The following is a 65,514-nucleotide window of genomic DNA, read 5'->3' on the forward strand; positions in this document are numbered from 1 at the left end:
TTATAAAGGAGGGGGAAGGCAGGAGCCCACAAGATAAAAGTACTGAACATTAGAAATACTCCAGTAAAGTAAAAACACCTCGGAATTGTACTTGAGTACAGTACTTGACTAAATGTACTTAGTTACTTTACACCACTGATCTGCGCTCATCACCAGTGGTCAAGCAAAGAGGAGTGGGTCCCTAGGGGGTCCTCAGGGAACCTTTATGGTGTTACCAAAGTTCCTCAAAATGTTATATTTCAACAACAGAGCCTCTTTAGAAACCACACACACACACACACACACACACACACACACACACACACACACACACACACACACACACACACACACACACACACACAGCTCTGAAACACACCCACAAGCTCTCCCTACAAGCAATCTACAAGGCAGACAGGGGGAGGGGGGGTCTGTGTTTTTTAGTTGTTTTTTTTTTACATTAACCACTTGGACCCTATTATCGTTATTCTGAGGGGAACATTAGCACCGAAAATAGCAGATCTACAAGCTCACAACGCCTTGCTGAGTAAATAGTAGATTGGCTATGAACAAGGCATGTGTGTTGAACAAACCTCCACCCCTCTACACACACACACACACACACACACACACACACACACACACACACACACACACACACACACACACACACACACACACACACACACACAGTGGCAGACAGGCTATTTGATAATAACCAATCTAGAAGCTCATAACACGTTGCATCATAACGCGTTGTGAGCTTGTAGATCTGCCACAAAACTGACACAAAACATGTTCAGATGGGAGTATGTGGCCAAATACATATTCATTTGAGATCCACTGGTTTAAACAGCGTTAGGAAGCAAACACATAACCGCTCTACCAATATTTACAAGCAACTTCACAGAGTAAGCAAGCCCAGAGTCACTTATGGTAAACAGACATGGCAACACTGTCAGTGAGTCTGTAAGAGGGGACGTTGGGACTTTAAATAGGGCTGAAGTGGTTGATGTATGTTTTGTGATAATAATAAAATCTACAAAGTATCTAAAGTTTTCAAATAATAATAATACAGACATTGTGTTTAAAACAATATAAACTAGACGCGTCGCAATTGTGGGAAATTGCAAAGTGTGGTTGCGCCGACGCCGGTCGCGGGTCGCGGCCCTCGGGACTCGAGGGATACGCCGGGAGGAATACCGTCGGAGGCCGCGCGACGTACCATTCGAATCGGGTGCCGATCGGATCCTGCCTTCGTGATAAGTGCCGTTTTGATTTTAGGAAATAGGCCCCTCCCACAAATGTAAGGGGCCAATCGTATTGTCACGTCACTCCTGAGATCGCTTTTATTTCATTTTGAGAGGATTGATCCTCCCAAAAATCATGTTTTTGCATCAAACGGTTACGTTTTGTGCATTTGTGGCGCCCCCTATGGGTCAAAGTGGAAATGCTTTTGAGTGTTTGTTGAGTAAACCACCCTCGACATTTGATTCTAATTTGGGGTTGACCGGACGTCTCGTTCGTGATTTCTGGCATTTTTTGTAAAACGGGCCCCTCCTACTAACTTTGGAAGCCATTTACGGATGAACGGTAAGGACTATCAAAATGCCGTTTGGAAATGTTTATTGCATGGGTCCAGAGATCATCTGTACCGATTTTTGTGAAATCTGGACAAAATATGTGGGAGGAGGAGCTAAAAGCGTGTTTTGAAGAAAATTCAAAATGGCGGAAAATCTATTCATACGGAAATGGGCGTGGCCTATATGGGGAGTTGCGTCATGACCCAAGGAATCTAGGGGGGGAAAGATTTTTATTTTACAGTAGGCTACCCTTTGATTGTTTGTTATTCTGAAGGAAATGTGTTCAAACGCAACAGATTATTGAGAAACCATTATGCACGCTGCATGCGCTCAATGTTCAAATGGTAATAGGTAATTCATGTATTTGTGCAAGATGACCCAGCTGTACAATGTGTATATTACTAATTATGTTCAATCCAAAATATCATGCTGTAAGTGTTAGGCTGCATTTACACACCTGCTTGCCATCAATGCTTAAAAATATCTATGACCATTATTTTTATCAGATGTCCAATACATTTTTTAATTTTTTTTTATAATTTTTATCCCACGATTTTGTGACCCATATTTTTTCACCCAGTGCCAATTGCCTATGTAATCCTGGGCGCTACTCTCCCTCTGCCAGCCTAGGGAGAGCCCAAGCTGAAGCTCATGCCTCCTTCAATGCATGAGGAGCAAGCAGGCCGCTTCTTATCACCTGACAGGGGGGAGGTTCCCTGGTTAGACGTAGCGCGTGGAAGTAACACATTATTCCAACCAGTTCCTTTCCCCTCCATCAGGCGCCCTGGCTGACCAGGGGGAGGCAGTATAGTGACCAGGATTACTGCATGTTTTTCTGAGGGTATTAACTACCCTAGGAGACACAGGGAGAACATGCAAACTCCACACAGAGTAGGCCCTTTCACCAACCCCACCTAGGGTATGGGCACTGATGACGCGGAGGAGAGAACACGCCCCCAGCGCCCACAGCGTCCCCGGTGGGAATTGAACCCAGGACCTTCTAGCTGTGAGACGACAGCGCTACCGACTGTGCCACCGTGCCCCCAAAATATCATGCTGTAAGTGTTAGGCTGCATTTACACACCTGCTTGTCATTAATGCTTAAAAATATCTATGACCATTATTTTTATCAGATGTCCGATACATTTTAATCATGCCGGACATTGGGGCCGGCCACCAAAAATCCTAGCGCGACCTCTGATTATCTGATATATATATATATGTATATATATATATATATATATATATATATATACATATATATATACATACTGTGTACCGATTTGCGTGATTTTTGGACAGAATCTGAAGGAGTAAGAGCAAAAAAAATGTTTTACAAAACTCGGCCTCCTGGTGGCGCTCTAAAAGGCATATGTGAAAAATGCAGGGCAAAGGTGTTTCCTTGGCCTGAGTGTACCAAACTAGAGTTTGCCACCTTGAGTGTCCCTGATTAGTACAAATTCTGGCCTGGGCCCATGGACTACTTGTGTTGGATGATTATTTTACTTATTTCTAAGCTATATCTTTGTACCACACTTTACACACAGGTACTTTTAGTAGTTTATTTTAACCCGGTCAAGTGTTTTTAATGATCAGATGCACCGATCGTGTGCTTTTAGCTCTCTGATATCCCGCCCGTATGGGATCAGTAGCCGGTGCCAGCTGACAGCTTGACAGCTAGCCAGTTCTGACAGCTGGCTAGCCAGGAGGCTAACCATACACACCGGTAGTTTAAGAAGTTTATTTTTTAACCCGGTCAAGTGTTTTAATGATCGGACGCATTGCCCTGAGGCTAATTAACCCCATCGTCTTCCGCCACTACTGGTCCGCTGGCTGCGGACAACCTGGCAGTTTCCACCCACCGAGGGGTGGCCATCTAACCAGCCTACCTTTACTCTGAGTCTACTCTCCGCACCGGGCCACCATCTGTGTGGCCCTCGCGGGTAGGTGTCTTTCTGCACTGCTGCTTCCCTACATGCCTTCTGCCTGCTTCATCCTGCCTTTAATAATTTGAGATTACTCTCCGCATCGGGCCACCATTTGTGTGGCCCTCGCGGGTATGTTTTACTCTGCATTGTTGCTTAATCACCCGATGCCCCGTGCCTAGCCTGCTCTACCCTGTCACTTTCACCTTTTACTGGCCAAAGCCGTTTTTGTACCCTCAGCCGAGGTATGGTAGGTTCACCTACCTCGTCGTCGCCTGGATGTCATGGATGTCTCCAGCTATCCCAGGACAACACCCCCCATCCGACCCCAGGACCACTGCCCCCCCAGCCTTCGTTGAAACCTAGGCGGTCTGCCCCCGGTCAAAATATCGATCACCAGCGAATGCTGAAGGCGGCGGTTCGACGCCAGTCCGGGGCTCTCACCCCTCCCGACCCACTGGTACAGAACTGTCGCCCCCCCTCAGTTACCACCACCACCCCCCCTCCACATCAGCCGCCTGTCTCTCCATTTGCCCACCTCTCCACAATCGCCTCGCCAACCCCGATCGCCGTACTGGGTCGCTCAACAGCAAACAACGTTGACCGATCCATTCCATCCATAGTTCCCCTCAAACCCCAGCCTCTCATTTCCCCGAAATTGTTGATTGTTGGCGACTCCATCATCAAACATGTCCGCTTTGCAAATGCAGTAACGCACTGTTTCCCAGGTGCCACCATTCCAGTTTTATTAGATAAATTACCCGCCCTCTTTGACTCACTTCCACAGTCCATTTCCCAGGTCTTGGTCCACATCGGAACCAACGACTCGACTCTGTGTAATTCCGAACTCATAAAGCTAGATTATCTGCGCCTCATCGACTTCTTACATTCCACCAGGTTGCCTTTTTTCCTCTCCAGTCCAATCCCTACATTTGGCCGCGGTGACGAACGCTTCAGCAGGATCGCCAGCCTACATATTTGGCTTAAGCGACTGTGTCGCACCCATGATTTTAATTTCGTGGATAATTTTAATTTGTTTTGGGAGCGTTCCTCCTTCTTTAATCGTGACGGCCTCCATCCAAACAGACGGGGCTGTCAAGCATTGGCAGCTAATTTGGCCGTAAACATACGTCATCACACCCCGTCCGACGCCTCCTCTCTTAGCTATTGACATCCCTCTGGTCCTAGCTCCCAGCACATCAGCTCCAACCATTTTTCCAGTCCTCTCTCTATTGGGCTCGGACCACATCACTCACCTCCCTTTTTCAATATTATTAATAAAATTAATAAAAACTCACATTGAGACGCCTGTTAATTTAACCCCTCCTTCCCACATCCCTGTCTTAATCAGCCACAGCCATTACATGAGATCCATACCCCCTAGACGTGGGGTTGGCCTCTCCCACCTCCGCCCGCTTAGACGCGCTATTGCCCTACCTGGCCCGACCATTAACCTCCAGATGGCTCTCCTTAATATAAGATCAATAACAACTACTAAGACTGGCTGGCTAAAAGATTTTTTCATCTCCCGCAACCTTGATTTTCTGTTATTGACCGAAACCTGGACACACTATGGCGACAATACACCTTTTTCCGATCTCCTCCCCCCTGATTGCTCATTTTTTAGCTCCCCCCGAATCTCCCGCACTGGCGGGGGTCTAGCAACAGTCCTCAAATCTAACCTCAAGTGTCAAATGATCCAATCTGAGACCAGTTACTCCAGCTTCGAGATTCAGCTATTGAAGCTGAACCTGTCCTCCCCTGTACTGTGTGCTGTGGTATACCGACCACCCAAGTACAATAAGGATTTTATTAATGATTTTAGTGACTTTTTATCCTGGGCCATGATTAATTATGATTACATGGTCATTTGTGGTGATATAAATATTCATGTCTGTTGTGAGTCTCGTCCCCTTGTCAAAGATTTTTTAAACCTCCTCGAGTCTTTTAATCTCACCCAATCTATCACCGTCCCAACACATGAAAAGGGCCACACATTAGACCTTGTATTGTCATTCGGGGTAACTCACTCACCAATTTTATTCACCACCTCTATTCCCTGCTCCGTTATCAACTCTGGTGCCCCCACTCGCCGCACACGCAATATCAATCCCCGGACTGCACCACTCTTCTCCATTCGTTTTAATGACACAGTTTCAACTTCCCCGGCTGAGGCCAGCACTCCTACAGCGGATGCACTCCTTTATACCTTTAACTCCACTTGTACCAAAATATTGGACTCCGTTGCTCCCCTTAGGCTCAAGCGCACCAAATCCCTACCCGAGCCATGGTTAAATGATTCCACCCGAGCTCTCAGACGTTCATGCCGGCGTGCTGAGAGAAAATGGCTAAAGGACAAACTCCATATATCTCTAGATATCCTACGCAATCACCTCTCTGACTACCAGACGGCAGTGAAAGCTGCCAAAACCAAATTCATCTCCGATCTTGTCACAATAAATAGCCATAAACCCCAAGTCCTCTTCAACATCTTTAACTCCCTCACTAACCCCCGTGAAGCACCTTCCATCGCACCCTCGCTCGCCCTCTGTGTAAAATGTCAACAATTTTTCATCAACAAGATTTCTGACCTTACGTCAGCACACACTTCCACCACCACAGACCCTGTTACCTCCCTGTGCCCTGTCACTTTTGATCAGTTCCAGCCAATCACTCTGTCCTACCTCAACGATACAATTATGCACCTTCGCTCAACTAACTGCCCTTCTGACAGCATCCCCCCCCGGCTCCTCAAAGAAGTCCTTGGCGCTGTTAGCCCAAGTGTTTTATTTCTCATCAATTGCTCCCTCACCTCTGGTTGTGTCCCGGCTGCCTTCAAGCACACTGTTGTAAATCCCCTTCTCAAAAAGAAAAACCTAGATCCATCCGTTCTGTCCAATTTTAGACCTATCTCCCAGCTACCTTTCCTTTCGAAAGTTCTGGAGAAGGTAGTCTATGCCCAACTTCAGTCATTTTTAATTACCCACAACCTCCATGAGAAGTTCCAGTCAGGCTTCAAACCAGGCCACAGTACCGAGACAGCTCTCCTTAGGGTTTTTAATGATTTAATTTTAACTGTTGATACCGGTACCCCCGCCATCCTTGTGCTCCTCGACCTCTCAGCGGCGTTCGACACTGTCGATCACAGGATTCTCCTGTCACGCCTCGAACACCAGGTTGGTATCACAGGCACAGCCCTGTCCTGGTTCAAGTCGTACCTGTCTGATAGGACCTTTTCCGTTAAATTGGGGGAATTCGCATCACCCTCGGCCCCCCTCACGTGCGGGGTCCCCCAGGGTTCCGTGTTAGGCCCAATATTATTCCTGCTGTATATGCTACCCCTCGGGCCCATTTTCTCCACACACAATATCTCCTTCCATTGCTATGCCGATGATGTCCAGATCTACCTACCCATCAAACTGGACTCAAACAACTCCTTTCAACCACTACTCGACTGTTTACAGGATGTTACAACCTGGATGGACAATAACTTCCTCACACTCAATCAAAACAAAACTGAAATCATACTATTTGGCCACAACACCGTCACACCCCCTAACATCCTGGACACCCTCAAATCCAATATTTGCTCCTCTGCCAAAAACCTTGGTGTAATTCTGGATAGCACCTTCAAATTTGACAAACATATCAGTTCCGTGGTAAAAGCTAGTTTCTTCCAACTCCGACTCCTCGCCAAGGTTAAGGCCTATCTCCCCCGACAACAACTAGAAATAGCCATTCACGCCTTCATTTCCTCACGACTGGACTATTGCAATTCCCTCTACACTGGCTTAGAGCAATCATCCGTCAGGCGCCTACAGCTGGTCCAAAATGCTGCGGCTCGCCTTCTCACCGGCACAAAAAGACGTGAGCACATCAGTCCTGTCCTGGCCTCACTTCACTGGCTCCCTGTCAATTTTAGAATTCATTTTAAGGTCCTTTCATTTGCTTTTAAATCTCAAAACGGGCTTGCTCCACTATACCTCGCTGAGCTCATCAATCCATATATTCCAGCCAGGGCCCTAAGGTCCGCTGATCAGTCCCTACTGATCGTCCCAAAGACCAAAAAAAGGACCAGGGGTGGCCGCGCTTTTGCTGCTGCCGCCCCTACGCTCTGGAACGACCTCCCTCTCCCCATCCGTTCTGCCCAGTCCATTGGGGTTTTTAGATCCCTCCTAAAAACCCACTTATTCTCTTTGGCTTTTAATTGTCCTTGATCTGCTGCTATTGTGTCCTAATAATGCACTGTTTTTGTCTGTGCGCCAATGGGCGCTTATTGATGCGTTGATGCTTCGTTTTACTCAACCCTGTACAGCACTTTGGTCGGCTTTTGTTGTTTTAAATGTGCTTTATAAATAAAGTTTGATTTGATTTGATTTGATGAACTGAACGTCGTCGTCACCCACACGAGACACGTTTATAAGCCACAGACATTTTTTTGTGTTGGTGCAATAATGTATGTGGAAAACAAAGAACAGCTGATGATGTGTAACTACCTGGATGCAAACCTGCGTCCCCTGCATTGAAGCCTTGGACTAAGACTGGCAGAGATGTTTTCTGACATCAGTTCTGACATTTGTGTATCTACACAAATGTCAGAATCTATATATAAAAAAGAAAATTATATATATATATGTACCACACATACAAAGGGGGATTATTCATTGAGGATGCAAATTCTTTTCAGGATGCAAATTCATAAACCGCAAAAGTAGCAGATCTGCAAGCTCAAAACATGTCGCTTCTTTGGGTTCTAATTAAAGATTAACTATGAATATTGAAAAATACACATTAAAAGTAAGTCAGATGAAGGCAAACTGATAGCCAAATGGTTGACGTATGGCCTTAAGTCACGATTAAGGACTAAAAACAGGTGCAACTAGAAAAAGTGCTCCTCGGAGCACAGGTCTCCGCCAGGTCAGGTAGGTTATTGTGGCCTCCTGGTGGCGCTATAATAGGCCAATGTGAAAAGGGTGCCATTTATTCCTAGGCCGTGCACGGCAATCGGACACTGCCTATGTAATGTATGATTTGAGGCATTTTGTTCTAAAAATGTGTTTTGCTAAATTTGACCTGCTGGTGGCGCTATAACAGGCCAATGTTAAAAGGGTGGCATTTGTTCCTCAACGTAGTGCAAATGTGCATTCAAAGTTTCACCTCAATCGTTCATGATTTGCGGCATTTTGTTCAAAACGGGCCACTCCTGCAAACATTACATGTCAATGTTAGCCAATCAGGATGGAATATGAAAAATCAAACAGATCCATCTTGATCACATGACTATAGAGATATTATGTACCGATTTGCGTGAAATTTGGATCAAATCTAAAGGCTTAATATCAAAAAAAATATTTTACATAAGTCTGCCTCCTGGTGGCGCTATAAAAGGCAAATGTGAAAAAAGCAGGACAAAGGTTTTTCCTTGTTCTCTAGAGAGTGTGCTTACAAAGTTTTACACTGATCGGTGCAGTTATAGGTAAAAAACACGAATCGGCCTGTTACAGCGCCACCCTGAGGCCGATTTGAACATTTTCAAATGTCATTTCTTCCTCGGCCTAATGGGAATGTGTGTGCAAAATTTCACGGAAATTGCATGCTGTGTTCATGATTTGAGGCATTTTGTTCGAAACAGAGTACTCCTGCAAACTTTGAAAGGCAATTTTTGCCAATCAGGATGAAATATGAAAAATTTGAAATAAACCGTTTCTTTTAATGACTATAGAGATACTGTGTACCGATTTGCAGGATTGTTGGCCAAAATCTGTAGGAGAAGTGTCCAAAAATGTGTTTTGCACAAATCGGCCTCCAGGTGGCGCTATAACAGGCCAATCAGAAAAAATCAGGGCAGAAGTTCGGCTTTGGCATCCAGGGAGTGTGTTTGCTCAGTTTTGCAGTGGCTGGGCCAACGGTGCCAGAGATTAGCTGTTCACAGACACACACACACACACGGACACACGGACACACGGACGGACGGACGGACAGGGTGCAAAACATACTCTCTCGCCATGCCTTTCGGCCTGGCGGAGACAAAAATGCGTACAAGGCCATGGGGGGGGTGGGGCTGGGGGGGGGGGGTTCAGCCAATGAAAATACAGTCCGCCTCCCACTACAAACTGTATCAGACAACAACACACACACACACACATACACACACACACACACACGCTAGAACACTAACCATGAAAATAATCACCCTAACACTAACCATGGTTATATTTTACCTGATATAATGAACTCCATAAAAAATATTTCTCATCAAAATATATTAAAGTACAACAATACATGGCAAATTGATGTACTCCTCTTTGATATTTCAACATGAAATTTCACAAAACAAAGATGTCATGAGGGAACCCTTTAAAAAAAGCAGCAAAATCAGTGAAAGAATATGGGTATCATAAAATAACTTTTCTTTAGAGCTGGGAATGTTTCCTTTGGTCCACCCATTCCTGAGACACATGAGCCTTGTCCAGTGAAGTTACAGTGTAATTGCATCAGCTGACCATTGTGGGAGTATGGGATTTGTTTGACCCTCTATTACTGTAAGGGTCCATTTGGTTCCATTTGTACACTCTCAGAGTTACAGACCTGTAAGGGTCCATTTGGTTCCATGTGTACACTCTCAGAGTTACTCTCAGGGCACATCCTCAAGGAACCCTGAGGGTCCCTGGACCCCACTTTGAGAACCAATGTTCTATAGATGTATAATTCCTTAACTGCACCCCCCCCCCCCCCCACACACACACACACACACACACACACACGCGCGCACGCACACGCACACGCACACGCACGCACACACACACAAACACACAGTGTTGCAGAATTGTGAGACCCTCCGTTGCTCCGTTCCACACCTAACGTGGCACAGACACTGTTCAGGGGTCTGCCATGACAATAGTCACACCAGGGCCCACCCGTGGCCCCCAGGGGTCCATCAGGGTCCCCTGGGGGCCACAGGTGCACTGTTGCTCCTATTCTAGGGTTGGAATCCAGAGGAACCGGATCCAACATTTATGAAACCAGAAAGTGTTCCATCACATTTGGAAGCGTTTCCAGACCCAGGTATTTATCACACTGTCAGATCTGATATGTGGTCTTTATGTCTGATATACTATTATAATACCAGAGGTTCTATAACTCTTTAATCTCAAAGACCACCATGACTCTGAGAGTACAAATGGAACCAAAGTAAGGGTCCATTTGGCTATATGGCGTCGCACACCAGATCTAGCCTATAGATCGACAAGCTCACAACGCATGGCGCCTCGTTGTGAGCTTGTAGATCTGCCATGTTCATCAGGGATGGCAAGTCCTTCATTTAGAGCACAGACACCACAACACCTCCACTGGATGTTGTGTTTCTACACAGACAGTTTTTAAGTGTCTTCAATCAGTATCCAGACATTTCATAATCATTGTATCTGACACGCCCCCCTAAATCATCAATACCAGGAGCAGTAAAAGTATATTAACAGAACAGTGGGGGGTCATTTCTTTTGTCAGCTAGAAGACTGTCTGTGTCCAGACAGGTGTTCTTTTATGGAGGTTTTGAAGGAGGGTGGGAGTCACACTTTGTGATGTCTGGTGGTAATAGTAGGATATTACACATTTTGGTGGCATAATAGTATAATTAATTCATCCCATATTTGTGCCCAATCTGCAGCTTCACTATTTGGACATTTAATTAGTGTTAATTAGTATAATTAGTGTCCAGTCTTACTTTGCCCTCTCGTGGTTTAACTGGGTGTCTTCAGTCGAGGTGTGGTTGTGAATCTCTGTCCACTCTGTAGACAGTCATCCTGTTGGTCACACACACACACACACACACACACACACACACACACACACACACACACACACACACACACACACACACACACACACACACACACACAATTCTTATTATAAGTTATACATTGTGTCAGATGTTGATGGTTTTTATTGACCATTTCTTTGTTCTGTTGTTAGTTTTGTCATGATTTTAAACAATACCAGAAAACAGGATATATGGCACAACTAAATAAATAATCAGAATCAAGCTAAACCTAATCTTAGTTTTAGAAAATGTCTAACCTAACAAACATAAAAATAAAGATAACCGAGTTAGTTCTAATCCAACCTCACTACACTAAACTAATCTGTCCTGACAAAAAGCCGCCGGCCCGCCGCCCATACGGCAAGCGAGCAGGGACAGCACTGCTTTAAGTGCTGACAGAGGGTGTGTTCGGTTATTAATCATAGTGTGACTCCACACTCTCTGACTGAGAAGCTGCACATGTTCCTCCATGTTTTTATACCTATCAGCTGTACGTGACAATCCTGCTCTTATAACCAGGAGGAGAGCATCTGGTCCTGGAGGACACAGAGATGCACTAAGAACTATTTCCTGTTTGGTCAGGTCAGATGTTTCATTTAGAGAGTTATTAACCCACCATCCTGGAGTGTTGACCACAGTGACATGTCGTCCTGCTACGTCTCCCTGTCTCTTCTCATACTGACCAGGGCCCTATTCCTCGAAAGGTGAATTAGAGCTAAAGCCTGGCTTTAACCCCTATCCTGGCTTAATTTAGCAGGATTAGGGCTGAATCGGTTCCTAGAAAGCTGAATTATCTTGAAGATTAGTTTAGCCAGTTCACCCTGGCTAAGTTTAGCCATGACCCGATTCCACGAAAGAGAATTGAAGCAAGCCTACCTTAGTTACCATGGCAATTTAGCTGTGAAGTTAGCCTGGTCAGGAGCAGGCTAACAGCCAAGCTTAGTTTAATCCAGTGCCTTGTTCTTCAAGTTTTTCCACAGTTAATTAAAAACATGTGTTTGTATATGGACTCATTTTAATGACCCTGCATTCAAATAAAATGAAATAAATACAATAAGATATAATCAAATTAATTATATTACTGAAATAGTGTGTGACCATGAATCATAATCATATTTTTTTCACAATGACTCATGTGATGTAAGTGTCACTCTGTTATAGTTAACACTATAGTTAATCTTGTTGTTTGTTACAACCCACAAGGCTGTGTGTTTCCACTCAAACTACCTTAGAGCTCATTCTAACAACGGACAAGGACAAAATCCTCAATAGTGGTTTTTCTACCTGTGGCATATCTGATCATAACATGATCTTCTGCACCAGAAAGAAACGTAAACCTAAGACCGGTTACCACAAATCAGTCACGATCAGAGACCTCAAAAACTATAAGAGTGAGGACTTAGATCACAGGCTAGAGGAACTGGACTGGTCCGACGTACTAAACAGCACACAGGTAGACGAATCTTGGCTTGGTTTCAAAACCAAATTCATTCAAATTTTGGACAGTATGGCTCCCATGAAAACCATCAGGGTCAAAACCCGCTCGGTACCATGGATGAATTCGGACATCCTTACTGCCATGAAAGTCAGAAACAAAACGTGTTCTGAGCTTCATAAAGGTAGGATCAAACTCTCCAAGTGTTTTAACAAAGGTCTCGAATCCCACGTAGCTAAACTTGAAAAAGAAATAAACAAGCTAAGAAACAAGGTTAATGGCATGCTCCTATTCGCAGAAAAAAGCTTCCTCGATGACAAAATTGAGGAAAATCAAAGCAAACCACGAGAGCTTTGGAAGCTATTCAACAACCTACTAGGCTGCAGCAAGAAAGTTACAAACATAAGCCTCAAGGTGAACTAGAAAAAGTGCTCCTCGGAGCACAGGTCTCCGCCAGGTCAGGTAAGTTATTGTGGCCTCCTGGTGGCGCTATAATAGGCCAATGTGAAAAGGGTGGCATTTCTTCATCGGCCTAGTGGGAATGTGCGTGCAAATTTTCACGGAAATCGCACGCCGCGTTCATGATTTCATACATTTTGTTCAAAACGGACCAATCCTGCAAACTTTGGAAGTCAACCTTAGTCAATCAGGATGGAATATGAAATATCGGACAGATGCGTCTTGATCACATGACTATAGAGATACTGTGTACCGATTTGTGTGATGTTTGGATAAAATCTGAAGGATTAATATCCAAAAATGTATTTGACATAAGTCGGCCTCCTGGTGGCGCTGTAAAAAGCAGATGTGAAAAATGCAGTGCAGATGTTTTTCCTTGGCCTCTAGGGAGTAGGCGTGCAAAGTTTCACGCAGATCGGTGCAGTTATAGTTAAAAATGCAAATCGGCCTGTTATAGCGCCACCATGAGGCTGATGTGAAAAGTTTTAAGTGCCATTTCTTCCTCGGCCTAGTGGGAATGTGCGTGTGCAATTTTATGCAAATGGCAAGCTGCGTTCATGATTTGAGGCAGTTTGTTCAAAACGGACCAATCCTGCAAACTTTGGATGGTAACCTTAGCCAATGAGGATGGAATATGAGAAATCGGACAGATCAGGGTTGATCACATGACTATAGAGATACTGTGTACCGATTTGCATGAGGTTTGGTTAAAAACTGTAGGAGTAATGGGAAAAAATGGGTTTTGCACAAATCGGCCTCCTGGTGGCGCTATAACAGGCCCATGTGAAAAATTTGAGGCAGAGGTTCTGAATTGGCATCCAGGGAGTGTGTGTGCACAGTTTCGCAGCGACCGGGCCTACGGTGCCGGAGATTTGGTGGTAACACACAGACAGGACGTTCGGACGGACGGACACACGGACGGACGGACAGGGGCGAAAACATACTCTCTCGCCATGCCTTTCGGCCTGGCGGAGACAATGACACTCTCATCACATCCAAACATGAAGTGAGTAAAATCCTCAACATATTCTTCACAACCATAACCTCAGATTTTGTTGAAAAACTACCCCCTCACTCTGGGTGCTATGGTGAAGAGTATGTTGACTCATTTTACGAAAAACAGGGTGTACGCAAAGATGATTTTAAACTCTCCCCTGTGAAAACAGAAGAGGTGTTTAAAAAATTGAGTGCTCTTCATCAACACAAAGCCACAGGCCTCGACAATATCCCCGCCAAATTTCTAAAAGACTCAGCCGCCTCCATTGCTCCAATCATTACCCACATAATAAACCTCTCCATCATACAGGGACGGGTCCCTAACGATTTCAAAAAAGCAAGGGTGACCCTTCTGTACAAAAAAGGAAACAAATTAGACCCTGGCAACTACCGCCCTATTTCTATTCTTAGCTCCATCTCGAAAGTCATGGAAAAAATTGTCTATGAACAGGTCGATAAGTATCTTGCCGAGAAAAATCTAATCTACAAATTCCAATCTGGTTTCAGAACAAACCACTCCACTGACACATGCCTTCTCTATTTGAACGACTCTATCAAACAAGATGTCGACAAGGGCAAATATTGCGGCATGGTCATGCTGGACCTCCAGAAGGCCTTTGACACCGTTAATCACCCAATTATGATCAATAAGCTCAAAGCAATAGAATTTGATGATACGTCAGTGAACTGGATGAGATCCTACCTAAAAGGGAGGGAGCAGGTGGTGGAAGTAAACGGCACCCAGTCCCCCCCCTCCCTGTGACTTGTGGTGTCCCACAAGGAAGTATAATAGGACCTTTACTGTTCCTGATATATGTGAATGATATGTCATCAGCCTGCGACTGCAAACTGTTCCTGTTCGCAGATGACTCGGCCCTGCTAGTCTCAGACAGGGACAGGCTGCAGGTTGAGGAAACTCTCAGCTCCGAACTCGACAAGATCTGCATCTGGCTCTCTGACAACAAACTTTCATTATACCTGGGTAAGACTGAATCCATCCTCTTTGGGTCTAGTCCTAACCTTAGTAAGGCAGAGAGTTTCACAATCAAAGTGGGTGATGATGTCATCAAAAGAAAGGATGAAATTACCTACCTGGGCTCCATCTTGGAGGCAAACCTCTCTGGCAACAAAAACGCAGAAAAAGTGATCAAAAATGTCAACCAAACAACACGCTATTTGTGAAGGATTGATCGTCTAGTCAGTAAGAATACTCTGAAGATTCTTGCAGGGGCCCTCATTCAAGGTCATTATGATTATGCATGCACTTCATGGTATCACAACACCTCCAAGGCCTTAAAAACAAGGCTCCAAACATCCCAAAACAAACTTGTAAGGCTACTTCTTGGCCTCAATCACAAAACCCATCTAACCCCTGCTCTTTTTGCTAGGATTGGATGGCTTAGGGTTGAGGACAGAGTACAGCAACTTGCTATGGGCCTGGTCTTCAAGATACACCACAACATTGGGATCCCCCTGTATTTGTCAAAATACTTCCATAAAGTCCATGATCATAACACCAGAGGCAGCTCCACAAATCATGTTCAACCCAGATTTGGCTCAACTAAGGGAATGAACTTTTATGAATGCTATTCATAAAAAATGTGGAATGCCCTACCAAAAGGAGTAAAGGAGTGTAAAACCCTACTCACTTTCAAAACTGCCCTAAAGATACACCTTCAGGAGGCTGCAATTTGAAAATGGCCCCTGTCCGAGTCTTAACCTAACCCCCCCCCCCTCCTTCATTTTCCTCTTTTGTATATATATATATATTTTTTTTTTCTCTCTCATTCCAGTAACCTGAAAGCTGATTGTATGACATTCTGTATAGTAGTGTGTATAACTGTCTGATATCAGTGCTTGCAATACTTTGCCACGCTTTCTCCCTGGATCTATTTATTGCGGTCGCGTTTCCTTTCTTGCTTAAATACATTTGACTTCCTTGTATGATTTCATGAGCTGCTGCAGTGCTGCTATTCAGCCACAGAGAAGAACGCTGCTCTGGTTTTGGACTCCGTGATTGGTCAAGTTCAAGGATTCTCGACTTTCATGGTCTTTTATAGAAATACGTGAATTCTGGCTTCATTATCCTGGCTCAACACAGCCTGGCTTGACAAGGCCTAGCTCGACGAAGTCGCTCCTTTTCAGCCTGGCTTGGCGTTCCAGGAACCGAATAAACCAGGCTATACGGACCCGACTTTGTCAAGCCTGGATTTGACTTAAATCCAGGCTTATTTAACTCACCTTTCGAGGAATAGGGCCCTGTTCTCTCTAAACTAAACTGCTCTGAACCCAGGATGGTGTTTCCTAATGAACTCTTCCCTGAATCTTTATTTCCCAAAAGTATACTAAGATGGCGGAGGGAGAGGGTCGCAAAACACGCCAGCTCCGACTTTCAAACGTTCACGGCTTAAACCTGAAGTCTACAAAACAACTGACGACAAAATCATTGTGGAGGATGAGTTACTACACTTTCTCTCTGCAAGGATCAAAACTTTGAGCCAAGATGAAATCGTACTGTTGGCTACGAATACGTTCGACACCGAGGGGATTGAGGCGTCTAAGAAAGTGTTGTTCGAGATGTGCCCTGCTACCACGCAGAGGAACATAGCCCACAAAGGGCTGCATAAAGACGTGAATAACATCAAACTGTGTCTCAAAGTGTTGAACGAATCTGGGGAGAATATACCTAGATTTGTATCACATTACTTGGAGGATTTACCGCCGGTGTCGTTTACCAGCATTGACACAACTTGTCTGCTACGGAGAATGGAGCAGCTATATGCGGAAGTGTGTTCTCTGAAACGTGTCACCCAGATCCAGACAGAGGTATGCGAGCATATGAATGACCGGGTGGCAGCATTAGAGCACCGTCCTGCTGAGCGAGTTGCGGGTCTTGTTGACCCGTGGCTGGAGCCTGCTACGCGGCAGTTGCGGAGCGAGGTATCCAGCTGTGGCATAACGCTTGGGACGAGTGCGACGGAGCCAGAGACGAATGGTTCGAGGACAACAGCGACCACGCCGGGGATGAGTGCGGCGAACCAGGCTGCGGCGAGAGCGGCATCATCACACAGTCCGGGCGGAGAGGTGGCGACGGCCTCGGGGACCGTGAAAAGGTCTATCGATCCTGAAATCCCATCCTTCAGCCTGGTTGTGAAAAAGGGCCGGGCCCCAGCAGTGGTCGGGGCTTGCCTCTGCTCTAAGGGGGTCGCGAAACGCTGGCAACAACAATGGACGGGCCAGGAGGCCAGGTGTTGCTCCCATCGTCGGCACCAGTGCTGTGAGTAGCATCAAAACGGTGCAGACCAAACTCGTGAGTGTGTTTGCTACCAAGTTCTGTCCTGAGTTGGATGCTGACACACTTTCTGTGTATCTTAAAGACAAGCTCAATCGTGAGGATACATGTCACAAGATTGTCATTGCTCATAGCAGATTTGGATCTTTTAAAGTGACTGCGGAATGTAAAGAGGTTGGGGAGATGTACGCCCCTGAGCTATGGCCAGAAGGAGCGCTCATTCGACGGTATTATGAACCGCGCAAGGCTGGGACTGTCGGGGCTGCAGTGAAGATCAACGTGCAAGCAAGTAATAATATGCAGAATGGGCTTACGGCCGATCAATGCGCCTAGTCTGCTATGCGTGTTGGTTTTTTTAACTGTCGGGGGCTGCGCCTTGGTAACAGTGCAGGAGACGTTGCCAGACGCGCACAAGTGGATAAACTGTTGCTATGCTGTGACATCTTGTGCCTGCAGGAAACGTTCCTACCTAAACAGGACTTGGGACAGTTGAACTGTTTTAATGACGAATTTCATGGTGTGGGGGAGTCAACAACTGACCTCACCTTGGGTATAGTGAGGGGAAGGATCCCTGGAGGGGTGGCCATTCTATGGCACAAAAAGCTTGACTCTATGATTAAGGTCATTAGACTTGACACAGATTGGTGTATAGCTGTGGAGTGTAGAGTAAACAACAAAGTGGTCACTATACTTAATGTTTATACACCATATGAAAGTCAACAGAATGAGGATGAATACCTGAACAGATTAGCTTTTATTAATTATTTTATTTTAGACAATCAAACTACCTGTGTCTATGTCATGGGTGACATGAATGCCGACCTCTCTGATAAGCACTCAATGTTTGCTAATCATATGATTAATTTCTGTGAGGATAATAACCTCATAATATCCAGTCAGGTGTTGTTGCCTGCAGAAAGTTACACCTATATAAGTGAAGCATGGCACACAACTTCTTGGCTCGACCACTGTATCAGTACTGCTGATGCTCATGCTATTGTAGAATCTATGGAGATTGTCTATGAGGTATCCATGTCAGACCATGTCCCTGTAGTGGTAGTGCTTGATGTGGACAGACTTCCTGAAATGACCAAAGAGGGTAATAGTGCCGTTAAAACAAAACTAGATTGGTCCAAACTCTCAAAAAATGATGTACTGACTTATTTTGGGAGAACTAATGATCTGTTCAGTGATGTATTGTTGCCTTATGATGCAATTTTATGTGCCGATGTAAACTGTAAAATAAAAAATCATAGCAAGGACCTCTGTGCTCTCTATGACTGTATAGTGGGGGCTATGTATGAGGCCAGCAGACCTCTTTTTCTGCAAAAGAATAGTATCAAAAAAGTAAAGCCGGGGTGGAACAAGCATGTGGCAGCCCATCACGCAGAAGCTAAGCAGGCCCATAAGGCGTGGGTCCTGGCTGGTCGCCCCAGACAGGGACCAGTCCTGGACCATAAAAAGAATACTAATACTCTTTTTAAATCAGCTGTGCACCATATCGGTAGGCACGAGGCTAAAATGAGAGCAGATTCTATGGCTGACAAGCTACTTGGCCATAATGTAAATGGGTTCTGGAAGGAGGTGAGAGCTCTAAGCAGAAATAATGCTATCTTACCTTGCAACATGGAGGGTGTCTCTGGGGAGAATAATATAGCAGAGCTCTGGAGGGAACACTACTCCCAGGCATTTAATTGTGTCAAAAGTGACCCATATGAATTGGACAACATTAATAGTAGTTCTGCCATTGGTTTCTCAGCTAATGAGGTTCGCAAAGCTATAGAACAGTTAAAAGATAATAAAGCTAGTGGCTCTGACAATATCACTGCTGAGCACCTTAAACATGCCAGTCCTAAGGTTGCGGTCCTTCTGGCTATCTGCCTTACTGGACTTATGACTCATGGGGTACTGCCAAATTCCATGTTGTCTGTCACCCTGGTGCCCGTGATTAAAGACAAAGCGGGCAAGGTGGGGAGCTTGGACAATTACAGACCTATAGCTCTCGCTAGTGTAATGTCCAAGGTCCTGGAAAGAGTCCTATTATATCGACTTTCTTCTTTTTTTAATACTACAGACAATCAGTATGGGTTTAAGGCAAAGCATGGTACTGATCTATGTATATATGCACTGAAAGAAGTCATTAAAAAATACAGAAGCCAGAATTCCTCTGTCTTAGTTGGTCTGGTTGATGCGTCACGTGCTTTTGACCGGGTCAACCATCAGAAACTGTTTTTAAAGCTAAAAGAAAGGGGAGTGCCTGATAGCATTACACGCATCTTGGCATACTGGTATGCTAACCAGAGCATGCAGGTCAGATGGGGTAGTGGGGTATCGGCTCCCTTTTCTGTCAGTAATGGGGTCCGGCAAGGGAGTTTACTCTCTCCAGCCCTGTTCAATTTATATATGAACGATCTCTCTGTCCAGTTAAATCACTGTAATACAGGTTGCAAGATCGGGGACACCCTAATTAACCACCTGTTGTATGCGGATGATCTGGTTATACTTTCTCCCAGCAGTGCTGGGTTTCAACAGCTGCTAAACATTTGTACAGAGTATGGTGTAACGTTTGATGTCAAATACAATGCAAAAAAAAGTGTGGTCATGGCATGCAGGACAAGGGAAGACAAAAACCTTTCCTTTCCATCCTTCTACCTTGCTGGGCAAGTGCTACCTGTGTGTAGCAAAGCTAAGTATTTGGGACATGTCATAACAGACCAGTTGACGGATGATGATGATCTGTATAGGCAGCGTCGAACACTTTATGCTCAAGCTAATATGCTGGGGAGGAAATTTAATTTCTGTTCTGTTGAGGTAAAGGCTAACCTCTTTAGAGCTTACTGTACTCCCTTATATACTGCCCCTCTATGGGTTAAGTTTAAGCAGGCTAGCTTGTATAAACTACAGGTTGCCTATAATGACTGCTTGCGGCTACTGATGAGAAAACCTAGGTGGAGCAGTGCTAGTGAGCTGTTCTGCAACCTGGGTATTAGCACTTTTCAAGCTCTTCGGAGAAATCTAATGTATAAATTTATGTGTCGGTTGAATGAGTCTCAGAACTCTATTATTGGATTATTGGTCAATCCCTGCCACAGTGATACTCGTTATCAGTCTCCTTTCTGGGAACACTGGTACGATTGCCTTATTTATAGCTGATGGTTTACGACTGTACTGTCTAATATTTTTGTACTTTTATATGTTTTTATGTGTCTTGTTCTTATTGGACCATGTGTCTGCTAAATAAAGTTGATTGATATAATTCTCATCTCTGAGGGTTTTTTACTGAGGCATGGAAATACAAGATGAATATTCATACATTATCTCAAATTAATTTAAAATGGTAAATATTCAGGACAAAATTATCATATCAATCATTGACTGGTTAACCTGAATGTGAGGCCATCTCTGCAGTTTTACTGTTCATCGTTTCTTCCTAAAAGAAAGATGATAAAAACAAATAGAAAGGACTGTAAACAAACATCCAAACCAGGGGTGTCAAACTCATTTTGGTGTCCGGGCTAAATTGGTCAAATGGTGACTTGAGGTGGGCAGACTGGGCACGCAGACACGGAGACACGCATGCACACTCATGGACATTCAGTTATACATCATTGTTTTTCAGTCTGTTGTCTCAGTCACTGCTATAACTACAGCATATCACTTTAAAAAATGTTATGAAGATTATATACAAATTAATTTTGAATTAATTAATTGCACGTCCCACTGGAAGGAGACCCCGGGGCAGACCAAGGACCAGATGGGGGGATTACATCTCCACACTGGCCTGGGAACGCCTCGGGATCTGTTGCCCCCGCGACCCGGCTCCGGATAAGCGTTTGAAGAATCGATGGATGGATTATAAAAAAATGATAAATATTTTCAGTAAATAGCTACAGTACACAACATTATTTTTTTTGAGGCCTACTATCAGCAATGCAACTCAGACAATGAACTCAGTTCAGTCGTTTTTATTGAACAATAACGAAAATTCAGAAAATGTCAATGAATCAAAATAATGACACTCAATGCTTTTTTTTTCGGTTTTAGAATAGAAAAGAAATAACCCTAACAGTAAAAGCTCAGGTCAAAACATCATTTTCTTTTTCTTTTTTTTTTTACAAAAAAATGATGTACCTGACATCTCTTTGCTTTAACTGACCTGTCAACATCAGGGACCAGGTTCTGAGCAGTAGTAACTTTCATAATGTAATAATTACTATAAAATCTCCATGTCTCTTCAGCTCTTTATAAACAAAAAATGCATATTTATTTTTTCTATTCTTTTGTCTTTGTTTTAGCCAAAATGTATCACTTGCACTACATTTTAAGTGACCTTTTTACTTTTGGAAAATAATATTGAAGAAACTGTTAACTGGTTAATGTGTGTACTGTCACTTTAAAAGCGCAATTTATACTTCATCGTACAACAGTGTCACGCACCAAACATGGCCGATCTCCAAGCTCACACCGCGTGTGTTCGCACCACGTTGTGAGCTTGTAGATCAGCCATTTTCGGCAACGATAGACTGAGAAGACAGCGCACATTGAATATGTCACACTAGGCGACACTAGTCATTCATTCGCGTTTTTAAGAGTTTCCTAAACAGATTATTATCATTTGGATCATTAAAATTGTCAACGGAGACAGAGGACGAGTGAAACTTTTGAGCGTTTCACTCGTAACGGGTAACGGCCGTTATTTCACTCCACCGCACATGTAAACACAACGACGCAACCACCCGTACAAATGGAACCAAATGGACCCTTACGGTCCCCTTAAAGAAGCGATGTTACGATGTATCCAATAGTGAGCCAATAAAATTCCTCGTCCTTGTTTCCCTGGGCAGCGCTGGTTAGTAGGGATCAATACACTTTTAGACTGACATGTTTGTGCCAGCGTGGATGATTAGATTTATTTCTTGATCTCCTCTTGTCTTGATTGTTTAGACATGACTTGGCCATTGTTCTCACAAAACAAGTTTGGCCACTATTAGACCTTCGCAGTCAGAGGCAAGGGGGGTTGGGGGGATAACGCCGTTTTTTGGTCTTTTTTTTCTCTCTCGTTTCTTTTCCATTAGAGCTAGTATGAAAAGGTGTTTTTTCAAATCACTTCGCGGGCCGCAATGGACCTTTCCGCTGGCCGCAAAATGCCCGCGGGCCGCGAGTTTGACAAGCCTGATCCAAACACATCCAAACACGTATGGCTAGAGTGAATATGGAGTGATTTTATAGATGTATATATCAGGCATTATACAAGTATCATATACTGTCTGTATCAGTGGTTCTATTTCATTTCAAGCTGCTCCATAACTCTGAGAGTGTTCAAATGGAACCAAATGGACCCGTACGGGTCCATTTGGTTCCATTTGAACACTCTGAGTTACAGACCTGTAAGGGCACATCCGCATGGAACCCTGAGGGTCCCTGGACCACACTTTGAGACCTATAGATGTAGAATTCCTTAACTGACCCCCCCCCCCCCCCCCCCATGCTGCTGCTGCAGCACGCATACACCACGACACACCACAGTCAAAGATAGCAAGCGGTCAGTGGTGGAAAAAGTCCTCAAATGTTTTACTTAAGGAAAAGTATCAATACTGCAATGTAGAAGTTACAAGTACAAGTCAGGAATTCAAAATTGTCTTGAGTCAAGTATTGGTATCAAAATGTACTTAAAGTACCAAAAGAAGAAGTACTAAAATGTTTGAAAATAATCTATGTGAGCTTGTAGATCGGCTATTTTTCAAATAACCTAAGTATAAAATAGGGCTAAAGTGGTTAATGCATGTTTTATAATGTAATAATTAATATCTGCAAAGTAACTAGTAACTAAAGTGTTCAAATAATTGTAGTGGAGTAAAAGTACAAAATTTGCCTTTGAGATGTAGTGGAGTAGAAGTAAAAGTAAATACACAATTAATCATACTCCAGTAAAGTAAAGTACCTCAAAATTGTGCTTAAGGCAGGGGTCTTCAACGTTTTCAGGTTTTCCAAGGACCCCCTAGATGAGAGAGAGATGAAGCAGGGACCCCCTCTATTTTGTATAAATTTGTGCTGCAGATTAAACCTTTTTTATTTACTTGGTCTGCTCTTTTTTCCCCTCTACACCTATACCTCTTTTGCCAAAAATAGCCGATCTACAAGCTCACAACGCCTCGCAGCGTGAGGCGTTGTGAGCTTGTAGATCTACTATTTTTGGCTAAAGTTCTCCTCAAAAAAGAGATGCTAGGGTTCAAGTGGTTAAGGTAAAAAAAGAAATTCTATCACTCAAAGATTTTGGCGGACCCCCTGTAGTAACTCTGAGGACCCCCTAGGGGTCCCTGACCCCCTGTTGAAGACCCCTGCTTCAAGGACTAGTCAGGCTGAATAGTGAGCAGAGTACTTAATGCACAGAAATATTAAATATTATACTTAAATATGATAGTTATCATGCAATGTAAAACTATTTAGCAAGTCTTCCTTTTAGTGGAAATGTGTACAAAAAGGTTGGCACCGATAGCTGCATAATCATACACGCGCACACACACACACACACACACACACACACACACACACACACACACACACACACTTTCTGTATTTGATCACCCAGGGCCGGGCTCGGGCTCACAGACCCCATTATATTAATAAGGTAAACCTTTAGCCTCCAATGACCCCAAACATGTTAGAAAGTGAAATAGCCCTTTAAGCTTCTCTTCACTCCACCAACAATGACCATTGTGCTCCGCCCAGTGGCGGCCCTCCCTATAAGCAAGGGGTGTTCAACAGGGGGTCCGGGACCCCTAGTGGGTCTTCAGAGTTACTACAAGGGGTCCGCCATATATTTGTGTGATGGGGAACATTAGCAAAAAATAGCAGATCTACAAGCTCACAACGCCTTGCAGTGCGACGCGTTGTGAGCTTGTAGATCTGCTTGTATAGCTAGGGTGATGTTTGGGGTCATTTTAACGTCTACTCAGGCTTTTGTGTTTCATCTCAGACATCAAGTGTCTTGAATCAGTATTTAGATATTTGATATTCATGTCATCTGACACGCCCCTTTCCTATACAAACCCGTTATAACCTAGCTCGGCCCCTGGCCCCATAAGTGCCGCAATTTTACAGCTCGAGCCCAGCCTGAAGCCTGACACCTTTTTATTTATTTATAATTATTATTAATGAATTAGATTTGAGCATGCTGTTTCACTGGTGCGCAGCAGCTGCACTCTCAGCTGCGCTCTGATAAAAGCAAACCCACAAGAAGCCAAGAACACAAACATCACTAAAAAGTACTTGAGTTGTAGTTTTATTAAACTATTAGGTAGCTAAGGTGCGTTCATGCATGTTTATTGGGATGGGGGTGCGCACGCGCGCTGCGCACGCGACTTTGTGGGCCGGTATAAATATGTCCCCCCCAACTGGGAATGGCTTCCTACGGCTATGCCAGAAGGAGAGACAGTGGTTTCAGTTATAATTATAAATATGTTTTGTTTATGTAAAGTTCATGTACACTCTGGGTTAAAAGATTCATTTCATTATGAATAAATAGTACTAAAAGTTACAATAAATATATTAAAAAGGTTTAAATATAGTACAAGATTTAAGGTCAAAATGCTGTGCCCGTTGCTTAGAGGGTTTACGGTAAATTGGGCAGAGAGTCACATGGTCAGAGTGAAGCTGTCAATCAAGTCAGAAGCAAGCTGAGTTGATCCTGAGAGGTCACGTTTAACCCCTTAAAGGGTTAGTTCAGATTTTTTGAGTATTTGCTGTAGGAAATACTTACCATTAATGTAGTGGTTGCAAAGGTATTAATTGATTAAGTTATGGTCCGTTTCTGATAAATATGAAGTAGTTCCGGTAGATTAGTAGATTTGGTGGGGTCCACTCATTAAAAATAAATTAATTAAAAAAACTAGCGTCATTTGTATTGTTGACCTATTTCTACCATATAGAGCAGGTTTCGTTCAATTTCGACCCCTCTGTAACATGGTACTATTTTTTTTGTCATATATTTTGTGCGTGAGTAGGCTGCCGCGGCGCAGTGATTCTGGACACAAACATTAGTACCATGTGAACTACTTCATATTTATCAGAAACGGACCATAACTCTGACCACGGGACTCGGGCAATCAATTAATACCTTTGCAACCACTACATTAATGGTAAGTATTTCCTACAGAAAATACAAAAAAATCTGAACTAACCCTTTAAGACCTGAAGCCCATTCTACAAATGTCTTCTAAATCCCAACAGTTTTCTGAAAAACATATGTTTCTATATCAGTGGTGCTCAAACCTTTTCATATCAAGGACCCCAAAAATTAGGCCGCCGACCCCCATCTCAAAATATGTTGTTCCAGGGACCCCCAGAAGCACAGATTTGAGTTAATGTTTGCTATAAAAGAATATAAACATACAAAGATTTGCACAGATTTTCAAAAATAGCAGATCTACAAGCTTATAGCGCGGCACTCGGTGCCACGCTATGAGCTTGTATATCTGCTATTTTTGAATAGCCAAAGTGTAAAATAATGCTTTTTAGCTCAAATGAAAAAGTGACACAGACGCGTTCCAGGTCTTAATGCGTTTAAGACAGAGAGAGAGATAATAATAATATTGCCAAAGTTCTGCACAAGGTTCAAGAGGCGCACACGGTAAATGCTTATTGTATTATGTGCCTTTAATTGATCTGTGATGTATTGTTGTGTGCGTTGTAATTTACAAACTTAAACTTTGTTTGGAAGACTTCATTGTAAAATGTCACTAATTGGATGCACCTGTGTGGCCTCACTAATCAGAGGACTCTGTTTCATAATGATTATGGACTCAACTGAACAAATGTATGTTTATTTCTTTTATAGTTTTCACGGTGTCTTGTATGGTGTCTGTTTGGAGGAGTTTGGAGTGTTTTGATGGAATAAATACCAGAAAAGACATCTGTATGAGGCGTGGACATTTGTTGAACATGGGGCAGCTACAGACAATCTTTAGAAAATAGCCGATCTATAGGCTCACAGTGTGATCCTGTAGATCACATTCTCAAATGGCCGAAATGTATATAGGGCTGAAGTGGTTAGTGTATGTTTTGTAATAATAATCAAAATCTACAAAGTAACTAGTAACTAAAGTGTTCAAATAATTGTAGTGTATCTGTAGCCTGCAGGGCTCTAGAGTAGAGGTATGCTGTTCTCACACACACACACACACACACACACACACACACACACACACACACACACACACACACACACACACACACACACACACACACACACACACACACACAGTCACACACACACACACACACACACACACACACACACACACACACACACACACACACACACACACACAGGGAGGGGGAGAGGAGTAGAAAGGGATGAGAGGAGAGGGGGGTGGGAGGAACGCGCACCAGCTTCTGCCACCAGGTCGTAGTATTGGGCTCATTTAAAACAGCCTTAAAAACTCATTTTTGTTTTGTTTGTACATATAGTGTTAATTTCTCTGTATTTTTGTTTTAATATTTGAACTTTTTGGTTGCTAATTTATGTGAACTGAATACCAAGGTCCCCAATGGGAACAAGACCGCAAGGACTTTTTTGGACGGACCTTTTAGACAAAGTATTATAAATGTAATTGTGCTGTTTAAATTGTTTGCCTAATAAATTATTAAATCAAATCAGTAACTTGGCGACGCCCCCTTAACCATTAGGTTTAAGGTTAAGGTTAGGTTAAGGTTAAGGTTAAGTTTGTGTCGCCCCCAGCAAAGCGGACCACTCTGCCCGTTTGGTGAGAACAGACTAACAGCCCCTAATATTAAGGTAGGAAGTAGTTGGCCAAAAAACTGTTACAACGTCGGAGGCGTGCCGTTTCTGGCGGACTTGAGCAACGAGAGGCACCGCCGAGCGAGACGTTAGGTGAACGTTGCGAAGTCCGGCAGAACCGACTCTCCCTTCAAGTTATGTACCGATAGGGACAGAATTGTAAATTATGCCTGCACCGAGCATTATTTCCCACCACTAAGGGCGAAGCAGTTCCGTGAGAGTCACAGAAGGGGGCGTGTTACTATGAGCCAGTGTAGCTAAATGTGAGCCATCCGGCTTTTAAAAGTAAAGTTGGCAGAGAATCATTTACTTACATAGGAGCCACACAGTGGAATGACCTCGAAAACAGTGTCAAACTGACAACCAATCTGAGGACTTTTAAGCAGAAAACTAAATCATGTCTATTAGAAAAGGTTCCCCTATAGAGGGTCTTTAGACTAGGAAAGATAAGGTAGCACTTGTTTGTATATATGTCTTTTCAAATAAATCAAATCAAACTACGACCCGGTGGTAAAATAGGACTTGTGGGAGGAACAGAGTACATTAAAGCTGTTCACACACATGTGAACAAGGTGTGTGTGTGTGTGTGTGTGTGTGTGTGTGTGTGTGTGTGTGTGTGTGTGTGTGTGTGTGTGTGTGTGTGTGTGTGTGTGTGTGTGTGTGTGTGTGTGTGTATGTGTCAAATGATCATTAGCCTCCCTCAACCACAGTCAGCTAACATGCAATATCACTAAATAAAACAGACATGCATCACACTTGCTCAAGGACACTTCAATCAGTCATATTTGCTGTCCAGGCCTGGAGTCAAACCTGGGACAACTGGATACTCCTGCTCCCCAAGTGGGCTCTCTAACCATTCAGCCCCAAATAAGTAGTCAAAAATCACTCAACTCCCCAAATTCACTCACAGTTTTCAGCGATACACGACCCAAGTTAAATATAATTATAAATCCAGTTCCAAAGACTTACCTGTGTTGTGTTGCTGTGCTCTAAGAAGACGTCTGAAGTGCCTCAGAGTAGGAATGGAACTGTCTTCATGGCTCTCACAGTGCTTGACACACAACCTGTCCATAGAAGGAAACACATAGTCAGTTGAGGATGCTAGAGATTGACCAACATATGGCCTCCATGTTTTTTATCTGCTGTAGTTATTAACCTGAACTGGAAAGCAAACTACAAAATAAGCCTGGGGTGTTGTACCCCTTTCTTTTCCTCTCCTCTCCTCTCCTCTCCTCTCCTCTCCTCTCCTCTCCTCTCCTCTCCTCTCGTCCCCTCTCGTCCCGTCCCCTCCCCTCCCCTCCTAACCCCAGCTGTAACATTTAAGTAATGAACACATTCTTGCATTACTAATTAGAGTGTGTGTGTGTGTGTGTGTGTGTGTGTGTGTGTGTGTGTGTGTGTGTGTGTGTGTGTGTGTGTGTGTGTGTGTGTGTGTGTGTGTGTGTGTGTGTGTGTGTGTGTGTGTGTGTGTGTGTGTGTGTGTGTGTGTGAGAGAGACAAGCAGTGTTAATTTTGACAGCAAATTTGTATCTAGTTGTTGTCCTATTTAGCCTGAACAGAAAGACTAATGTTGCTACATCAGTGGTTCTCAAACTGTCAAGGACCCCCAATATATATTTGGGTAGTGGACCCCCATCTCATTTTTTTTGTTCCAGGGACCCCCAGAAGCAAATATATATATATATATATATATATATATATATATATATATATATATATATATATATATATATATATATATATATATATATATATATATATATATATATATATATATATATATAATGGGTTAAATAAATATCATAATAATTATATCCTTAGTTAACTATTTCTACAGTTATTTAGTGGATTAAAGGGCAAGACCACTTTAGTAGAGGTTTGGGTCGTGTAGATACCCTGCCGTAATGTAACTCCAAGGTGGACAAGAAATCAAAAATAATTGCTCCAGTGATTAGAAATTGATAATTAAAAATATGCTCCTCATTGATTTACATTGTACGGTGAAACAGATCTCATAGTCCACTCTTTTAGCACGTAAACAAACAAAGATGATTCAGACAATATAGAACATCACCAAACCCACTACTGTTTGTTTTTTTAATACAAATGTTAACTTCCTGTTGATTTTGCCATTTTTTTAGGAAGAAAACCCCGACTGAATCCATGGATCCGGATCCGGATCTTCAAATAGTAAAATCAACAGTAAGTCGATACTGGGTTTGGTGATGTTCTATATTGTCTGATTCAGCTTTGCTTGTGTTTGTTTATATGCTAAAAGAGTGAGTTTGAGAGCTGTTTCACCGTACAATGTAAGTCAATGAGGAGCATATTTAGAATGATCAATTTCTAATCAATGGAGTAATTATTTTAGATTTCTTGTCCACCTTTGGAGTTCCATCATGGCAAGGTAACTACACAACCCTAACCTCTACCAGAGTGGTCTTGTCCTTTAAGTGTAAAAGGTTTAGTTAAAGTGTAACACATTGTTTTAAATGATTCTAAAACGAAACGTGCATCATTATTTATAGTAACCTACTTATTTGTATCAATCTGAGGACAGTGAAACTTTACACTCTTTCAGCGTCTCAATCAATCTTTTAATTTATCAAGTAAGAAAAGTAACTACTCTAATCAGTACATTTATTTAGCTTGTATTTCAAGTTTAGCGTAAATAAAGCAGATCTTTAACCCAGTAGAACAAAGACAAGTCATTCTGACTTTCATTCAAACATGATCGTAAACACACAAGCTAAAGGTATTTTATCATGTAAGCCAGTTTGTTTACACTTGAACCGGCTAAAATTGGACAAAAACTAAATGGAATTTCATTCAAGAGTATATGATTAAAACCATATTAAAGGAGTAGTTCACCCCCAAAAAAATCGTATTTTCTATCAATTACACACCCCATGAAGCATTGAATTCATGGAGATTTTTTTGTTTGTGTCGCATTCCTAAGCCAATAATTTAATGGCAGAGTGTATTCCAATAGGAGACTCAAAGTGTCTCCTTTGAGTCTCCTACCGGAGACATTAGCATCTTTCCACCGGTCATGAAATTATTGGCTCAGGAATGCGACAAAAACTAAAAATCTCCATGAATTTTGGGTGAACTACTCCTTTAAGCTACTATCACTGCTTGTCACACACACACACACACACACACACACACACACACACACACACACACACACACACACACACACACACACACACACACACACACACACACACACACACACACACACACCCACACACACACACACACACACACACACACACACACACACACACGTAGTAATAGATCTATTACCGGGTATCAAGGGTTAATTACCGGTTGGGTTTGTGGGTGCAGTCAGTCTGAAGAGGGTTGTAGGTCCAGGATGCTGTAGGATGGTCTAGGATGGTCTCTCAAAAGGGACACAGTAGCTGTCAATACAATACAACATATACTCACTGAGATTGTGATTGGTTTAAAACAACAGTGAGGTGTGGTCAAAGCAGTCAGGTATCACATGATGCAGATATAACCTGTTTAACAGGTCAAAAAAAATACCAAAATGTTAGTGTGGACGGCAGCCTGCGGAGCCTCTGGCAACTCCCAGGGTCCTACACTCCCAGGGTTCTAAGCGGCTGTGCAGTTTGGATAAATAGGGAGGGCTGATACATTAATGTGTGCATATCATTATGCCAAAGACAACACACACACACACACACACACTCACACACACACACACACACACACACACACACACACACACACACACACACACACACACACACACACACACACACACACACACACACTGTGTGCTCACTTTACTTATAAGTATTAGTTGTAGTGTCGGCTACAGCTAATAATATGATTTTAAAGGATCTACACCATGAATTTAAAAAATATATTTGATATTTAATATCATATGGTGTATGTCCCTCAAACCTTTTTCAAAAGGTTTGAGCCTAAATCATCACTCAGATATACTTATCCCAAGTCAATTGTCTCTGGCTTATACAGCACTTTCAGCTGCAATACCAAAACGTCCTCTTGGGCAGGGGGGGGGGGCTACTGAGCAATTCTGTCTGTTAATACAAAAAATTATTAAAAAAAAAAAAAAAAAAGGAAAAATTCTGCATAAAAAGAAGCATTTAAGAAAAATACAAAATCGGAAAAAAAAAACACTTTTTTGAACAATTCCACCAAGTATTTGTTCGTAGACCCCCACTTAGGGGGGGTAGAAAAAGTTTCGGAGCGATTCGGGCACTTTTCATTTAACATTGGGTTTGCCATCATTGATGTTTGTGACGTCAGAATCATTGCCATTCTGAGATCGCCTGTTCAGACACGCCCATTCTGGAAATCCATGAAATGAGAAGGAATGACTGAATTAAAAAAAAAAACATTTTTTTGGGTACAAGAGACACTGGGGACCCCAAAAAATACAAAAAAACTAGAAAAAATTGATTTTCATGGTGTAGACCCTTTAAGTTAAAGAGGATTTTATGGTTTCATTATTTAGCTTTTTATCAGGAGTTTGATGCCTTTTCTGCTCTTATTATTAAACTGCAGATGTGACTCTTCTTTTTACTGTCAACTACTTTTAACCCATTAAAACCAGGAAAGCATCTGTCATTTTAGATTTGATTGTTGGATACTCAAAAACAGCAGATGTACAAGCTCACAGTGCGAAATTAAGTGACACACTGTGAGCTTGTATATCTGCTATTTTTGAATATTGTTGAAAGGGTGAGGACTAGTGATTTAGAAGGTATTTGTGGAATGGCCCTCAGGTCATAAAGGGTTAAGGTGTGAGCGTAAAGAGTAAAGACTAAACTAAGTCGAAAAAGTGACATCATCGTTTGGCAGGGTAGACTAGATCAGTGGCTTCAGTTTCAGCTTTACCCAGCTGATACCTGCTCAGATGCAGCATGAACACAGAGGGGGGGGGTCTTATGGGTTAAGTGTCTTGCTCATTGACACTTTGACATACAGGGGGGGGGGGGGGTAGGGGGGGGGGGGCTTCTTACCAGAACACCTCTCTATCCTCTAAGCAAGGGTAAGAACCCTACACTGCCACCAATGAGTGGGTCGGCGTTAGCTTTGCCACTGTTGATGTGGGAAGTGAGGACGATGGCGTCAACAGGGGGTCCGGGACCCCTAGGGGGTCCTCAGAGTTACTACAGGGGGGCCGCCAAATCCCTGCTTCATCTCTCTCTCAGCTAAGGGGTCCCTGCTTGTGTGGTTAAAATGCTTTCCCGGTAGTAAAGGGTTAATAATATAAGGTGAGCTGCCTGACATTTAAAAACAGGTTCTCTGTGTTTTCTGAGGCTGAAATGATAGGAATTCATTTAAAACAGCGTGTGTGTGTGTGTGTGTGTGTGTGTGTGTGTGTGTGTGTGTGTGTGTGTGTGTGTGTGTGTGTGTGTGTGTGTGTGTGTGTGTGTGTGTGTGTGTGTGTGTGTGTGTGTGTGTACCTGTACGGTGGGTGGGGATTAGGGTTAGTCACTCGGCCGCGTTGAGAACCTTCAGGCCGTTGTAGTACAGATCGGACAGCTGGCCCTGGAAGGGTCGGCCGCGGTCACTGCCCCCCCGATGCTGACCGTGGCCTGGGTGTTGAAGATGGTCAGCTGACGGCCTGCGGAGAATAGTTTATTTTATAATGTAGTCATTTATAACGCTCTTTATCCAGAGTGACTTACAGTAAACAAGGTAAACACATACATAGAATACAGAGACAGTGTAGTGTCTCAGTAAACTATAGGATCATAGAATACAGAGAGACAGTGTAGTGTCTCAGTAAACTATAGGATCATAGAATACAGAGAGACAGTGTAGTGTCTCAGTAAACTATAGGATCATAGAATACAGAGACAGTGTAGTGTCTCAGTAAACTATAGGATCATAGAATACAGAGACAGTGTAGTGTCTCAGTAAACTATAGGATCATAGAATACAGAGAGACAGTGTAGTGTCTCAGTAAACTATAGGATCATAGAATACAGAGACAGTGTAGTGTCTCAGTAAACTATAGGATCATAGAATACAGAGACAGTGTAGTGTCTCAGTAAACTATAGGATCATAGAATACAGAGACAGTGTAGTGTCTCAGTAAACTATAGGATCATAGAATACAGAGAGACAGTTTAATGTCTCAGTAAACTATAGGATCATAGAATACAGAGAGACAGTGTCTTAGTAAACTATAGGTTCATATAATACAGAGAGACAGTGTAGTGTCTCAGTAAACTAGGATTGTAAACTATAGCATCTGTCTAAACAATATAATATCAACATAATATCATTATATACATTGAAACTATAGAAACTATAGGATAGCAGGTCAACAAATGAACCTGGCATCTGTCTAAATAACATGCTATCTAAATGACATTTTAACCTTTGCATAAGAATGTATGGCTGTCAAGACAGGGTCAAGACGGGGTCAAGACCAGGTCAAGAGTAGGTCAAGAGTAGGTCAAGTGCTGCGGGCTGAGGTGGCTTAAATGTTGTCACCTACCTGAAAATGTACTATATTCTGTTTACTAAAGAGCTGGAGAGACCCATGTGACCGAACAAACGCTCTGTAGCAATGATTACTATCACAATATAGTACTTTAACCCTTTTAACAAAAAAAATAAAATACCAAATAATATCACCTACCCTACCTTTAAGTCCCAAAGCAGTTATGCTATATCTACTGCATGTGATGTCAGAGGATGTTTAGACCAGTGGATTGATATCTAGTCATATCAACACTGCGTCTCAAAATGGTAAATGGTGCATTTATATAGCGCTTTTATCCAAAGCGCTTTACATACTGTAGATTGTCTATTACATTCACACATTCACACACACATTCATACCGATGACGGAGGAAACCATGCAAGGCACCAACCTGCTCATCAGGAGCAATGAGGGGTTCAGTGTCTTGCTTAAGGACAAATCTACACTAACTCTGGGGGAGCCCCCCAGCCCGGGATCGAACTAGGAACCTTACGGTTTCCAGTTCACTCTACCCGGCCACTCTACCCCTGAGCCACTAGTTAGTCCCCTGAGCCACCATTAGTCTGCACCTTAGTGGAGACTATTCTTCCTGGGGTCCAGGCATTTCACAATACAAATCATAAAATGCAGTACAACATAATCAATGTTAGTGAACAAAAACACAAACTTAGAGAACAGCATTTATATTAACAATAACAATTTAAATTAAAAAACAAAACAAAACAGGTTTGTCTGTCTGAAAATACCAAAAATAATAACCTAATCTAATCAATCCTTTTTGATTATTGCTTCCTTAAGTTTCTTTTTGAAACCAAATGTATTTCTTGTTAGAGTCAAATATGGGGGGAGCACCGTCCAGTATGCCATGGCTCTGTACATTACTGTTATCTTAAGTGCATTGATTCTGGGCAGAGGTAAAGTAAAGTGACCACTTGATGCCTGTCTAGTATTATAACCTTGTCTTTCATTTGCAGGTAATAGCTGTAAAAACAAACTAAATGGTTTCTGTGAGGAATACACATTCTTTAAAAACAGAATAAGGCTGCATGCCAGTCTTTCATCCACCCTCCTCCATGACAGCCTGGCATGCATAGCATCCACACTACTCCTAACAGAGCAGTGAAGTGCTAGTCTTGCCGCTCTGTTCTGAGCAAGCTGAAGTTTACCAAGTTCTTGCTTTGATGCACTAGACCAGATAACAGGACAGTAGCCCAGATTTGACAGAACAAGAGATTGTATGACTAGTCTAATTGTTGTGTTAGTTAGTTGTTGTGTTTGTTAGTGTGTGTGTGTGTGTGTGTGTGTGTGTGTGTGTGTGTGTGTGTGTGTGTGTGTGTGTGTGTGTGTGTGTGTGTGTGTGTGTGTGTGTGTGTGTGTGTGTGTGTGTGTGTGTGTGCGGTATCTCTAGATCTATGCCTTTTAATGAATTCATTAACATAAAGTGAGCTGCCTGTCAACGACCTGACATTTAAACAGTGGTGGAAAGTAACTAAGTACATTTACTTAAGTACTGTACTGACATACAATTTTGTGCGACGCATTGTGAGCTCGTAGATCTGCTATATTGTGAGCTTGTAGATATGCTATATTGTGAGCTTGTAGATCTGCTTTATGAAGACATATATACATTTGAGAACTTGAAATGGGACATTCTGCATAATGAGTACTTTTACTTTTGGTACTTTAAGTACATTGAGTGACTGAGACAAACCCTCAGGGTGTGGGCGTGGTCTGGTATTGTGGTCCGGCCCCTAAGTGCATCTGCATGGTCACCAAGGCTGAAGGTCAAAGGCTGCGGGCTGAGCTGGAGTCTATTCACCTGTTTCCTAGGCTGTGTGTTTTCCACTTCCTGTCGATTTCATTGGATATCATTGGTCATCTGACCAGTTTCATTGGATTTCATTGGATCAAATCGACAGGAAGTGGAAAACACACAGCCTAGGAAACAGGTGAATAGCCAAATTCCAATACCGAAAATCTCGGCGACTCGCTCACTCCCACTCGGTCACTCCGACTTCGAACCGGAAGTAGTCGGGTTCCAATTGTTCATTTGCTTCTTGGAGGAGTGGAGTCGAGTGGAAGAGGCTGAATTATAGAGCTTCAGCTGATAAAGTAACTGAAAAGACCGCAACAAGCCACTGGCTTTATTGTTTTGTATAAAGCTTAATACAATTATATACATTGTAATATATTGTGCACACTTAGTAGTTGTGCACAGTAGATAGTTCATTTCTCTCAGTGCATGCCTCAATGCAGTGCACGGACTAAATGACTGTGACAAAGATGATGTTTAAAATAATGTATTGTATTTATATGTGGACTGAATATAGGGTGACCAAATTCTAAATTCGCGAAAAGAGGACACTTCATCCTATTTAACTATAGCCGTACTCATTCAATTCTGAACCGATTCTTAAAATTTAAAATTCTCTATTAGCTGTGAAGGGTCTTCTTTCATGATTTATTTTGCCATCAAACAATATCAAGCAAAAAGGAAAACATTGTCGGGTCTCTGAATCGGGTTGAATTGGAAGAACCGTCGTCCTAAAAGACCCTCGCCCCGGGTCTAATCCGGCGGCCTCGGCCTGGAAAAAAAATGGGGCAGTGTGTTTTAGGACGAGCGTTCCGTTTTCCACCCGTCCCGTAGAAACCTCCGGCTCGTCTGAGTTTTTTTTTTTTTTTCTTCGTCAAAGAAGTGGGGGGGATATCACCCAAACTCTCAAAACCCCGGACATTTGAAGGATTTTATAAAAAGCCATACAATGTACCAATAACACCTCCCGCTCTGATCTCTTATCTAATGCACCAAAAACTAAAAATTCAAGTCGGGCTTGTTTCTGTACTGAATATAACCACTGTGCTTCACAAATCAAAAAGATACTCAACAGACACTGGCATGAGCTCCAAACAGAGCCATATGTCAAAGACCTCTGCAAATCCCCACCCCTTGTTGCATTTAGGAGAGCACCCACAATCAAAGGTACAGTCATGTACAAAAATATGGTTCAAAAGAAGACCACATGGCTGACAACAACTGGAATGTATAGATGTGGTAACTGTGCCTGTTGCAACAACACAACAGACAAGAAATCATTCAATCATCCCCACACAGGAAGGAAGATTCCTATCCGTGAATGTATCAACTGCAAATCGACACACGTGATTTACATGCTGTTATGTCCCTGTGGTCTAGCATACGTAGGACAAACTACACGACCCCTCAAACAAAGAATATCAGAGCACAAAACTGCAATCCGTACAGGAAATATGGATTATGCAATTGCAAAACATTACGCTGAAGCAAATCATGGTTCCCCCTCTTCATAAAAATTCTGTGGGATTGAGAAAATTGTGATGCCTATCAGAGGAGGTGATATTCTAAAGAAACTGTCCCAGAGAGAAATGCAGTGGATATACACACTCAACACTATGACACCCAATGGACTTCATGACGATTAGAGCTTAAAATGCTTTTTGGGTTAAGTCTATCTTTGATGCCCCTTCACTGTGTATTGGATGTGTTACTTTGTTACTTTATGATATATGTCTCAAATGACCTGTAATTGCCTGTGTCCTTGCATACTAGTGATTGGACCTTGGTGATTTACTTGATATTTCAGCTGTTGGTGACTTTATACCTTTTGTATAAAGTGAGTTGAATCTATGTGATATGAATGCTCTGAGGAAGGCTCAAAGCCAAAACGCGTAAACGTTCATTTTATTGGTGTGCCAATAAAAAAAAGTGGAAATGTGAGTCATTTGTCCTCCATTTAATTACATTTTTTGGATGTGCTACCCTTTTGGATTTTTTTTATTCCTTTTTTTGATAAGTTATAATACACCAATTTAATCACACACTGGATGTGTGTGTGTGTGTGTGTGTGTGTGTGTGTGTGTGTGTGTGTGTGTGTGTGTGTGTGTGTGTGTGTGTGTGTGTGTCAAACAATGGCAGTAGGACATAGTGAACGGTTGTCTCTTAATAATTGTTTATTTGTACTGTTGACTTAAGCAATATTACACGAGAGGGTGTGCTTTACCGTCATTATTGGCACGCCAGTGATGCGGTCAGGAACGAGGCGAAGCCGAGTTCCGCGGGCATCACTGAAGTGCCCATAATGTAGGTAAAGCACACCCTCGAGTGTAATATTGCGATTATACAACAGTTACCAACAAAACACATCCAAATGTATTCATATTGTGGGGCAATTCATAATAAAAATGTTTCGCTATTATCCGTTTCCCTGTAAAGAGAAGACTTTATTTGACTGAGACATTCAATAGTCCCTAGCAGCGCTTTGAGGCACCGTCTCATCAACAAAGCTGAGCTATCAATGCTTGCGCAGTGGAATGAATTCCAGTAGGCTATATGCTCCGTCGTACGACCGTGTCACTTGGCCAAAATAACTGATCTACAAGCTGACAACGCGTTGCGATGGCGTCGCGTTGTGAACTTGTAGATTGGCTATTTTCGCCGTGCGATACCTGGCGACACGTTGTGAACTTATAGATCGGCTATTTTCGCTATGCTGTTTGTTTTCGTCAGTTTGTTTTCCTACCGTGGGACAGCGTGACGTCACAGCACAGCTGTGCCACATATGGTCTAATCAGGTGCGGACTGCAGTGCGGAGTGATTTATTAATGTGATTAGGCCCGTGCTATCATGCTGTTTTGAAGCACGGCTAGATAGCTATTTCAACAAATCAGATTGCTTGGTCGAAACTACCTGTTGTATAATTTCTTGTATCTATGTGGCATGAATAATTATTTCTCTGTATTATTGTTATTATATGATTAGGACATCAGAGGCACTTTTTGTACTGTACCCTTAAGGTCACGTGACGTTTTGATCATCACATACTGGTTTCTGATTGGACGTCTGTACCTGTCTGAGATGTATTTAGTGATGAGGTCAGCCTGTCTGAATCACACCTGATTTAAACGACCCAAACGTTGTTTTGTCATCAATACATATTGTGTTGAAACGTGGCAGTGTGCGGTATCTCTCTAAATCTATGCCTTATAATGAAGTCATTAACATAAAGTGAGCTGCCTGTCAAAGACCTGACATTTAAAAACAGGTTGACTGTGTTTTCTGGAGCTGAAATGATAGGAATTCATTTAAAACAGCATGTGTGTGTGTGTGTGTGTGTGTGTGTGTGTGTGTGTGTGTGTGTGTGTGTGTGTGTGTGTGTGTGTGTGTGTGTGTGTGTGTGTGTGTGTGTGTGTGCGCGCGGTGGGTGTACAGTGGGTGGGGAGCAGTGGTGGAAAGTAACTAAGTACATTTACTTAAGTACTGTACTGAAATACAATATTTTGCGACGCATTATGAGTTTGTAGATCTGCTATATTGTGAGCTTGTAGATCTGCTAAATGAAGAAATGTATACATTTGAAATGGGACATTCTGCATAATGAGTACTTTTACTTTTGGTACTTTAAGTACATTGAGTGAGTGAGACAAACCCTCAGGGTGTGGGCGTGGTCTGGTATTGTGGTCCGGCCCCTAAGTGCATCTGCATGGTCACCAAGGCTGAAGGTCAAAGGTTGCGGGCTGAGCTGGAGTCTATGGAGTCTACAGTATGTTCTCTGGGGCTGAAATGCCAGGAATGAGGCCAGTGGTGTAAAGTAACTAAGTACATTTACTCGAGTACAATTTTGAAGTACAATTTAGCCGATCTACAAGCTCACAACGCGCCGCATCTGGACGCGTTGTGAGCTTGTAGATCAGCTATTTTCAAACATTTTAGTGATTTTACTGTTGGTACTTTAAGTACATTTTGATACCAATACTTTTGTACTTTTACTCAAGTAAATTTTGAATTCCGGACTTTTACTTGCAACTTAAAGTATTTCTACAATGCAGTTGATGGATACTTTTACTTAAGTAAGAAATGTGAGTACTCTTTCCACCACTGGTGAGAGCAGAGCCACCATGAGCCTCAGGGCTGTGCATAGAGTGTTAGAGCCACAGAGGCTGAATGGAATGTCCTTTTGGACATTTATAGACGGGGAAAAAGTAGATCTACAAGCTCAACCACAAGGTTCGTCATTCCATTCCAGGCACAGCATCCTGGTCATATGGCAGAATAAATTACACTTAAAACATTACATCATACCTATAGAGCAAATAAAGCAATTGCACTTTCCCGCTAAAAACTAAAAACTATGCATTAACAACAACAGTTATTTACCATGAACACTGGGAAAGCATCTGTTATTTTACATTTTAACCATATTTTATGTACAGCAGCTCTAAGCCAGGGGTGATGCAACTTTGACGATGGAGAGGACCACTATATTTACACACTCACTCCAGAGGGACACACTGCATTACATACTGTATTATATACTGTCGGGCCATTCTACGTCACACAAAAGTAGCAAAAATAGCAGATCTACAAAACGCGTCGCAGCACGGCGCGTTTTGAGCTTGTAGATCTGCTATTTTTGCCATTTTTGAATTGGAATTCGGATTTCTTTTTTGCCATTTTTTTATTGGAATCCTGAAAAGTTTACATTTTATTTCATTTCAAATGCATTTAGTTATACTTATGTTAACTTTATGAACTTAAATACAAATACATTGGACATACAAAATAATTTTGATACTAGTCATTAAGCTACTACTAATATAGTAATTACAGCGGGTCATGTTTGCATTTTTGGAATTGTAACAGCTGAAATTGATAAGATATCAGTATAGGGACCGGGCGTAGCGACGTCACCGTGGCGTCACAGTGGTAACCCCGTCCACTTTGTCCACCATTTTCGTTGGGTAGATTGACGCGCTGCCACAACACTGCACTAGTCCTATGCTTGTTGCACCATGGAGATCAGATGTCGGAGATATCAAAGAAACGTTGTATGGCTTGGGTGTCAGCTGACGAAATAACATAACCTTCAACGACATTCCCAAACAGACAGCACACAATAAAAAATATAAACAGTGTGCTGATCAGATCACAGAGCAGAGCCCTGGCTAAGTGGCTAGCGGCTAAGCTAGCAGTTTGGATGGGAAGTTTGTGGCCGTATTAGCTAAATCTGGCATTAAAAAAAAAAAGTCTATCGAATATCTTAAATACAATGAGATTGAGCTAAAAGCTAAATTGTGTTTCTCTATGTGTCCAGTCTGAGAAACATTGTCTAACGTGGGTGGCTCACAGTCACGGTGGCTGAGTGAACAGCCAGGGACTCTTGTCTGTCTGTCAGCAAGTGTTCAGACGTCGGAGATATCAAATAAATGTACAGTAGTATGGCTTGGGTGTCAGCTGACGAAATAACATAACCTTCAACAACATTCCCAAACACATTTAATCTCAAAGAACGAGCTTGACAGCACACAATCAAACATATAAACATCTGTTGGAGGTGAGGCGAGCATCAGCGTTGCCATGTCAGCTAATTATAAGCGACTTTGGGCTTCTTTTTCTGTAAACTTGCTTGTAAAATTGGTAGTTGCGGGTTAGGTTTTTTTGTGTGGCTTATTTATAAAGTGTACTTTCTTATTTAGGCTCATTTAGGTACTTGCTTATTAAGGCTTAAAAAAAAAAAAAAAACAGTGGTTCTCAAATCTTTTCATGAAAATGTTTTGTGCCAGGGAGCATTTGTGTTGTTAGAATGTTTAACAAAATATTACAAATATTCTTTATTTTATTGCAAGAGTTTTTTTTTAATAGCCTATGTACAAGCTCACGTGAGCTTGTAGATCGGCTATTTTCAAGTAGCTGATGTCACTAAGCCACTTATTTTGGGCTTGTTTTCATAGACCTGGTTGCTTATTTATCTCGCAAAATATGGCAACACTGATCGCAACAGGTCCGTTGTGCACTTTCTCAATGATGAATGAACAATGTAAAATTAATAATAATACTTCGCTATAATAATATTATAAATATATATATAAATAATCAGTACTCAAGATGACTCTATATTTTATTTCGCTTACACAACTAAGCAACAAAACGTTTTTTCAGGTCAAATGAATGATTGTGACTGACTGGGCACTGTCATTACATCTGATCTAGGGCACAGATGTAATGACTTTTTTCCAGGTAGCGTGCCTTTGCGTCCGAGTTCAGCTTCTCTCTGTATGGTATCTCTCTGTCACGCACTGAGCGGTCCATCTTCTGTCCTTTACCAATAAATCCGTTGTAGTGTATGCGTTCAGGAGTCACACTCAGGACACGCGTGAGTAACTGTCAATGTTGATACGAGCTGTTGTTATGGAGCCCACCTAATATGGCCACCGGAACTACTTCAGCCTAAGCTTGGCCACGCCTTTTGCCCTGCCCCTATAGGGCTGAACTGCTGAAGTGGTTAGTATTATGTTTTGTAATAATTAAAATCTACAAAGTAACTAGTAACTAAAGGTTTCAAATAATTGTAATGAATAAAAGTACGATATTTGCCTTGAGATGTAATGGATTAAAAGTTTCTCCTGGGTGCCAGTGAACCAGATGGCCATTGAAAAAATATTTATTTCCCCCCTTTCAGCCAGAGACTGTCCAGTTGTTGTACATGAGGACCTTACAACTAGTGTATCCCTTCAAACCTGAGTGAAAATCACGTAAACTTCAAATTCAAACTTCAAAGTTTGTCACATCAGGTACAAAGAGTGCCAAGTCCAAGAGTGGGTAAAATTATTTTGTGCAAGCTTCCCACAAATTGCAGTTTCTTTTGAAATAAACAATAGAGTGAAATGTCAAATATGAAAACAAACATGTTTACTTTAAGTTTATTTAACAGTGATGAAGTTATTCTTGCAGCCTTTTTTGGTTAAGATCTTTCCTTTTATGTGCCAGAGTCTTTGCAGGGGAGTTGCAGTACTTATGCAAATCACAAATAAATTCTAATTTATGACCAAGTGGGATTATCATTGAGCACACCTACATAAGAGCAGATTTGGATGTTAAGAAGGTATGGTGCATCTGTAGTTGCCATCTCTTATTGCTTCTCAGACAATTAAGGGAAATGTAGGAAAACTACAACATGAGGCCCAGGTCTGTTAATTTGACCGTGATGATGATGTGTGTGGATTTGTTTTCTTATTTTTCTTTTCTTTTTCTACCAGGTAAAGGCAGATGAGTTCCGGTGGAGCTGCAGAGCAAGGCACAGGTTTTGAATATCACAGACTCTGAGGTTCAGCTCATCTGCAACCTCCTGCAAGATTTACAGACTGGGCTTGACATCAACAAGCAGCTTCTTGTGGAGGTACGATTGAAACGGACTACAGCTACTCTGTATCCCGTCTAAATTAAATGTACAGTACCCCAAAAAAGAGACATTTAAAATATTTAATTTACAGTACCAAAATTGCAAAAAAAAATCTAATCCTTATTACAGGATGAGTTTCAACTATGCGTTCATAATTAAAATGAATACCAGTTAACCTGTGATGCAAATAATTCAATCTGATGGGGATGAGTCGAGAAGGAACAGTGTCTACACATTTGTCATCACATTTTGGGAGCAGAATTACATTTTACAGTTAAATGGAAACACTCAATGTTGTTCATATGCATTTAAATTAATTGTTGATTATTATAATCTATAGGAACAATACTACCCCATAATGACAGAAAAGTCCCCGTTCTGTCTATTTCAGACATTCTTGAGGGGCCTTCAATTCCGGTGGCAAGCAACAGCCTGGCACTCCCATTTTGCATCAACCCAATTCTTACTTTTCTCAAGTCAAGATCACTATTTTGGCCCTTGGGTATCAGCTAAAACCCAAGAAATAAATGTTTTCATACTCTCTTTCAATGTTTTTATTGATTTTTTAACACATAAGTGTACAACACATGAGACAACATACTCAAAAAAATAAAAAAGAAAAAGAAAATACAATGACAAGAAAATAAAAAATAAGAAATAAGAACAAGACAGAGTCGACATGCCAGCAGCCAACAATTAAATGAAGATTATAATAAAGTTAGAGTTCATAGTAGTAGTCGTATTTACTCAATTTATACAATTAGATTTCTCATATAATGGTCACTCCCATACAAATTACTCTTTTCCATTCATCTTTCAAGAACCTTGCTATTGGTGACCAGTCTCTAACAAAGTCAGCAAGAGTGCCTTTTAATACATGTGATAATCTCTCCATTGGTAATATGGACATAATTTTCTCATACCATAATTTTATGTCAGGGGGATCCTCATCTAACCATTTTTGCAAGATTGAAAGCCGTGCGGCATACAGAGCTATTCCTAAAATGTATCTATACCCGCTTTCGTACTCTGCTTCCAAATCCAGTATACAGTTCATTGGGTTTAGATGTATCTGTTTCCCAAAGACTTTCATTATCTCCCTTTGAACTTTTAGCCAGAAATTCACAATTCTGGGACAAAACCACATCAGATGACTATATGTACCAATACTGTTTTTACATTTCACACATTGCCCAGTACAGGTATGATCATATTTCCTACGTATGGCTGGGGTTACATGTAGCCTGTGGATGATCTTATATTGTGTTTCATAAGTATTATTGGAGCAAGTGATTTTCTTTGCACTTAATAAGATTCTTTTCCACTTCTTATCATCCAACTGGCACCCAAGATCCTCTGCCCAAAATGCTCTACTACTAAAATTAGGGGTATTAATAAACATTTGAGAGTATATGTAACTTATGACTGTCTTCTTTAAAGATGAGGCTTTCATTAATATCTTTTCCAGATTATTCACTCTCATTTCCCTTTTATATTGTGGTACTGATTGGATATAGCTCCTAAATTGTAAATATCTAAAGAAATGTACTTGGGGCAAATTAAATTCAGTCTTAAGTTGGGCAAAGGATTTCAAGGTACTACCCAACAATAGATCTTTTATCTTAGAAATACCAGCGTCTTTCCAAACTTTGAACCCAACATCTGAACATGATTGAGGGAAATCAGGATTACTAAACACAGGAGCAAGAACAGAATATTGATTTGTAATACCAAAATGCTTTCGTATCTGATTCCATGATTTAAGAGTGTTTCTCACAATAAAATTTTCCCTTATCCCAGGAAGTGCAATAGCTCCATTTATAAATGGTATCTCATATAGAGCTGACCCACAGCCCACGGCCTCCAAATCAAGAAAAGTTGAGTTATGATCATTTCTTATCCACTCCGTTATATATCTAATTTGGGATGCCCAGTGGTAATACATCACATTGGGAAGAGCTAATCCCCCTTCTATCACTGGTGCCTGTAATTTCTCCAATTTAAGTCTAGAGCGCTTGTTTTTCCATACAAATTTGCTAATCATACTGTGTATTGATTTAAAATACTTAATTGGAACATAATTAGGCAACATCTGCATAGGGTATAAGAGCCTCGGTAATACATTCATTTTGACAATAGCGATCCGTCCAAGTAGCGATATTGATAGGGGGCTCCATCTTTGAAGATCTATTTTTATTTTATTTACCACTGGATCTAAATTCATTTTTATCATTTCCTCAAATTTAAGCGAGACGTAGATGCCTAGATACTTAAAACCATTAGGAGACAACTGAAAGGGAATGTTTCCCAATAATTCTAAGCTTGTTGTGCTTCCGAGTGGCATTGCTAGGGATTTGCCAAAATTTATCTTATATCCAGAGACCACTGCAAATTCGTTAATTAACTCAATAACAGCTGGGACTGAGGACAAAGGATTGTTTAAAAATAAAAGGATGTCATCAGCATACAATGAGATCTTATGCATTTTGTCCTTAGTTTGAATACCTTTAATTGATGTACTAGATCGAATCCTTTCTGCTAGAGGTTCCATTACTAACGCAAATAATAAGGCGGATAATGGACAACCCTGTTTTGTACCTTTGCTAATGGAAAAGGATGAGGACATTGCCCCATTAACTGAGACTGAAGCTTTTGGTGTCACGTACAGTAACTTCACCCAGTTAATAAAGGCCTCTCCAAATGAAAACTCTTCTAAGGTTCTAAACATATACTTCCACTCAATACGGTCAAATGCCTTTTCTGCATCCAGAGTTACTACCAAGGAGTTAGTTTTCTTGATCCTAACGTACTGTATAATACCCAATAATCTTCTGATATTTGTGTACGACTGTCTGTTTTGTACAAAACCGGTTTGGTCCTGTCCAACAATCTTTGGTATTATAGGGTTAAGTCTGGATGCAAGAAGTTTTGCTAATATTTTGCAATCTGTATTTTGTATACTTATTGGCCTGTATGATGCTGCATCTTCTGGGTCTTTGTTTTCCTTTAATATTACGTTAATAGTAGCCATCTGCAATGATTGAGGAAGTTTGTTGATTGATAATGAGTGTTTGAACATTCTGGCTAAAAGAGGAGAGAAAGTACCTTTAAATGCTTTATATATCTCCGGTGGGAGACCATCAGGCCCACAAGCTTTCCCAGATGCCAAAGTATCTATCACCTCTATGATTTCATTATTAGTAATATCCAGATCTGCCTTGTTCTTATCCTCTTGCGAGACCTTAGGAAGTTTGATACGTTGAAAAAAGTCATTCATTTTGTCCTCCTTGCCCACTGATTCTGAGGTATATAACGATGAATAAAAATCATTAAAAGCTTTAGCAATTTCTTGAGTTCTATGTTGTAGCTTACCATTTTTATCTCTAACTGCAGAGATTGAATTATTTGAGGTTGTATTACTTATCAATTTGGACAAATAGCGCCCAGCTCTATTAGCGTGTTCATAAATCTTGTGTTTTTGTCTAAACAGAGCCTTTTCTGCGTTCTGAGACAGGAGTGTATTCAAGGCAGTTCTATATCTTATGATTTTATCCCAGGTGGTTTCCCTCCCACTACGCTTATGTTCAGATTCTGCTTCATGTAACAGTAGTTCGAGGCGTCTCTGTTCTTTTAGTTTTCTTTTCTTTTTGGTTGCACAATATGATATTATTATACCCCTTAAAAAGCATTTCATCGTCTCCCATAAATTTGAGGAATCTGTATATTCATTGTCATTCTCCTGAATAAACATCTCTAATTCTCTTTGGGCCATTAGGCAAAAATCTGGGTCAGATACTATTGATCTATTGCACTTCCAATTGTATCTCTGCGCACTACTAGAGATAGAGCTAACTAAGAATATTGGAGCATGGTCTGAAATATGAATAGAGCCGATGTAGCATTTCTCCACTAATTCAACAGAAATACGTGGGACAAGAAAATAATCCAGTCTGCTGTATGACCTATGTGGGTTGGAATAGAATGTATAGTCTCTATTATATGGGTTTAGCAAACGCCAGATATCGGTCAGGCCAGTCTCATTTAACATTTGACTAATAGCTTTTTGCCTGGGGCTTGGTATGGTTGAGGTTGCAGTAGGTTGTTTATCCCACTTCCCATCTTGGACAGAATTCCAGTCACCACCACAGATTGTATTAAGGCAGCTATACTTCACCAATAAGGAAGTTAATTTAGTAAACAGATTCAATTGAATATTTGGAGCAGCGTAAACATTCAATATGCTCACCATTTCCCCATACAAAGACCCATATACAAATATAAAACAACCATCTGGATCAGATTCATAGTATTCCACTTTTAAAGGTAGGTTTTTATGAATTAGGATAGCGACTCCCCTGCTTCTACTATTGTATGATGACGAGAACACTTGACCAACCCACTCTCTTTTTAGTTTAGCATGTTCTTGGCTTGTCAAATGGGTCTCCTGTAGCATCCCAATAGATACTTTCTCCTTTTTCAGAAAGGATAGGATTTTCTTTCTTTTTATGGGGTGATTGCACCCTTTAATATTCCAAGAACAGGTTAAAATAGAGTTTTTACGTACCATAAGATTTTAAGTAAATTTTGTAGTATAGAGTATAATTCAACCACCACATCTGTATTAATTCACACATTATTGGTTTGCTGGCAATGCACATTAAAACAGACACATTCACAATACAAAAAACGAAAAAACAAGAGACACTAACTACACCCACAGGACACGTGAACCGCCCACCCCCCTCCCCCCACCCTCTCAAACAGTAACAGACCCAACACAAGCCTAATTGACCTGTGTCCTGCCTAACCATTACCTAACCACTAATTGGAAGGAGCCAGTGTCTGTCTGTCAAAACACCAAACAGAAAAAAATCGTATTCAGAACTGTAACATTTCAGTTTCTTTTTTTCTTTTTTTTTTTCTCGATATACATTGAATGCCAGAAAAGCAAAACAAAAAATAGGATCTAAACAACTGCACGTACCGCCATATCTGACCTAAAGCATTATATATGTCTTTCGAGGATGTCAAATTAAATCATCTAAATCTCTTACATTACTGAGGTAGAAGAAACCTTGTAAAAATGCGTCATTATAACCAAAATCATATGGATTTATAAAAGACAACGTATTTATATAACTGTTTTTAAGGTAACTCATTATTTTGTCTTTAAGATAATACAAGTAGAACAAAATCAAGGTATAAGTGTCCTGCCATTGGAATAATAATGTAAAAATAGTCTGTACATCTGTTAGCCCTTAGGATCATGAGATAAGATATCTGAGATAATACAAAATAATAAAAATAATTAAAGATGTTTTCATACTCATGTTTTTTTTTTTTTTTTGATCTGGTCAAGTTTCAAACACAACTGACCCATTTTAAATCTGAGCCCGATTCTAAAAACGCAAACAATTGAATGCTTGCCCTACAAAACATAGAGGTAATGTTCATGGTTTTTCTTAACCACATTAACCCTAAGTCTAAGTCTAAATCTTAACCTACCCCTCCCTACCCCCCCCCCCTCCTTCATTTTCCTCTTTTGTATATATATATATATATATATATATTTTTTTTTCTCTCGTCATACCAGTAACCTGAAAGCTGATTGTATGACATTCTGTATAGTAGTGTGTATATCTGCCTGCCTCTTATATTTCATCATGATTTGTGTGCATGGGGTTCTCATCTTAAACAAGCGTAATGCTTAATGAGGGTTTCCAGTTTAGTAGACCTTGTATTGTGAATTTGTACTTCCATGTACTGTTATGTACTGTCATGTACTATTCTCATGTCTTTCTAAATAAACTACATCAATCAATCAATCAAACCCTACTGTCCTTATTCTAGTCATATCACGATAGACAACTATTCAGCAACAGTAGCAGATCTAAACGCTCTCAATGGGAAGCTTTTTGAACGTGTAGATTGGCTATTTTCAGTGAAAAGATATGGTGTAGAGGGCAAATTAGAGGGCCAAAGACGAGTATATACTCGTGGGGGACCCTGGTCAAGAAAGTATAAAGGATAGGGTTTAAATGGTTAAAATGAACATGCTCACTCGGAGGTTAATGTAAATGTGTACCTCCTTGAAGAGCTGTGTTCTCAGGTTGGTGTATGTGTGTTTAGGTGGATGAAAGCGTGGCGGAGTTCGAGAAGCAGCAGAAGGAGATAAAGTCCCTGAACACAGAGGTGGACAGAGAGAAGAGATCTCATGTAATAAAGTTGGAAAGGTTGTCCAAACAGCAGCTCCGCAGGAATAACATGAAAGATACGGCAGAGCAGCACGTTCAGGCCGTCATGAGGTATTGTTTTGTTAAGTTGTAATGAGTAGCAAAAGTTTTGCTACTTAGCGTTAGTAATATTGAATCGTATCAGAGTTGAGTGAATCGTCACTCCACCATTAGACACTGTCTCTCTACACTGTCTCACACACACACACACACACACACACACACACACACACACACACACACACACACACACACACACACACACACACACACACACACACACACACACACACACACTGTATCAGCAGCAGTGAGGCAGCAGACAACAAGCCAGCAGGCAGCTAGCCACCAGGCCAGGCTGAGGAGCAGCCACCACCAGGCAACCAAGCCACCAGGCCACCACCAGCAGGCAGCTAGCCACCAGGCCAGGCTGAGGAGCAGCCACCACCAGCAGGCAGCTAGCCACCAGGCCAAGGCGGGTAGTTGATGTGAAGATGCCTCCGAGGAAAAATCAGGCAGAGTTGAGAGAGGAAAGATCAGAGGAAGATCTGGTCTCACTTGCTCAGGTAAAGGAGCTGCTTCAACAACAGAAATACATGTTCAGTGCACTTTTACAGCTGCAACAAGATAATTTTAAAGGTTTTGTAAAACTCATTATGGACTCCACCAACTCTAGGTTGGATGCAATTACAAGAGAGGTGCAGGAGATCAAAACAAGTATACAATTTACGCAGAAGGAGGTAGATGATATCAAAGGTCAGAATGCAACACAATCTGTACGTTGTAACTCCATGCAAGCTGACAGCATGAAGATTTGTGACAGCCTGTCAGCTGTCACAGATAAAATGGAGTATGCAGAGGGGCAATCAAAAAGGAACAACCTGGTTTTTGACGGCATCACTGAGACGCCTGGTGAGACCTGGGCAGATACGGAGGAAAAGGTGAGGGGTATTCTTGTGGAAAAACTAAAGCTGCAGCCGGATGTTGAAGTCGAGCGAGCACACCGCGCTGGGAGATTAGTGCCTGGTAGCAGCAGACCCAGATCCATTGTGGTGAAGTTTTTAAGATTCAAGAACAGATCAGCGGTGTTAGAGAGAGACAAAAATTTGAAAGGGACCAATATTTACATTAATGAAGATTACACTGAAGCAGTCCGAATGAAAAGGAAATAACTACTCCCAAAGATGAGGGAGGCAAGGGAGAGAGGTGAAATTGCCTATCTGAGGCATGACAAACTAATAATCCGCCCCCGTGACAGCAACCCAAGGTCACCTAGTGACGAGTGAACTTGACAACTTTGCCACAACTTTAACTGTGTACTGTCTTATACATAAACCATGTCAATTTTTAAAAAATTACCAAGGAAAGGACTGAAATTTGCTCATATTAATATTTGTAGTCTCAGGAATAAGCTGACTGAAATAAATGACTTATACATTTCAAACAATATACATATTCTGGCTATCTGTGAAACGCATATTGATCACACAGTGTCTGAAAATGCTGTGAATATACAGGGATATAGTATTTATAGGAAAGACAGGAGCATATATGGGGGAGGGGTTGCCTTAAACATTCAGAGCCACATTCCAGCTAAACTAAGACAGGACCTTTATGCCAAGCAGCATTACCATTACCATTACTGATAGGATGTTGTTATCGACCACCAAGTGCTAAGAGTGAATATTTAGACACAGTGTGTGAAATGATGATTGATGTGTGTGACATTGGAAATGAGGTTTATTTGATGGGTGATTTTAATATCAACTGGCTATCACGTGAATGCCCACTAAAAAACTAAGTTATGTCTGTAACTGATGCATGTTTTTTTTAACCCAATTTATCAAACAAAATACACGCATTTGCATAAATAGCGCTGGTAAAATAACATCAACCTGTATATTTTCACTAATGCTGTTGACCTCTGCTCTAAAGGAGTATCAGTTCCTATTGGATGTAGTGATCACAATATAGTGGCCATAGCAAGAAAAGCAAAAGTACCTAAAGTGGCTCCTAAGGTGATCTATAAGAGATCCTACAAGAGATTCTGTCAAGAATCGTTCTGTAAAGATGTAGGTAATATATGTTGGTCGGAAATATATAAGGAGGAGAATCCAGATGAGGCAATTAAAGCTTTTCAAAATGTATTCTATGAAATTATTAATAGACATGCACAAGTAAAAAAGTTTACTGTAAAAGATTTCAGGGCACCATGGATTGACAAAGACTTGAAAGAGTGTATGGTTAAAAAGGTGTGGCAAACATGACTGGCAACAAAGATGACTGGCAAAGTTAAATGAGTGTAAATATGATGGGGAAAAGCTGTGGAGCACTTTAAATGACATAATGGGCAGAAAGCCTAGTTCAACACCATCATTTATTGATACTGGCGAATCATTCTTAATAAAAGCCCAGTGAGATAGCAGATTATTTTAACAGTTTTTTCATTAATAAAGTGGACAAATTAAGGAGTGAAATGTTATCCACAAGTAACACATTATCATATTCTAATATAAAAGAACAGATTATGAAAGGTAAGAAGTGTCATTTTGAACTAAAGAAAGTAAATGTAGAAAAAGTGCAACATCTACTATTAAGCACTAATAATGACAAACCAGCAGGTAAGGATAATTTGGATGGTAAACTTCTAAAAATGGTAGCCAGTGATGTGGCTGGTCCTGTATGCCACATTTTCAATGCCAGTATAACAAGTGGTGTATTTTCTGTGGGGTGTAAAGAAGCAAAAGTAACGCCTCTTCCAAAAAATACAAATGAGAATTTTAGTGGAAAAAACAGCCGCCCAATCAGTCTGTTGCCGATTCTTAGCAAACTACTTGAAATAATTGTAACCGACCAAATACAAGGCTTTTTTACAGTGAATAAATTATTTTCAAATTTTCAGCATGCTTACCGTGAAGGACATTCAACTGGTACAGCACTCACACAGATAACAGATGATTGTCTAAGACATATAGATAGACGGACAAGAAAGCTGTTTGATGAGCTAAAGAAAATCAACTGCAAAATGGACAATATGAAGGACAATCTTGAAAAGCAGATGGGTGGTTTGTTTGATAAAATGCAGAATGCGTTTGAGAAAAAGATTGAAAAAAAGATTGACCGCATAGATTCATCTCTGCAAAAATCTATCAATGATAATCACACAGCGATAAGGTCGGATTTAGAGAAACACCGCCGCGATATTAAAGACACGCTTGATATCGAAGTTGGGAGGCTGCAATCTCGCATGGATGCCTTGGAGGGGAACTTCAACTCAACCGGCGGTCCACCTAAAGAAAGGTTTGATCCTGATGTCTCTTTAATTGTGGCCGGATTGCCAGTGGAAGAAGAGGAAAACATAAGGGGAAAAGTCAAACGGTTTCTGAAGGACGGGCTCGACGTCCAGACCGAAACTGTGGATGTAATTCGACTAGAGGGGAGAGGAGGGCAGCCTGGATTGGTGAAAATTGAATGCATATCTAGAGAAGAAAAGATTGGTATTCTTCGGAAAAAAATTTTGCTGAAGGATCACACAGAGTATCAAAAAGTATATGCGCGTTCTGCTAAATCCCATACTGACCGGCTAATTGAACTGAACTTTAAAACGCTGCTTAGAGAAATCCCAGCTGGGAAAGATCTCTTTATTGCGGGAAATGGCAGGCTCATACAACGGGGAATGGAGAGAAACGAGACGGGGCCAACGGGCGGTGACCGGGGCGGCCGCCGTGGAGCCCGCGGTGGCCAGTATGAGAGACACTGGAGGGAGAACCGCAACCATCAGGGCCGTGAAGATCACCGCGGGCCTGGCAGAGGCAGACGGAACTCTGATGGGTCTGAGGAATCCCGAGACAGACGAGGGTCGTGGTTTAGGAAAGAAACGGAGGAGAAAAGCAATGGGGACAACGGAGCTGTGAGAGACAAGGAATGGCCTGCTTTAGGTCAAAGTGAAGATAACGAACTGGAAACTACAAAATGAGGTTTCCCATCGTCATATAGCCCACGCGAGCACATATCATTCTTACATTGGAATATAAATGGATGGACACAAGCAAACTGTGACCTTAGGTTATCTATTCTACAGGCTTTGAATGCAGACATTATCTCCTTAAATGAGACTCATCTTCAAGGAGAAAATGTTATTGAACTGGACGGGTATGTATGGTTTGGGTTAAATAGGAAAACGCACATTAAAGCATGTAGAGCATCTGGTGGAGTGGGGATGTTAGTTAGGTTGAGTTTATTTCAAGATTACCAGATTGAAACTGTTGAAAAAGATGATGGGATTTTAGGTTTATTATTTCAACATAAATTATCAGAGTATAGTTTTGTCATATTTTCCTGTTACCTCCCACCTGAAAATTCCCCCTGGGGAAGAGACGCTTCAACTTTTTTTTGTCGTTTATTAAGTTTGATCTATCAATTTTCTGAAGTGGATGCAATTTATATTGGTGGGGACGTGAACGCTAGAATTGGAAATATGGAAGATTTTATCCCTACTATTGACTCTATTCCCCGAAGAGTTGCAATTGATGATTATGTTAATAAACATGGGGAAACATTCCTAGAATTCCTAAGAGATTCGAGAATGTGTGTACTTAATGGTAGGATCGACCCACTATGTGATAATTATACATCAGTGTCGCCAAAGGGTAAAGCCATGGTTGATTATATGGTCGTGCCTTTTGATTGTTTAGAAAACTGTTTGGAATTTAAGGTATTGCTCGCCTCACAAATGGTAGAGGATAGAGCTTTATTTAATTTGATAGGAGATAATTGTCGTCTACCTGGGGCCTGTTCCTCAAAAGGTGAATTAAAAAAGCCTGGCCTTAAGCCAAATCCAGGCTTGACAAAGTCGGGTCCGAAAAGCCTCGTTTATTCCGTTCCTCAGACGCCAAGCCAGGCTGAAAAGGAGCAACTTTGTCGAGCTAGGCTATATCAAGACAGGCTGTGTCCAGCCAGGATAATGAAGCCAGGCTGAATGGGCGGGGATTCGCCGGCAACGTATTTCTATGAAAGACCATGAACTCGAGTGCAGATTCCTTGAACTTGACCAATCACGGAGTCCAAAACCAGAGCAGCGTTCTTCTCTGTGGCTGAATAGCAGCACTGCAGCAGCTCATGAAATCATACAAGGAAGTAAAATGTATTTAAGCAAGAAAGGAAACGCGACCGCAATAAATAGATCCAGGGAGAAAGCATGGCAAAGTATTGCAAGCACACATAGTGTGTGTGTGTGTGTGTGTGTGTGTGTGTGTGTGTGTGTGTGTGTGTGTGTGTGTGTGTGTGTGTTTGAGACGGACGGGCAACGGGACGAACGGGAACGGGACGAACGGAAACGGGACGGGACGGGACGGGACGGGACGGGACGGGACGGGACGGGACGGGACGGGACGGGGGGGGGTGTACTGCGACGGGGGCCACAACGGGACGGGACGGGACGGGGGGGACGGGGGGGTTGACCGCGACAGGGGGCATGAGGGGGGGGACGGGGGGGGACGAGACACGCAATAAATAACCCCACATTTGCAAGACCTTTGGTAGAGGTTTGGGTTGTGTAGTTACCTTGCCATCATGATGTAACTCCAAAGGTGGACAAGAAATAAAAAATAATTTCTCCATTGACTAGAAATTGATCATTTAAAATATGCTCCTCATTGACTTACAAAGAGGCTCCTTTAAACCCATAACTAATAATTTATATATATATATATATATATATATATATATATATATATATATATATATATATATATATATATATATAAATGATTAGTTACGGGTATATGTGTGTGTATGTATGTGTCAGACATTTTTTATAATATAAAAAAAAATCTAACAACAAGATGAACTATGGTGTTAACTATAACAGAGTGACAATTACATATCACATGAGTCATTGTGAAACAATTATGATTATGATTCATGGTCACACACTATTTCAGTAATTAATTTGATTATATCTTATTGTATTTATTTCATTTTATTTGAATGCAGGGTCATTAAAATGAGTCCATATACAAACACATGTTTTGAATTAACTGTGGAAAAACTTGAAGAACAAGGCACTAGATTAAGTAAACTTGGCTGTTAGCCTGCTCTTGACCAGGCTAACTTCACAGCTAAATTGCCATGGTAACTAAGCTAGGCTTGCTTCAATTCTCTTTTGAGGAATCGGATAAGGCTAAACTTAGCCAGGGTGAACTGGCTAAACTAATCTTCAAGATAATTCACCTTTTGAGGAACCGACTCAGCTCTAATCCTGGCTAAATTAGGCCAGGATAGGTGGAAAAGCCAGGCTTTAGCTCTAATTCACCTTTTGAGGAACAGGCCCCTGATCACTCTATGTTGTGGCTTAAAGGGATACTTCACTTTAGGGCCGGGGACACATTTAAAAAAAATATTTTAAAAAAATTAAAAAAGTTATGGAAAATTCATGGCCCACTCACGCATTAGAGTGTCCTACTAATGTGTGAGGGGGCCATGAATTTTCCATAACTTTTTTCATTTATTTTTAATATTTTTTTTAAATGTGTCCCCGGCCCGAAAGTGAAGTATCCCTTTAAGTTTAGGGCTGGCTATGAAATGCCCCAACGTGGAGAAGTGCCTGTTACGGCTGGACACTCTAAAAAGCGAGTGGTTCGGGATGTACCAGACATTTTTCTAAATTCTGATATGGGACGTACTGCTATGCTAAATTTAATTGAGAGATTACAGACTCTAAATGAACATCAAGAGGAGTTGGATAACTGGTACAAGGAGTTCTGTGTTTTAGTACATTCTGAATTGAATACAAAAGTGGACAAACCCAAATTTAGAACATCTAATCAGAACAATCCCTATTGGAATAGCGAATTGGGCGTTTTATGGTCAGATATGTGCAGTGCTGAACGTCTTTTTTTTAAATGTAAAAATCCAGATTTAAGAAAACAACTTATAGTTACTTATAAGCATAAACAACATAGTTTTGACAGAAAACTGAGGTTTTACAAACGTAGATATCAAAGAGGACAAATTATACAAATGGAGCAATTACATACACAGAACCCACAACAATTTTGGAATGAGATAAAGAATCTGGGTCCCAAACGTCCAAAAAAGATTCCTATGCAGGTATGGAGTGAAGGGGAAATATCATCTGACCCAGTTAAAGTATTAAGGGAATGGGAGGGAGCCTTTTCTGGTTTATATTCAAGACAAGAGGAAAGTATGGACAATATGTGATCTTTTGATCACATATCTTGTTTTACAGATAAATGCTTACATTCAACTACTGATGTTACTTTAAATAGAAGTCTGAGTAGAGAGGAAGTGCTAAAGGCAATAGAGTCTGCTAAGGTTAAGAAGGCATTTGGTGTAGATGAATTACCAAACGAAGTGTTGAAAGCTCCCATTTTGTTTGATCTATTATTTTATTTGTTGAACATGTGTTTTGATCAGGGTATTATACCATCTACCTGGTGTAAATCAATCATAACCCCAATTCCAAATCATCAAAGGATGACCCTAAGATCCCATTGAATTATCGAGGTATTAGTCTACTGAGTACTGTATATAAATTGTATTCGTCTGTTCTAAATAATAGATTGGTTGAATTCTTGGAAAGAAATAACTTACTGCAAGAAGAACAAAATGGTTTTAGGAAGGGAAGAGCATGTTTGGATCATATTTATGCAGTGACTACAGTGGTTAGAAATAGACTGAAGTCAAGAAAACAGACTTTTGGGTGCTTTATTGATTTTCAGAAAGCGTTTGATCTTGTTGATCACAACCTCCTACAGTATAAGCTTCATCAAATTGGGGTAAATGGAAAGTTCTATCAAGCTATTTGCTCTCTATACAGGCAACCTGTTGCCTGTGTGAAAGTGAATGACTATTTTACAGAGTGGTTTCCTACGCCCTCTGGTGTTAAACAAGGGGATGTTTTGTCCCCAACTTTATTTGCTGTTTTTATTAATGATTTGGCCAGAGAGGTAAAACACATGGAGAAAGGGGTTCCATGTGGTCAAGTATTTGTAGACATATTGATGTATGCTGACGATATTATTTTACTCTCAGAAAGTGAAGAGGATTTACAAAAAATGTTAACTTGTGTTAATGAAGAAGTGGAAAATGTGTATTAATCAAAAGAAAACACAAGTAATGCATTTTAGAAACCCAGGTACAGAAAGAAGTAGCTTCAAGTTTAGTGTGGGTGATAAACAACTGCAGTTTACAGATAAGTACAAGTACCTTGGTTTGTTTCTAGATGAAAACATGTCTTTTTTTCACGGTGTATCTGCCCTAGCGGATTCTGCCGGCAGGGCATTGGGAGGCCTCATAGGCAAAACCAAAACGTTGAAGGACATGGGCTATCTTACGTACTCTAAATTGTATCACACATGTGTATGTCCCATTTTAGATTATATTTCGTGGGTTTGGGGGTACAAAAGGTTTCAGTTAAATTAACGTGTTCAGAATCGGGCAATTCGATTATTTTTTGGACTACATAAAAAATAATGTAGTCCCAAATGCTGCCAATCGCAGCATTTAATGGAGATATGGGGTGGGACTCCTGTGAAATTAGATGGAAGGCCAGCATGGTAAGTCTCTGGAACAGGTTGCTGTGTCTGCCATCCAATAGGGTGGCTAGTAAAATGTTTTACTGGGATGGAGAAGGGGAATGGGCCTCTGAGATCTTTGATGTATTGAGGGAATGTGGTCTGGAAGAACATTATTTCCAAAGAACAATTGTGAATGTGGAGGAGTTTAAAAACAGAATCCGTGCAAAATGCATACAAACCTGGTTAGAAGAAAAATTATGTTTTGTATAATTTGGCAAAAAGTCGGAGGTCACTTTGTGCGCAGATAAGATGTGGCATTCTGCCATTACATATTGAAACGGGAAGATATAGAGGCATAGCTGAGGAGGATAGAATATGTGAATATTGTGATTTGAATGAGGTGGAGAATGAAATCCATTTAATTTTGTTTTGTCCCCTGTATGATGACCTGAGAGATATACTGTTTAAAAAAGTCCACACCCCTGATCTAAACCTGATAGATTATGAGAATGGTGCCTTGATTGAATTTCTTTTTTTTCAGGTTTTTGCATTTTCAGAGTTTCTTTATAAAGCGTGGGTTAGAAGGAGAAGGGTTACTTATAGTGGATGAATTTCTTTGTTAATGTGTGTGTATTCTATGTGTAGGTATATATGAATGTGTGTACTGTATGTGGTTTGTTTCGGGTCGGGATATACTGTGAGTTGCTGGTTGGGTGTACACTGGAATGTTTGTAACTTTGTTTTTTGTTTTGGGATTGATGTGTCTGATATATGGGATGGGTCAGGGAAACTGTCCGGACACGAAAATAAAATATTCATTCATTCATTCATTATAGATAATAAACAGGTAGTAGGTTTTAGTGCAGCATTCGATGTCATAGATCATACTTTATTACTGAACAAATTGAAATGTTATAACTTCACACATAATGCAATAGACTGGTTTAAAAGCTATTTGTCAAACAGGAAACAGTATGTTTTTTATAATGGCAGTTTTTCACAAATGGGACAGCTACAGTGTGGTATGCCACAGGGAAGCTGCCTAGGTCCTGTTTTATTTTCTATTTTTACCAATGACTTACCATTAGTTTTAGATCAGACAACAGTGGTTATGTATGCTGATGATACAACCTTATATATGCCAGCAAAATCTATTGATTATTTAACAGTGACTATGAACTCAGAACTACAATCTGTTTTAACATGGGTCAATAGTAATAAACTAGTTCTTAACTTATCAAAAACAAAAAGCATTGTATTTGGATCAACATTTTTGTTGAAAAATAAACCTAAATTAAATATATTAGTTAAAGGAATGCCAATACATCAGGTAGAGGATGCAAAACAGCTGGGCATCATTTTGGATAGTAAATTAACATGGTCAAAGCAGGTTGATAAGTCTGTTGCAGCGATGGGAAGAAGTCTGTCTGTTATCAGGAGATGTACCAAATACATACCACAACAATGCATTCCCTAAATTGTGCAAACACTAGCCCTCACTCATTTGGATTATTGTCCAAAGGTTTGGTCAAGTGCTGCCAAAAAATATCTAGTAAAATTACAACTGGTCCAAAACAGAGCTGCACGAATTGCTCTGTGCTGTACAAAAATAACGAACACCAAAATAATGGACAGAGGACAGACTTCATATTTCCCTGCTGTCTTTTGTAAGAGGCATTATTTCATCCAGGGTCCCGGCTGTCCTCTATGGCAGGTTGAAGTTTAGCTCAGAAGAACACACCTACAACACTAGACATTCATCAAAAGGTTTTTTCACGTTTCCCATTTCAAAAACGAATGCAATGCAACACACAGTAATGTATAGAGCAATGAAAGAGCTGCAAAGTCTTCCATCACAACTCACACAGGCAACAAGTAAATCTGATTTTAAAAATAAATTAAAGACATATCTTATGGAATCTGCTTTTGGAAAACGGCTAACAACAACACTGTTTTTACATAATGTAACTGTATTTGTAACCTGAATGTGTTGAATTTGGTTTTTGAGGTATCATTAAGATATTACATTTATAATTAAGGCTACGACATCATATAATCAAGATTGACTCATATTTTCCATTTTGGTTGTATTTCTAAGTGTACATCATTTTTTGATACTGTGATGTAAAAGGTTTTCATGTAATGTAATGTAATGTAATGTAATTTATTTCTGTGTGGACCCCAGGAAGAATAGCTGCTGCTAAGGTAGTAGCTAATGGGGATCCAAATAAACAAACAAACAAACAAACTGTAGAGAGACAGGAAAGAGTTAGCCATGCAAGATATGACAGGAACTGGTGTCTTTGAATACGGATGTTGGATTCTTTTTGTGGCTCTTGTATTAACCACATGAACACTAGCGTCCCTATTCTGGGGACAATTCCCTATTCTAAAATTGTGATCATCCCGAAAGGTCAATGAACAATAAACTTGTTCTCATGAAACGTCTTGTCCCCAACAGGAAGTGTGACCATGTCCATGAGAAGCGACAGGAGATGGCTGACCAGATCCAGGAAATCACCAATGAGACCCAGCAGCTAAAGGCCAAGATCCAGAACCTGATGGACAGTTGCAACAATGAGACATGCACAGCAGAGGTAAGCCACTTTTGTGTCTTCCATGACTACTTTTGACACTTCCATCCGTGACTGTCAAGTAAACTGAAGCATTTTGATGTGTGCAGGATCTGTATGACCGTCTGTCAGCTGCACTGGATCTGTTGCACTACATTGAGACGTGAAAAATGTTTAATGTTTATTTGTTGCACATTGAGACGTGCCAAGACGACATTCAGCTGAACCTGGGCCAAGAAAAAATGTTAATGTTTATTTGTTGCACATGATTCAAACATGAACACGTTGCCTGCCAGGTCTAAACATAGGGTTGTATAAACAAGTTCACAATAACACTAGTGACCGCTTTAGAAAACATCTGCATAATGTGCAGTCAATGCCCGGGGGTGGGGGTACATGTTTTCTCAATGGAAACCTTTGGTTAATAATAAGAACAACAATGATGACAATGATGTAGTGTAATTTTATGGACACGGAAACCTGAGGAATATAAGAGCTACAGTATAATTATACATATATACATTATCTAATGGCCTTTTCAGAGGCCATTGTTGTAGCCAATTCATTGTCCTCCAGATCAGTAGAAGCCCTTGGCCCCTGGCCCCTGGCGTCTTGACAGATGTGCTGAAGCGTCTTTGGCCCAGCAGGGGGTAGACTTGTTCAACAGGAGATGACCAGGGCATTGAGAGACTGGTGGCTGGATGTGCGCTCAAGAGGGCCACCAGAGGACAACATCTCACAGGCACCTAGTTCATGATAGAGAGCGTTGAGCACCTCGAGAATGTGGGCTTTTCCTGTAAAATAAAAACAAAAAGGTAGCAGATGTGAACTCTGTGGGATTCTCATTAAAGTCAAATCTATGGGAATTTAATTCAATTTTCCCCTTTTACAGCTAGCAGAGCAATTGTAATCGTTTCACAGAGCCAATATTGATTTTATTGGTTTTATAAGTCGACAGCTGTTCAAAGCCACACCACTGTGGTGAGCTCAGCTGTACAGTACTCACCATGTTGAGGGTCGCTGCATGACTCCAAAGTGCTGAGCAGGATTTTCCCCTCCGAGAGACATTCTGAAATAAGAAGGGAGCTTAGGGTTAGGGTTAGGGTTAGGGTAGGGTTAGGGTTAGGGTTAGGGTTAGGGGTTAGGGTTTAGGGGTTAGGGTTAGGAAATAGTTTTTTTTTCGATCTTCGGGCTCGGGCATATCGAGCCCGAAGCTCCCTACGCAGTCTACGAATGTCCGAAAACAAAGTTGGAGGTACCAAAAATTCAGAAATTCAACGCTGAGTTCGAATCTGTTGTCCTCTGGAGACAACGCACCTTTGATTAGAAAGGTGCGTTAGTTTCTGGGATATAGGCAAAAAAAAATAATCTGAATTTTGATATGACGTGACCTACCCCCCCTAATTTGACCACGCTGAAAATTTTGATGTAAGGCACTTCCGCCTACGACCACCGGAAGTGGGTGAAACAGGCACCTCAAACACTTGTTGGAATTGTTCAAAAATGTTTAAATTTTTTTTTTTAGGTTTTGTATTTTTTTCAGATGCTCCTATTTTTTGGGTTTTTTTTTTTTTTTTTTTTTTACAGCCCTTCAGGCAATTTGGAGTTTATTGGTAATACTTTGTAGTGACACTTTTTTTTTTTTTTTTGTGGGGTTGTTTTTTTTTTTTTTTTTTTTAGGCGTTCCCCCCACTAATTGGATGGTGCCGAGTCGAATGGTGGGTCACATCAATAGTCTAGGGTTAGAACGTGCCAATATAACTTTGCCACTAGGGGGCGCGACAAGAGATGAAAATGATGGTTTTACAAAAACTTTGCCACCGAAGCACCCAACCCGCATTTTCCCATGGACCCTCTCATGTCTCTAAGTAACTGCCTCTGGCTACTTCCGCCACACTGGGAGTTGGGGGATGTTGTGGCAAGCCAATGAGGTGTTCTGCTTAGAGGTGAAATCAGTAGTCAGTGAAGTTCTAATCAGGCCCTCCCTAATGAAGTCCTTGTGAGCGTGATTTGTTTGGTAAAGTTATATGGATAACTCCTTGATGGACTATTACACATATTCGCAGCATGATCCCGGACTCAGGACCCGTCATCGAAATGTTAATAATCCATCATACCAGACAATGTCTATCTATGCAGTGCCTCACCATTAACTCTTCTACAATTTCTAACCATTCACCACTATACCTACCTTGCCCTTCCGCAAGGGTCCACCAACAGACAGGTTATAACATAAAGTACATACTGTAAAAACTATGTCGTAACCAAGTTATTACATAGTTATTACATACTTTAGATACTATAATAACTATGGGGTTAACATAGTGTAACAACTATGTCGTAACCATGTTATTACAAAGTTATTACATACTGTACCTACTGTAATAACTATTGTTTTAACATACTGTAACAACTATGTCGTAACCATGTCATTACATAGTTATTATATACTGTACATACTGTAATAACTATAGTGTTAACATACTGTAACAACTATGTCGTAACCATGTTATTACATAGTTATTACATACTGTACATACTGTAATAACAATAGTTTTAACAAACTGTAATAACTATTATTACATAGTTATTATATACTGTACATATTGTAATAACTATTGTTTTAACATAATGTAACAACTATGTCGTAACTATATTATTACATAGTTATTACATACTGTACCTACTGTAATAACAATAGTTTTAACATACTGTAATAACAGTTATTACATAGTAATTACATACTGTACATACTGTAATAACAATAGTTTTAACATACTGTAACAACTATGTCGTAACCATGTTATTACATAGTTATTACATACTATACATACTGTAATAACTGTAGTTTTAACATACTGTAACAACTATGTCATAACCATGTTATTACATAGTTATTACATACTATACATACTGTAATAACTATAGTGTTAACATACTGTAACAACTATGTCATAACCATGTTATTACATAGTTATTACATACTGTACATACTGTAATAACTGTAGTTTTGACATACTGTAACAACTATGTCATAACCATGTTATTACATAGTTATTACATACTGTACATACTGTAATAACTATAGTTTTAACATACTGTAACAACTATGTCATAACCATGTTATTACATAGTTATTACATACTGTACATACTGTAATAACTTTAGTTTTAACATACAGTAACAACTATGTCATAACCATGTTATTACATAGTTATTACATACTGTACATACTGTAATAACTATAGTGTTAACATACAGTAACAACTATGTCATAACCATGTTATTACATAGTTATTACATACTGTACCTACTGTAATAACTATTGTTTTAACATACTGTAACAACTATGTCGTAACCATGTTATTACATAGTTATTACATACTGTACATACTGTAATAACTATAGTGTTAACATACTGTAACAACTATGTCGTAACCATGTTGTTACATAGTTATTACATACTGTACATACTGTAATAACAATAGTTTTAACATACTGTAATAACTATGTAATAGTTATTATTTACTGTACATACTGTAATAACAATAGTTTTCAAATACTGTAACAACTATGTCATAACCATGTTATTACATAGTTATTATATACTGTACATACTGTAATAACAATAGTTTTAACATACTGTAACAACTATGTCATAACCATGTTATTACATAGTTATTACATACTGTACATACTGTAATAACAAAAATTTTAACATACTGTAACAACTATGTCATAACCATGTTATTACATAGTTATTACATACTGTACATACTGTAATTACTATAGTTTTTACAAAGTGCATATACTGTATTAACTATAGTTTTAACTTACTGCAATAACTGTACTACATAGTTGTTATAACATGCTGTTATTACATACTGCATGCTACCACTCAAATATTAAACATTGTGTTTCAAACAATACATTCCTTCAAACAAGTTACTTACTTATTAGTCGTCTTGTTCCAGGGTTAACGTTCTTCCTCCATCGGGACCTGTCCTGTACTGCATGTTGTGCCTCGTCCAATGTCAGGTACATGTAAGACAACATTCAATGATTAAAGTCAACAATTGTAATCAAACATTTTAAAAGAGTTAAACATTTAAGCCCTGTACATGGAATTAGAACAATGTAAAGAGAACTAACCGTTCCACAAGCTTGTAGATCGGCCCCTTTTCAATTTAAACTTTAGCAATCAAACATGACCACATCAAGCCACATTTCAAACTTTAAGATGTATTTCAAACACATTAAGCTGCATTTCAAACAACGTGAACGCAAATAAACATTTAACTTACCATTGCTGTCTTTGAACTGAACCCAAGTGCTTCCTCTCCCTGAAATGCCTGAAGTGTGTTTGTTTGGGATCACAGGTGCTCCTAATGAGCGTGCGGCCATTTTGCTGCTGCACTCTGGGAAGTGTAGTTATTTGAACGAGTGGCCATTTTGGCTGGAGGAAACTGGAAGCTTATTTGCATACCAACCGTGTGTGAAGAGTGTAGTATCAGAAGGGACCTTTCCTAGCTCTGCTCACATCTGGCATTGCGATTCGATCCCTGTGAATTGAATACGTAGGTGGGAAACCACCACCTCCCATCTCTTGACCCTTACCCGGGGAAGGAGAGGGTTATGACCCCCCCCAGGGTCACGACCCATCAGGGGCAAGCCTATCCCACCAAAAGGTGGGACCTGCACAGGGCTCCCTGGCTGGGAATGACAATGGGACCTTCCTATCGAAGGGAGAGACCCCCCGTCCTATGAGGGGTCTTGTGTAAAGAACAACCTCAAAAAGATGCTACCTAGTGGTCAAGTCTTGAATGAGTGGCCATTTTGCTGCTGCACTCTGGGAAATGTAGTCATTTGAACCAAGGGTTTCATTCTGACACTTAGAGTTGTGGTTGAGTTTTTATTTATTTGTAGACACTTGTTCCTGTCTAAAACCTACAATTGTGGTTGAGTTTTATGTATTTGTTGAGACTGCAGACTGTCTAATACTTACAATTGTAGTTGCAAACATAAATACTTGTAAAATGTTTATGTGGAAGCACACTCATCTGCACCGCAATAGTAAAGAGCAGTCCCAGAAGAAACCTCACCTTGATGTAAAATGTCTGTGTGGAAGCACACTCATCTGCACCGCAATTGTAAAGTGTAGTCTCAG

At 40.9% G+C, this 65,514-nt stretch overlaps 1 protein-coding gene across 1 annotated transcript; it reads left to right on the plus strand.

Moving 5' to 3' along the window:
- Positions 1-17,671: 17,671 nt before the first annotated feature.
- Positions 17,672-60,514, plus strand: LOC308090984 (kinetochore protein Nuf2-like; the record flags this gene model as incomplete). Its single annotated transcript, XM_080436257.1, has 6 exons — positions 17,672-17,773; positions 17,945-18,043; positions 42,885-42,998; positions 49,131-49,306; positions 60,236-60,371; positions 60,458-60,514. The coding sequence occupies 6 exons, from the start codon at positions 17,672-17,674 to the stop codon at positions 60,512-60,514; spliced, it is 684 nt and encodes a 227-aa protein (XP_080292383.1).
- Between the last annotated feature and the right edge of the window lie 5,000 nt (positions 60,515-65,514).

This window comes from Gymnoscopelus braueri (assembly GCF_963280865.1).
Source record: "Gymnoscopelus braueri genome assembly, chromosome: 8".
Classification (NCBI taxonomy): domain Eukaryota; kingdom Metazoa; phylum Chordata; class Actinopteri; order Myctophiformes; family Myctophidae; genus Gymnoscopelus; species Gymnoscopelus braueri.